Source organism: Dermacentor andersoni, chromosome 6 (genome assembly GCF_023375885.2).
Source record: "Dermacentor andersoni chromosome 6, qqDerAnde1_hic_scaffold, whole genome shotgun sequence".
Classification (NCBI taxonomy): domain Eukaryota; kingdom Metazoa; phylum Arthropoda; class Arachnida; order Ixodida; family Ixodidae; genus Dermacentor; species Dermacentor andersoni.
In genome coordinates, this window is record NC_092819.1 from 31664773 (window position 1) to 31736861 (window position 72089).

At 47.4% G+C, this 72089-nt stretch overlaps 1 protein-coding gene and 1 long non-coding RNA gene across 4 annotated transcripts; one reads left to right on the forward strand and one right to left on the reverse strand.

Moving 5' to 3' along the window:
* Positions 1 to 10142: 10142 nt before the first annotated feature.
* On the reverse strand, positions 10143 to 20823 carry Sesn (Sestrin). Of its 3 annotated transcripts, none has more exons than XM_050170207.3 (7): positions 20454 to 20823; positions 16974 to 17135; positions 16318 to 16506; positions 15747 to 15932; positions 14838 to 15193; positions 13347 to 13572; positions 10143 to 12643 (listed from the first exon to the last, which is right to left on the reverse strand). In XM_050170207.3, exons 1-7 carry the CDS (start codon positions 20529 to 20531, stop codon positions 12557 to 12559), a joined length of 1284 nt encoding a protein of 427 aa, XP_050026164.1. In that variant the 5' UTR covers positions 20532 to 20823; the 3' UTR covers positions 10143 to 12556. The 3 variants fall into 3 exon arrangements, with proteins under 3 accessions (XP_050026164.1, XP_054922021.1, XP_054922022.1); XM_055066046.2 differs by lacking the exon at positions 20454 to 20823 and adding an exon at positions 17613 to 18435; XM_055066047.2 differs by lacking the exon at positions 16318 to 16506.
* A 6169-nt stretch (positions 20824 to 26992) lies between these two features.
* On the forward strand, positions 26993 to 59807 carry LOC129382286 (uncharacterized). Its single transcript, XR_008610384.2, has 3 exons — positions 26993 to 28511; positions 35401 to 35483; positions 57991 to 59807. It is a non-coding gene; the product is annotated as an uncharacterized lncRNA (long non-coding RNA).
* Positions 59808 to 72089: the final 12282 nt, after the last annotated feature.

Genomic DNA, 72089 nt, shown 5'->3' on the forward strand with positions numbered 1-72089 from the left:
TTAATAAAGTTTGCTGTGCAGACCTTTGAACTGACTCGATGGTTTTGTGCTCTCATATATAATCTAGCAGTAATTGCAGCAAGAATAAATTAGTAAAACTGGTTCCTCTAGATTTGGCCTGCAATGTGGATGTGTTTTCAGGTAGACTTTCAAATAAACTGCTGCCTGTTAGTTCCTACTATAATGCTTCCTGTGTGGTGCAGTACTGAGGCTGCACAGTGTATATTGCTTGCATCGACAATGTGCAAGCAATTTATCACGTGTCCATTCCAGTTATGCTACATACAGTACAGAAAATAACTTTCTTTTTCTTTTTTTTTGCAACCTCAATTCATGGGCATTTTTTAGCAAGAAGAAATTTTGTAATAATTTGCAGGCACTAAATTTTATCTCATAGACATGTCACACCATTATAAGGGCAGATTACAAGAAAATGTGAAACATTGTTTGCACAACCAATTTCTCATAGCTCATAGGTCATATTGGATAGCCGTGAAAATTAGGTCCCTTTAACATATGTGGATGCAATGCGAGCAGCTGTAAATTATGGCTGGGGTGGTGAGGGGTCATATGGTTTTTCACTGTAGTGGATGCCGTTCTGGTATGGCTACTTAATAACTATTCCATTAATTTTAAGTGGTAGTATTAATCTCAACTGGGAGATCATTGATGACAACTAAATGCTATGGAGTATTCACACCAATGGATCACTTTTAGTTTACTTTGAGGAAAGGGTGTATATCATATTTCCAGGCTGTGCGCATGTTGTCTGGTATCTTTGTCCACTTTTTTGTGTGCTGCTTTTTTGAAATGAAGGTTCAGACTCTCTTTAAGTATTATTTCCCTCATGACCGTGCATGGGCAGGCTATGTGCATTGTATGTTTGTTTCATCTCAAGTAACTTTCTGGGTTTTGATATCCTCGTTTTTTATGTGTGTGTGTGTGTGTGTGTGTGTGTGTGTGTGTGTGAGAGAGAGAGAGAGAGAGCTTATTATAGGAAAGGCAATGAGGTCAGCCTGATCAAGCATGCTCTGGCCTGCTACTCTTCATAGGGTAAAAAGGAAAGGGGACAAGAAAGAGTGATGAGGACAGGAGGAAAGGATGCATATATACAATAACTATGTAACACAGTGGTTTCCTAAATGTCCAGTCCAATGCTGTTCAAATAGTCCATAACAGCCCTTGCAGCTGTTGTAGCTGCTGCGTATGTGTGTGCTTCTGTGTTCCTGCTAATAATGCATAAACTTGCTTTAGCATCCACAACAAAATGTCACCTTAGGCCAGGGCTGTGTGTTGAGTCTTGCCTGCATACAAAGGAGCAGTACTAAAAAGACATAAATTCGTGTTTTCATAGGTAATGTGGGAAATAGTACTTTGTTGGTGACGTGCTGCAAGGCCTTCTTGCATACTATACTTCATGCATTTTGAGTCCTCAAGTAAAATTATTATGCCATAAAACTGAATCTTTCAGACAATTGAGGCAATCGGTATTGTGCTTTACATATCTCAAGAAGCAAGTTTATCCCGTGTCAATGCCCATATGTACCAGGAAAGCAAAGAGCCACCTCTCATAAGAATCACTTCAGGAGAAATTTGTCTGAAAAACAGCAGCTCATGAACTCATGAAGTAACATTATATTGTAGGCAAAAAAAAAAAAGAAAGACCTTTTTAGTCACTCAAATAGTGTAAATTTTCGAAACCATGGTGACATGATGTGAGCTGGCCACTTGTCATTCACTACAAGCTAAACCTCATTGAAAGTGAGAAAATTCAATGGCAGGTTGATAAATCAAATTTCAGAAGGCACTAAAACAGCCAGTATAAGCATTGAAGCAAAAAAAAAGCACACAGAAACTGAAACACAAATCTATATGTGTCGTAAACTTTCAGTGCACAGTCAGACGCCTTTATAACGAATCGCTCGGGACCTCCAAAATTCTTTGTTATAGAGGTCACTTCGGTTAAAGGTCAGGCACTATACCACTCACAATAAAGGAAGCTAAGCACTTTCAGCAATAGAAGATCCTTGTTTAACATGAACTAAACTGCTTTTTTTTTTCTATACTTTGCTTGACAGAATGTACGACTGTATCCAACCTTGTATCAAGGTTCATAGCATCAGTGGCGCATCCAGAAATTTATTTCCGGGGCGGAGAGTTCTCTGCCAACAACTACACATCCTCCCCCTGTTTCACCTCTCTCTCTCTCTCTCTGTAATATATATATATATATATATATATATATATATATATATGTGTGTGTGTGTGGAGGTTGTACACCATGCAAAGAGAGAGAGAGAGAGAGATGCAAATAAGAGAAAGGCAGGGAGGTTAACCAGGGTTAAAACCTCCAGTTTGCTACCCTGCACTAGAGGAAGGGAAACGGGAAGTAAAGACGGAAAGAAGAGCGTGACAAAAATAAAAGCGTGAGAAAAAAAAATATGAAAAGGGTTGAAATGGGGTCATTAGTCTTTCTAATAGGCCACTGTCACGTAGAAAAGTCAACAAAGCCTTGACCGACTTTTGCTGCGACGACAGTTCGCGTTGGCATTCCAAAACTGACTGTTCTGAAAGTGGCCTGTCGTCAAGGCGTGCCAACACGGTCGCTAGTGACAGCCGGTGCGCGCTGTATTGAGGACAGTGGCAAAGCACGTGTTCAATAGTCTCCTCACCGCCGCACTGTCTGCAAGCCGTGCTGTCGTCCATACCGACTCAGAAGGCGAAGGATCTTGTGTAGGCGACACCATGCAAAGATGAAACAAACTCCTTGCACTGTCCTGACAAGAATACTTTAACAACGAGGATACGCATTTTTGTGTTGCTGAAACAACACTTTGCTTAACTTTTGACAAAAGTTTCATTGCTAAGGCATGCAGCCATTTTGGATCAAGTTATGCTATCAGCCTTATGCTATATTAAAAATAATGATATAAAAAAAGACAACTAAAATTTGTTCTACAACTTTGTGCATTTATATAATGTATTTGATGATCTAGCTGCTACATGACTTGGAAAAACGAACAGCACTAACAACGGGGCCAAACAAAAACAAGACAGCGCACTATCGTGGGTCTTCTTGTTTGCAGGGTAGACTTGTTACAGCCCAGGTAACAGTGCAAATAACTGTTGTTTTCCAGCCAGATCTTCTAGCCAGGGCTGCAGCAACGGCTACTTATAGAAGAGGGTGGGCACCATGTTGTAAATTGCCTGTCATTCAATCGCAGTGGCGTTATGGGTATGCCATATTATTCCAGATTTAAAAGTACAGGAACGAAGCTTTGCACTAGAACTTAGATAGTACCATATGATACAAGTTTCACTTACTTTCAGTGACCTGCTGTGCGGCTTGTTTGAAGAGATGTTTCCAAGTAACTTGCGATCATGGTATTGTAGTCATCACGCGACGCATGTTACTTGGCAGCACTCAGGAATTGATGAGGCAGACAATCCGAAGCATGGCTACTTCCTGTTTAGAAGCCTTTGTAAAAATTACGACATCTGTAGTTCGCAGTAAAATAAGGGCCAATAGCTCCAAGAGATTTGAAAGTGTTGTGTCTCCTGACGCCCGTCTATTCTGAAGATTGGCGAGATGTTTAGTTAGGATGGGCTCTGCAGCAAGCAGCATGTGTTATGGCGGGGTAGATTATCCTCATCTAGACTAGCTATGGCTGTCTAGTGTTGAGTGATTAGGCAGTGACGAGACATGCTCGATGTGTCCATAATTATCCGCCAACTTCGTTCTTGACGCCTTTTATGTGCAACCCTCACCCCCTCCTCATATCTATTCCCTGACTCCTCTTCTTAAAATTCTTTTGCGTGAGTCACTGTCGCACTCTTCAACATTCACTAGGTTGTTGAAGGGCGCAGGGGCCGGTAACATTCCTATATTTCTGTTTCTGCATGGACTTTGAGGCCATTCACCTACCTGCACTCCCACTTGTTTGTTGTGGTAGTTTCTTAGCTTCCTTGGCCCAGTAGCCCTGTCCTTGATATAGTATTTTGCTTTGCACAAATCAGCGTTCTGTAGGTCTTTCTTTCTTGTAATGTTTTTGCCTTCTTTTAGTTCTTCACAGTGTGTACAAACTAGCCTAACAGCAAGCTCATCTCGTGTTTATTAACGTAATGAAAATTAGAGACAAGGGAAAGAAAAAGAAGGGAAGAGGTGAGGGGGGTGCTTATTATGTGTATCCTAGACAAGCAAGTCGCATTAATTTCGGAATGGTTTTCTTCTGCGCAGCATGGTCAATAGTTCCGTCATGTACCAGATATGAAACTCTTTGGCAACACGAAGGCCTAGCGGGGAGCAACAATGCCGCCAAGTTTCATGTACATGCTCGACCCACATCTTTATCTGTGTGTGGAATTTTTAGTGCTGATACCCCCTCGGCAGCTTGGTTAACAAAATCTGGTATGAGGCAGAGGTGCGCTATGAGTAGGGCCATAATGTTCTGCGCATGGGAGAGAGGATTGCATCCATAACAACTCCCCCCCCCCCCCCCCCTTGGGACCGCCACTAGCCCTAGCCTTGCTTTTATATTCAAGCTTTCCCTTTCATCCATGTCACTCGTTTTGAGCCTACCTCCTGAAACTTTGTTCCGCGGAAGAGAAGGAGAGGGTTCGAATCCCCCTTCCCCTGGCTACGCCAATGCACAGCATACACAGCGAAACACAGGAGCTACGATAAGTAAAGCTGCAGATCATAGAGTGCTGCTATCACCTTCCCTTGCCGCCAAATTCTTGGTTCATTTGCGGGGTCTTCATCAATGTAGCTTTTCTTTACATTTGTGTCCTTTTCACCCTAAACATTTTGAAGATGTCCTCTGTTGTCAGTTACGATTACATCATCACATCAGGTTGTCAACTGCAACGTATTCATCAGCCTTTGCACCCACTGATGCATTACGACAAGCAGCATGTGATTCCAGGAAACGGGCTGCAGGACTACACCTGATATCAACACTTAGTGGTCTTCATGGACAAGTTCCGTGATTTCGCACGTGAGCTGACCGTGAGTTCCATGTCGGAGAAATGACTGCACACATTGCAAGGCCTTGAATCTTAAGAGAAAAAGGCCATGATATCTCTTTTCAGTGGATACCAGGTCATTGCGGTATCATTGGAAATGATGACGCCGATAAGGCAGCTCGGACGTCAACCAAGAAGACCGCTGCGTCTCCATTCCTCTCTCAAAGACCGATGCCGCGAGACAACTTGGCATTCTAGCACGCACGATCTCCTTAGCAGAGTGGAATAGCGTACATACAAGACGTACAGGACTGCACAGACTAAACCCGTCACTTCAACTGAGACCTCCAGCCGGGCTGCACCGACGTGAAGCGTCTCTTCTGTGTCAGTTATGGCTTGGAGTTGCCTTTACGAATACCTACTCAGCACTAATTGGAATGACTGATAGTCCTGCATGTGATGTTTGTGGATGCGAAGAGAACATTGACCACTTATTGTGCCATTGTCCTTAATTTCAAGCACAAAGACAATCTTTGTCCAACACATTGAGAAAATTAGATGATCGTCCTCTGACTGAACAGACAATTCTGGAGCACTGTCCCGACCGATCATCAGCTCAGAAGGCAGTGAAGGTACTTTTGTGTTTTCTCAGAACTTCTGGTTTGTGCGAGTTGCTTTAACTCAAGTGCTGTCCGTACACGTATCTACACCTTCTCTCTCTTCCCATTTCCCATTCCCCAGCGTAGGGTAGCCAAGCAGACTATTGACTGGTTAGCATCCCTGCCTTCCTGTATTCCTCTCTTTCTCTCTCTCTCTCTCTCTAGTGGTCTTCATTGTAGATGAATCCACAATGCATATAGAAGATAGGAAAACGGTAGGGACATAATCAGTCCTTTGTTATACAAGTCTTTTCGCTGTGGATGGCATTCGACTGTAGACCTTTTTTGCACCGAAGCTGTATATGGCTAGCCTATGTGTCCGTCCGTCTATTGGTCGCCTGCATGCCAAAAACTCCTCCGGCGCAACCCCATGCACATGCGCAGGAAAAAAAAAAAAGCAGAGAGAAAGAGAGGTGCGCGATTAGCCAACACCCACCTAGGCAGCACAAGGTCTGTTTGCTCTGATCCATGACGTCACGCTACTTGGCCCGAAATTTCCATTTGCAAGGCTGGCGTGATGAAAGCAGCGACGTCAAAGTCACTGTTGCCTACTCGGGAACATCCCCATTAGATTCTATGGCAGTTGGGCCAGGTAGCATGATGCCATGGATCGAAGTGAAAAGGCCTTGTGCTATGTAGGCAGTGTTGGATTAGCAGAGCCAGTAGTGATGTCATCACTCTCGGTTGCAGCTGAGCGCACACGCAGCAGTTTCTCTCCGGCCCTGAAGTGGGTAGGCCACATGTCATACATACTCCTTAGAAGCAGGCAGCTTTCGATCAGAAACGCCGCAAGCAGAACCGAGAATGAGCTCCTCTATGCCGTGCCGATGCAGAAGCCCAGGCACAAGTACAGGCTCGTGCAGCCGAGCGCAAGCAGCAACTATGTACCAAGGATCCAGCAGCCTACCAAGTCGTCATTTAATGAACCGCTAGGGGTTTAACCCAGGGATAAACACGGGCCGCACGTTTTAGGTTCACCGGATAACAATCTGTACGGAGTGCTTGCGCAATGATTTGATTTATTACTAGAAGATTATGAAACTCATTCTCAACATGATAAAGTGTTTGCAACAGAAGTATCACAGCAAGGGCGTACTTGCAGTCTTGTGGAACTGTGACCACAGTGAACCTTAATCTGACGTATACTATTGCACCAAGGAAACCATAACTATACGAAAAAAAAACGCTAATTAAAGTGGCTAGTTGCTTTCAAGCTCCTTAAAAATTATAATAGCCTTATAATAAGTCCTTTAGAAGGACTTTTATAGAAATAGTCAAAAATTTTCTCACCTGGTCATCATTCTCGTTACACAATTATGCTCAGGTCTTTTGCACAAATATTGCATTTTCAAGACTTTGCAAGTCAGTCTATGAATGACTGTGTGCAAATAAACTTTTTGTACTATGGAGCTGTAGATAGTACCATGCACTGTATGCCTTGCGACTTGCTGCTTGCCAGGGTGGATGGGTGTATCATCTTGCTGTGAGCATGAAGTCACGGTTTCAATTTCTGGCAGCAGCAGCCACATTTCTGGGAGAGTTACTTAGATAAAGGTGTACTTAGACTTATGTTAAAGTCTACCTGCAATAAATAACCTCAGGTGGTCAACATTAATATGGAGCTTTCCACTACAGTATCCCTTACCACGCACTGCGCAGTTACAAGACTTGAAACCACACAATTTAATTTTAACGATCTGTGCACCTTGCCTTAACCAGTGATCTGGTCACCAGGCACAGTAGCTCTATGCAAGCACATGGCATTTGAAACAATAATGCTTATTTTTGTTACACTTTACCTCACTGAAAGCTGTAGGATTCAGACAAGTGTAGTGTCTTATGGCAGAATAACAGTCCTCAATACATTCACAACATTATTAAGGTAACTTGTATGGAGGTTAAAAAGACTGCATGCAGTCATGAAGTCGCACTTTGTGAGGTACTCATTCTGTGAAACGTATGAAGTACGTGCTGCTAACCTAACAGTCTGGTTTCTTAGAAGATATTCTGCAAAAATGTTTCACACAAGTTTGCTTGCGTATAGTGTCATGTATAACGCACACATGCACAACGGGGATATTAACATAGTTGAGGCTTTTCAAAGCATGGTAGTTAACCTGTACAACCATCATATCATAACGTTTTCCTTTTGCACCAGGATGTTTATCATTTCCTGCTGTCAAGCCAAACTGTTTTTAACCTTGTTGCTCCTAATTCTGTAGCTCTGCCCAGGTGCTGAGAACATTTTAATGCCAGCTCAAAACTGAGTGTGCTGTATTCTGCTTGTCCTTTCCATTAAGTGGTCACCGTGTCGTTTTTATTAGGCCACCTCCTCATGTTTAGCTTTACCCTTACCATGCAATGAAGAGCTTCAGTTTTGCCCATAATGCAAGGTAGTGACAAGACAGCTGGCGCAGTTATGCTCAGTAAGTCTTGCACTGTTTCATGTAGGATCGGTTGAGGTGAACACATGCAGCGCTTGTTCAAGAAGAAAACTTTAGTCAGTGATGCCTCTTGGCCTCATATTGAACTTGTGTCATTGCGACAACGTGCAGTAGCGAGCTGAACCCACTAACAACTGTGCTATTGCAGAGCTCTTGTACTTGCCGATTTGTGCGTTGTTCATGTCACCAGAAGACTCATTAATCTTTAAGAGTGGGGGCTGTTAAAAGTATTTTGGAGGCCACAGGAGGCAAAACTGTAGCAAATGAGAATGACATGCGTGTTGCAAAAAAGTTGTTCTTGAGAAGATGGCAATGTTGCAATGTGAGAACCCGCTCGCTGCTGTCATAGTGGATGAGTTCAGAGCTGTAGGAAACACTGAAGGGCCTGCTGACCTTTTTTGCTAGCTCTAGCAGCAGCAGTGGAGCCTCCCGTGTAGTTGAATGAGGTCAGTATAGTGTGAGAAATGCTGCAAAAAAATGATTGCCGGGAGGGGAGTATGAGCATACATAATTTCTAGCTTTGTTCTCTGTGGGCAGAAGCATAAAAAACTCTTTTGCAGTTTTACAGAAAGTTCAGGGAACCACTCTGGCACAGCTAGGTCCGTTTACCCCTACAGCTTTCGTTAGATCCTCATGTGTAGTCTTTCTGTACAGCAGTTTTCTCTTAGTCTGCGATGCCATTTTCTTTAGTGATATTCAGTTTCCACATAAAAAGTTCTGTGCAAGAAATAGATGTTAAGCAGCACTTGGCTGAGTCAGTTGGGTGTCGCCTAGAAACACTTGATGTTGGGAGCCTCCATACTGCTGCGGAATGACTCATACTCTGCCTTTAGCAAGGCAGTTATGGCGTTTGTGCTAGAAGATTACCGCCACACTTAGCAACTTGCGGGCTCCCAAATGAAGTCATTTATAATTGGGCTCTGGCTTATCACTGTTCTCCATCAATCCACGGCCCAGATAGCAGTGAGTGCAGCTTGCATAAAAAAAAAGTGAGTAGAGCACGCAGTGCACACATAAATTTAATTACAGATAACTGGACTAACATAGGTAACTTGGCGATTTACGAGATCCCTTGTATGCCTTCCCCAGAAATTGAAATTGAGGCCTTTGCTAAGCGTTTGTCTTACTGCACTTTAAGGGGCCATAACACAAATTTTGGAGCTCGAATTATGCGGTGCATGTTAAACCATGAGCACTTCACAGCAAGCTGCCAAAGTTCGAGTGCATTACATGCAGTAGAATACCTGTACATGAAATTTTTCATATTGCAGTTAAACCATATAGAAGTCGCGCAATGCTAACTAGTGATGAAATGAAATCGCACTCCCAGTACCGGCTGCCTTAGCATAATACGAGACAGTCTCTGGCACGCTTTTGTGCAATGCAGGCGCCGGCAGCAATTGCAAGAGCTGGAAATATGTGGTTGCCATGCATCATTTCGTTTTCATGTCTTGGCAGTCAGCCCCCCCCCCCCCCCAGAAAAGTTTATGCAAGCGTCCCTCATTTGTGCTGCTTTTATTACCCGTGTGGAAGAATTGCAGGCGTTATTTCAATGGCAATGCCCTTGCTGCGCCATTAGGTGCCAGAGCACGTGGAGCAATACATTCGATGAGGTTTAGGACTGTTTCGAAGCAGACTACACAGTGGTGGCCCTGTACTTCCAGACGTCGCACAATCCATGCCAAAATGGTAGTTGCTGTTGGTGGGAGGGGTTTGGAGGCTGGGGTTTCCAGTTGAAAGTTTGTTAAAATGTTCTCCGAGTGCCCAGTTTTATTGTGTGCACAAATATATTGGTCCCTCTACTCAGTTTCAGTGATAAACTGAGAATAGTTGTACGACTGTGTCATGGCCCCTTTAAGCCTTTTAACGAACCATGTGCCTCGAACTTGACGCTTTCACTACGTGCACAGAATATGTGTGACATTGCTGTGCCTTCTTAGTACCAGATGGTTTCAGGGGTCTGCAGTGTCAAAGCACCTGAAAAAGATTGTGCTTTTTTTTGCATGTTGCACATAGGGTGGTAGAAACGCGCAGTGCAAAAAAAAAGGACAATGAGAGCAAGGGCACCTCTGCAGTAGGCTTGTAAACGCAATTTATTGTCACCTATAAAAACCGTGTTCATCGATCTGCACACAATAAAAAAGGAGCTCCAGATCTCTGAGATGGCGCAGAGGGCGACCATTTAATTGCTAACAAAATATACAAACTTTTCAGACAGCTTCATCATCTCTTGATAAGATGCCCGCACGCGCAGCAGCGGTCGTCAAAAGTGGAGATCACAGTCGGGACTAGACAAAAAAAAGCTGGTTAAATTAAGGACTGTACTGGGCATCCGCATCCATGTACCTTTCATGTGAGGTGGGAGGAAGTATTTTGCAATCATATCACAGCATGAGCACAGCAGTCTGAAGAAAAAAATAAAGGAGGGGCATTTGCACAGTTGCAGATTGCAAGCTTGCTTTTAGACAACAGAAGGAATGCAACAGGCATAGAAGGTCCCACAGCTGAAAGTGTCAGTACTCTAACATCAGGGTGCTCAGCTGAGCTTCTGAAACCAATCAGGCAAGCCCTGCTTAGAGCAGGGCCATTCAGGCTTACAACCAATTTCACTAATTGCATGTCACCTGGTTCGACGTACAACAGAAGTGGAACAAGGCTAAGGCTCACTTAGGCTTCTGGTAGAGAAGCGCCCATAACAAGGAGACATTGTTGAAGCAAGCATGAAGGCAGTCACTGCCGGCAGGCAGCTTATGTAAACATTGTTGGAGTGCGAGGCTACGGTAAACAACATCCTGACAAAGTTCCTACTACACACTGCACCAGCTTCTAAGACAACGGGTAGCGTCACGGACAGAATTGCATATTACCTAGATTGCGGTGGGACTCCTCAATTAGCACACCAATTTTTTTACACACATTGAGAAAAACCATAGTTAAAGCTAAGTAGTCGTGAAAGCATGTAGCTTATTGGGAGTTTGCTAGCTTTGCACATGCAAGCCACACAAATCTCCATGCTGACAAAAACAGAAAGGCAACACGAGAGTCAAAGGCAAAGATTTTTTTTTTTTAAGTCCTCCTCCCAACTGCCCTGAAAAGTATCCAGTGCCATGCATGGGCATCGTACTGCCAACGCAGCGAAACCAGTGACTGCGGAAGATCTGACAGGAAGAGTTCTGTCACCAGAAAAAAAAAAGAGATGGGAAATTTTGGGCTGCAAGAAGCAAGAGCTACGAATGCTTCAGAAATGTTGAAGAAAAGCTACCACCAGATGCGTGAACAGAACACTGTCTGTGCCCATTCATAGCTGCAACTTGTTTTCACACTTTAAAGCAGGCATTCATTACCAAACACTGTTTTAAGTTCAGCATGAACAAAGCCTTGTTTGAGGTTAGCCAAATGCCATTTAAGAATGAAAATAAACCTGGCTCAGAACTCCACCATGATCCGATTTCCGCTGCATTTGCATGCCGCCAAAACTTGCACACACTAAAAAAAAAAATTTATGTTAAAGGAATGGAGGCAGCAAACGTGGTTCCATGCTTCCAAGTAAGGTACACAAATTTGGCCTATCGCCACTTCGCTGAAATGACGAACTACAGCACGTTTCTTAGACATGGGGAAGTAAAAAAAATTACTGTGGAACAACCCACACCATTCCTAGTCTTCCAGAATATTTCCTTTAGCAAGGAACCTGCTAAACAAAAGTAATAAACGCATAAAAGAAACGTGGATGCATTTTCTGGAAACATTAAAACTAACTCAAGAAACGCTTGAAATAAAAAAGAAAACAGCCTTCTTCACAGAGAGGTGTGTTCTTAGCAAGTATGTAATGGTAAATCAGAAGAACCTACATACCTAACACAAGGAAACTAAAAACAGCACTTTCAGTAATGCACAAGAAAAAAAATCTTACGGTAAGAAGAAAAGCAACACAACAGGAGGAGTATTTAACCACCCTTTTAGCTTTGAACTTCCACAAACCCCGCCCCTACCCACATTTGAAAGAACAAATAAATTAGGAAATGACCTGCACACACTGCATGTAACAAGACAAGCAGTGCTCACATTTTGCAGAGAAATGATAAAAACAAACCACAAGAAAATGTGTATGTGTTGGGAAAAAGAGTCCTCAGGAGGGTTCGAGAGTATGCACAGAAAACAAACAAAAAGTAGAATGTACAGTACATGAACATATGAAGGGAGGGGGGGAGTGGGGGTGCACATTGGTTCATTCTGACGACAACACACCACCAGTCGTATAACAGCAGCAGAGGAGGATTGAAGAAACGGTGGGTCTCAATTCTAAAAGTTCCCTAGGAGACGACAGCAGCAGATGTCGCAGAACGGCGAGTCTTCTTCCCCATGTTGGAGGGGTCCGGCCGCCTCGCATCAAGGTGGGGAGGTGTTGGAGTGCACGTTGCCTTAAGAGAGGGCACACGCACGAAGAGATAGTAACGGGAGTCCCATTTTGGCCGCTCGCTGGACGAGTCACGTCATGTACCTCATGAGTGCCCGCAGTGCATAGAGAAGTTCGGCTTGCATGCGTGCCTCCAGAATCATGATTGTTACGTGCACCTGGGAGTGAAGAAAAAAAATAAAGCTATTCTAAGTACGGGTACACCAGAGGATTACAGAAATTTGTACACATCCACAAGTCAATTGCACACTGCTACTTAATAAAGCCATATGGAAGCCTCTATTGGCCAATCAAGCAATAAAACTGAACTAGGAACCAAATGCTCTTAACTGCTGCAAGAACTAAACTGCATAGCAGTGGCAAATATTTGTTTCTCAGATCTCACAATCCAAAAACTTTTTTGGTCGACTGTATGTGCCCAGTAGTACGCAAGTCTTAAGTGTTGTTTGCTAAAGCTAATGGTGCATTGTAGTTAATTGAATAGGTGCACTTGAAACAGCCAGCAAAGTGCTCCCAGAAGAAGTTGTGCCAGCTTTATCAGCATCACCATCGGCTGGTGCTAGACACTGCAATGGCAGTTTTTGAGCAGTTTCGCATGCCGCTATATGCTTATTGGAGAGTTCTGCAAGTTGAACCACAAGGCGGACCAATATGAAAGGAAATGCCTTCAAAAGAATATTTGCATTGCAAACAATGCGCCATAAGCCATATTTCGCAGTGCAAGAACTACGTAGGCGGTCTCACACTTATTTCCGAATTAAGATTACGTGTTCCTTTCGCAATTAAGCCTTGCTGTAGCAAGTACCCGTGTCCTGCGTGAACAGTACTTGTCAAACGATAAAAGCCGAAATGCACGCTTACCTTCTCAGAGTACTTGAACTCTCTCATGACATTGTCATAGTCCTCTTTGGTCATGCGATCTGGGTAGCAGCACACAGCCTTGATGTACTCTTTCAGGTCCCGGTCCAAGAGTTCATTAACCTCCCGGTAATCGTAGTCATCATGCCTGATGCCGTAGATGCACTGAATGTAGTTCCAGACTGCCCTTCGGAACATGGATGTGTCCACATTTGTTCTGCTCCCCATTCTGCATACACGAAAAAAAAGCAAGGAGCACGATCATTAACATGAATTGCAGCCATTTTTGGGCAATCCGCCATGTTCCATTAACAGAGACAACAGCTGTGCAATGGACTCGTTCCTTGAAAATTACACTTGAGCATGCAGATAGGCACAAGTATAGTTATGTAGGCTAATGTATGCAACAAGCTGGTGGTGCACTTCCAGTTAAAATTAGCCTTCGCACCTGTCCCAACAGTCTCAAATTTAATGAAAATGCAATTTGCAGGTTTTCATCCCCTGTCCCATCCCAAGACCTTAAGAGACGAAAACTGCTGGAACCAGCTCGGCATGCTAGGTACTATTCCACCTATTTGGTGGTCCCGTTAATGTAGTGCAAGCATTCGTACCTCCGTAAATCCAGACACTGGATTGTTTTTCTTGACCGATTGTTTTTCTATCTAGCTTGTATCAAAATCGACCTGAGAATTTAATTGTTTTTGCAATCGTTCGAATAGTCCTGACATAATACACAAGGCAAGTTGCAGGATTACTGGTTGCAAAAATTTCACGAGTGAGCATGCCTAGCTGATAAAATGAAAACATAGTTCAGACATTGCCGAGCAACAGCTCTAGTGCTTTCGAATTCCACCATTTAAGGCATAGGTTTGTTGCACTAGAAGTGGCCTTTCTTTTTCTAGCACCCATGTCGAGCAGTGCTTTTGTCGGGAATAGAATGGGTGCGTGCAGAACTGATGAGCCAAAACACCTGCATAAGAAAATTAGGCAACCCCATTGTATGCATAACATCACTACAGTGTCGATTCCCCAAAAAAGAGGAGCGGCTCATGATTGTAGTGTTTATAGCATCATGTATTCCGAAAATTGATTTATGTTGATCTCAGTCGACTTAATGTGGCAGACAATGACTGGGCAGGCTTGACTTGCTGCAAGTGCCTCAATACTGAAAAATTGATCATTTCAATTCCTTATCAAGGAAAGGTCAAGTGCGCTGCCATCAGAGCACAAACATCTGTAAATCTTCGTGCTTATGCAAGGAAAACTAAATTCTGGGGTTTTACGTATGTGCCAAAACCACGATCCGATTATGAGGCATACCATTGCGAGGGACCCTGGATTAATTTTGACCATCTGCAGTTCTCTTAACGTGTCCCCAATGCACGGTACACTGGCTTTTTTACATTTAATTCCCTGAAACCAAGGACACTTGCTTTTATTGGCTCTGTGCAACTTCAGTATGGTGTGGTACAGTCATAAGCGTTAGCTACTTACGTGTAGTATGTGAGGTTGTAGGCCACTTTGAACTTCTCGTTGAGGAGCTCTCCCACGTCGTTGTATAGCCGGTTGACCAAGGAGTAGCCGTGATCCTCCCAGGAGTAGTCCTGTATCCGGAATGTTGGGATTTCAGAGACCTCCCGTCGGGCGAAGTCCTGGTAGCCAAAGTCTGCGTCCGTCACGAAGTGAGACAAGTCGTTCCTGGGGACACTGCGTCGGGCTGCTGGGAGTTCACCTCCATTGCATTCCGTATGGAAGCAGCGCGCCCGCTCCTCTAATGTTGGCTCGTTGGAGCGTTGTTCAGAGATGTTCTTCATCTTCTGCATGATGGTTTCTACAGTGGTCTGCCCATTCTGCACGAGGAAAGAAAATGTCGCACTCAGGTCACATTCATTTTGTTAAGCAGTGCAGGCTATTCAAGATTTGTCCCATCTGCCAGAGTTCTCTATGCCAGTTGGAACTGTTTCTTCGAACCATTTTATCATGCTTGAATTTGCTTATAGCAGCTTACGAAGGAACAAGGTTTTCAGCGCAGCAGCACATCTGAGCACAGAAGCATTGATTAATGCTCCTAGAACCATGACAATAGTGAGCAGTGCTTAAGGAGTTACTGGTCAGTTACTGGGGCTTCACATTGAAAAGCAACATCTGGGCTGGTCGAGGTTAATCATACATTGGGTTATTTATTGTGCAACTAACTTTAGGTAGAAAAGAGTCTATATTCTGGCCCTACCAGAATGTGGCTACTGTGGCCAGGAATCGAACAGGCAACCTTATGCTCAGAAGCAGGAAAAGCCATTACCACTGCAGCACGTAGTGCTCAATAACTACGTCACATTCATTTCTTTCACAGAAGACACCATTACTTCTTATGCACAACACCAATTTTACAGCACGAGTACGCACCTTCATAATTGGCACCCCCGAGTCGCCATTGGCACTGTAGACAACTGTTCCATTTGTTTCCTCCTCCATGTCAGCGTTGATGCCACAACCAAACACGAAACTGGACAGCGCATGGAAGTGGGCAAGGATCACAATGGCTTGCACTACCTCCGATAAGGACCAGTTGTTCTTTCCTTTGGTTAATTTCTGCAAAGGGACAAAGAAAGCAAACACCATGAAGCACAAATACAAATCTTGAAATCTTTAGTGCCATGAACACCACCGTGTATGCGGCATGATCGAATCTGAGTGCAGGGGCAACCCCAAGAGCAAAGAGTGCTTTAAAAAGGCAGGAAGCTATGGAGTGAAAATTACGTTAAAATCATGAACTCATTCCATATCCGACTTATTAGTTCCAAGTTTTATTTTACCACCTGTCTTATGCGATTTCGGGCATGTCCCTCAGATATTTTTGCTAGAAATATTTCTCTGGTCTCTAACTAGGACAGCACACGTGGAGATGTGAGGTACGATGAATTAGAGAAATAAACACACCACAGCCAGTGTGCATATGACATCAGTCAGTGCCTACCTCTATGTGCTCCTTTGTTATCAACCAAGGGCGGTGAGCAAGAATCTTGTTGATCTCGTCTAGGTCCCTCAACTTCTTCGGAATGCAATGCAAGCCCTGGAGCCACGATTTGTCCCCTGCAACGTCCGGGGACAGGAATGCTTCCCGCTGCATGTTCACCAGGTAGCTGCAGTTGTGCCTTGCTGCTGCCTGCAACACGGATGAAAAGTATTTTGTCATCAGTGAAGCAACAGTGGCTAGCCATAATAGCCGAGCATCAAGAAGCGAAAACATGTCCACTACTGAGCCTACAGGCAAGTGCACTTTCCCGACAGTGTGCATGCAATGCCCTAATTATGACCACTGCTCGAAAAAGATGGCCAAGGGACAGAAAAAGCCAAACAGTGCTTGCAATACTCGAGTCTATTATAGAGTCTGGACATATAAGGTTTCGTTCATCGTTGAACATTGTGGTCATTAGCTGTGCCTGCCAATTAGCCTGTCTTTCTATCCTAGTTCATGCCTATTTTTTCATTTCCATTGCCTTCCCCTTGCTGTTGCTGTGCAGTAAGCCAGATAGATATGCTTCTGGCTGAAACCCTTGCCCACCTTTCTAGATCTGCCGTCTGATGCACTACAGCAGAGCACGCAACACTAGGGACAGGGTCAGTGCCTACCATGATTGCGATGTAATGTCTTTGGTCGTATGGGAGTGGCCCATCGCTCTTCAGGATGAAGTTTTGTGTCTTGAGAAATGGACCCTGGTAGGCCGAGTGGTAGCCCATGAGTAGGTCCAGGTGGCTGCTTTGGCAAAGCGCATCGATAAACAGCACTTGAGTCTGCAAGAAAAAAAAAAAAAAAATACACGCAGTTAGGCACTGATGTTACAGAATCTTGTCCAATTCATAGCTGGTATCCGTTTAAATATGGGTCGCTACCCGAAATTCGGATTGGTCGCAAAGTATTCTTATAAGTGAAATAAAAAAATGGAATAAATAAGATATCTGTAGATCCCACGAGCTGTGGGGGAATCTAAGCTAAGCCGTTCTTATTTATCGACCATTTGCAAATGACCAATGTGGACACATTTTAACATGAAAAGTGACTAGCTCAACATAAAGTTGTGGCGCTCAAACATGTGGACCTCACAGATGAGGGTGATGGAATGACGAAGGCGTTTTGGCGACGACATAGCGACGACCGCAAGGCGGCTGTGCGATAAAGACGCCCTGTCGAACGTAGCCGGTGATCATCAATCGACTAAATGGTCTCGGGTAGAGTGACAAGATCTAGTACAACAAGTAATCTGCACTTACAACAGTTTAATAACGACTGTACGGTGCATCTCGGCGAACCTTGAAACTCTCCTGCTTTCTGGTTCTAGTTTATTGTGCCCACGTTAAAGAGGACCAGTGAACAACTGAACGAAGGTTCAAGAGCTGACGCCAATAAAGCCGGACACATCGATGATAGCATTATCCTGCTCTGTTCAGCACAAAATTGAGGTAAAGCTGACATCACGGCCGGAATCGCTTCCACCAGCGCCCGCGTGAGATAACGCTGATACAAAGCTTTGTATCATGATTCACTGGTCGCTTTTTTTTCCCCCTAGCGTTGAAGCGGACGGTAATACACGGAGACATTTCGCTGCACTTACGCTGGAACATCTTAGGGAAAGTCTAGCTGTTACATCAATTAATCTTTCGGGTCATGAGCCGGGCGATTTTTCGATTTGCTGACGAAATCCGCAAGCGCAATTGGCACAGCTGTATTGCGAGAGCTACGGCAAAACCGCACAATTAAAATAATAAGGGACCAATAAGCGATGTTTATTGAACGCGTTGACACTTCCGGTACGTAAAAAAAAATGGAATGGAAAAAAAAGAAAAGAAAAGGAACGAACATTGAACCTTTGGAAGAAAGACGCATTGAACTAGCATATTCAGATGCCCTCGTAGAAGTATTCGGCACACCAGTTACTTGGGTACATGAAAACCGACGCGCGAGTCGGTATAGTTTAATCTCGATTACTATTACACCATCTAAAATATATGTCTAACTACTGGCAGTCGGAAATTGCTTTGTATACCGGAATTATTCGTTTAAAAGAGGCACTAATGCGATTTTCTGGCAATTCGGCTCCAGCTGAAGCTTTCTATAAGAGCATGCGTAACTGTGCTTACACGTAGAATTTTCAGGCAACGGCATCGTTGTCTCTGTGAAACGGATAATTCTGATATAAAAGACAATGCCATTGTCGGTAGTTTAGATAAACCGAGCAAAAAGGGTAGGTTTACATATTCGAGAGACCTTTAGAGCTGCTTCACAGCAGGCAACGGCACAACAGCGCGAGGTGCGTAAACTAAGCTATGGGGAAAATGCGCGACTGGCGATCGAACGAAAAGTTTAAGCTGTTGCACCGATCGCAAGCAAGTACGGCCAAAGCGCAAACCTTGCATAGCAGAACAATAATGAGCGCCTAGAAATAAGAAAGTGGCGTTCCGAATGTAGGAAGGTTTATTCAGAGCAGCCGACAATCCTGATAGTGCATGTCAAGACACGCCGCTTCAAACGCAAGGCAACGACCGTCCGCAGCTAGAGCATCCGTAGACACAGAGAAATGCCGGTCGACTTCGTCATGCGAAACGCCTTTCCGCGCGGCATGACACATGACGGAAAACGAACAAAAAGGTGCGTTCCTGCCAAAAGATTAACGGATGCAGCAGCTATCGAGCGTGTATTTCCGATGCACTGCGTTAAAAACGCCGACCGTCTGCAAACACGGAACCTACATTAACTCTTGAAAATAAACGAAAGGAGAGAGAGGGAGGAGGGGGGACGAAATGAAAGCTTATTAGAATGTGTGAGCGAGCACTCGAGATGGAGCAGCAAGCATCCACCCAAAAAAATATGCGAACCGTCCCATCCGCGGCCCGGCGTAATGCGGCGCAACGGCACCCGCGACAGGCGCGCCGCCACAGCGACCAATGGCGAGTCGGCAGCCGCTGTTGCTATGGCTGGCGCCACGCAAAGGCTAGCGAGAGAAACCTGAATTCAAAAGGCCGGCGCCGGTACAATAGTGGCGGCACACAGGAGAGCCGGCGAAAGAAAAAAAAAAGGGGGGGGGGGGGGATCTCGGGGGCGATATAACGATAAAAGCGAGAATCCGGCACTACCGCCGGCCCGGGCCACCTCTGTCGTTCGGACCGAAAAGATTTTGTCCGGCGATGGAGAGAAAAAAAAAATCCTCCGAGTCTCGGTCGTGGACCGAGCACAAGAGCCGGAACAAAAGCAGCAACTTATCCGTGTTGCATGTCAGCGAGTCCTTTTCCCTTGTAATTTTTTTTTTTAGTTCAAGCACCGCTAAAAAGTCTGCTCGTTGGGTCGCGCGAGAAAACCATCCGGAGAATTGAGCTACAAAACATCGCGGCGGCGTAGCTTGGCTGGCTGGCAACCTCTCCGCAGAGTTTCGTCAGCCGCACGGACAAGTGCATCCTCCGAACCGGTCGAAGAAAATGCCCGAAGCATGTAGGGGCTTGCTCGGTTCGATCCCTCGGGCCGAGTATCGCGAGCGCCGAACGGCAGCAACCTCAGCGGCGCGCTCCAATCGTAACAATACCCTTCTCGACGGCCCGGCGAGCGGGCAATGTGCCCAATAGCATTCGCCCCTCGTAGCAGCCGGCCGGGAGCGACGAGCGATGCCGGCTAACGCTTTGCGATGACGGAAACTAGACGCCATACCGGGGCAGGGGGGGATAAAAAAGCCGAGAATGCCGATTTCGAGCTCGTAGAAGCATAGATTAGCAGTAAAGCTGCTGCGAAACCACACAGGAGAGGATCGCCTTGATGCGGAAGCCGCCCGGCAACAAAGCACGGAACGGCACACCCCCCAACGCGAGACAATGGAGTCAGAAGCAGACGATTTTCCAAAAAGCACGCGAGAAAGTACTCGACAGCTCATCAGATCTGCCGGTGCAAACTACATATTAGTGAAGTCCGATGTGCGTTTCGTTACGTACACAAAACCGGCTCTGGCGGATGCTTGGTGCAGCCGACAGAGACAAAGAAGCCGGCCGGCTTGGCCTCCTTCCCGGCCTCGCCAGCCGGCGAGTCGCGTCCCCACCACAAAAAAGCGGCCGAGCGAAAACGGTACTCACGTTTCTTATTCCCATTTGGCCCATGGTATGATTTGAATTATCGTGCAGTGGACTGTTGTTGCGGCAGGGCAGAATCATGAGCCCCCAAAAGATCCACGCAAAGCGCTTGTGATCCTACGGAGGGTGTTCCCTTGACGCAACCGCACGACTAGAACGATGGAGAACGACGCCGCAGTATACCCTGTGTCACCACGCACGCACTCACACATGCACCGTCAAAGTCTGTCGCTGCGAGATCATGCGTCCGTCATCCTAAGAGCGTCCCCCTTGGAAATCCTACGGAGATGCTGAAGCCGAGACGCACGACAGCACGCACTCACACACGCATACGAGCTACCACCTAGGCTGTCATTCTCAATAATGAACGAACGGCCCTATCAGCTGGACTAGTAAACAGCTGAAAATCAGGAGATGCCCAGCCGACCAATGGGCGGCCACTAGGTGAGAGAAAAAGCCGCGATTCTGGCGCCCCCTGGCCTTCGTCGCTATGGCGACGCGTTGGAAGAGCGCATTGTGCTACGTCCTCATTTTTAACGGAGCGGCAGAAAGCGGAAAGTGAGTGCTATGACTTGCCGGATAGTGCACCGTCTGTGCGAATGCAATAAAGCACTCGATTTGCTTTCATTGGTGACCGCAAGAAGCATCACAATGCTTTGTCTTTTGAGTGGGAATGATGCTGCAATTATTGGACTCCATCCGAGTGTTTTCTCGGCTTTCGAAGCGACAAATGCAGGTTATGACGCAAGTTGTTTAATGCGGCATTACTCGAAGGTTCATGCTCTAGGATTGAAATTATTTAGGAGAGTTCTTTCTTGCAGGTCTTGTTGACACTTTCTGCACGAAGCGCCTCGCCCTTTGTTCTAAACGTGTTATCGCCACTCCCTTTACCACAGCTCGCCGCTCTCGCATCAGGCAACGGAAAATTCCAGCTGGTAGCGGCGGCGCTGCGGTCGCACTGGCTGCGAAAAACAGCCTTGCGGTGTCTTGGTTGTCTTGGCCTCAGTCGCTTCCGCACAGGTGTGCAAAGCGGGTCGTTCTCCACGCAAGTAGTGCGTGGAGATCGTAGCCCGACCTGCTCGCGGCCAGGCCTCCCAACCTCGGGATTACCGGACTCCGCCGCGCTCTTTGCTGAGGCAGCTGACAGCGTAATCTGGCTTGTGTCCTTGCTTGCCGTCTCTGAGGCGCCCCTTCTCGCCCTTATCCTTTGCGGGGTTTCTTTATTCGTTGGCTAGAAGTGAAGGCCCGCGAGCACCGTCTCTCTAGATTACAGTGAAGATTTGTAGCGCTCCAAATGCTGCGTTTTTTTCCTCTCTTCCCTCTGCACATCGGAAAACAGTCCCATGTTGCTTCCTGCTACGTGGAAAGTTTAATCCGAAAGGAGTCCCCTCCTCAGTGATGACGCGTGGTTTTGACAGCTAGGTCTCTGGTACACTTTTGTTACTTGGAATATTTCTAGGAGCTTTGTTCCAGTAAACCGTTACGCCGTCGGAAACGGGGCTTTTCAACGGTCCCAACCACGGGTACTGCATTGTTGAAACTTCGCAGAATATACGGCTTTGAATATAATTGAAATTCACGTTTTTCTTGCAAGCGTTTGCAACCGACATAAACCGCTGCCGAAATGCAGGCATCCTTAGAGAGGCAAACCAGACTCCTACAAGCTGGCCTGGCGCTCAAGTTTCTCGACTCACCGGCTCGTTAATAGCAACCGACGCGAGCTGTGCCAGTAGTCCCACTCTTCGCGACTGCAACCTCGCATCATCTCGAGCAACAAAGCTTCATCGACTTCATTGCTGCAGACAAGAAGCTATCGTTTCGGGCATCCGGTGACCTGCGGACTGTCGTGAAGCAAATAAACCCATTCTGCACTCGCGTAGTGCGACGTATGTCACACGTACAAGAGAACACTGTGTTAGCGCTTAAACGATATTTACCTTAATATATTTCAACCTTGATATTTTCGACGCCGTCTGCCGACATGTCGCACTGGGCTCGCGCCTATTAAATGTTTTTATTCTCAGTACAAGCCGAAATCGGGGGATGGACGACTACGTTTTCTCTAACGTGATACGGACTTGGGAAGTGGATGCTCCGGTCGAATTCGAACTAAACCATCCGTGGTGGCGCAGCCAGAGGTGGCCGGGTGGCCGCTCCACACGGAACAAAGGGCTCCCCTGACGTAGCGGCCGATGTGCGCGTGCTTTCGCCCGGCCCGGTGCCGCCGCTCTTTCTTTTTACATTGGGGAGAGGGGATGGCGGTGCGGGGCTGGCTGCGGCTCACTCGAAGCGCGCGGCTCCCGGATCGGAGCCGAAGGAAGACGTCGGGGGAGAGGGGGTGCGGGCGCACTACGTGACCAGCGATCGGCGCCCGGTCACCTTCGCTGTTTTCGCCCCGCTACAGGCGGGCAAGAAGAGACGGCTCGCCGGGCTTTAACTAATGCCGCGCGCCGCTCTCCTTGCCTCCGGCCTTTTTTTTTTTTTTCGCCACGTACCCTCCCCGATGGTGAGCCGTGGTTACATTTTTAATGCGAACGAAAAGCGTTTCATGTTTGGCGCCTGCGCACACGGTCCAGTGGCGACAGCCCCGTACGAACTCGCGCCCAGGCTCGCTGGCGCTGAGCTTGTTTGGCCTGGTGCTTGCTTGATCCGACTCCCGCGGTTGTACGAGAAACCACCGGCACACCCGGTCGACCATTGCGTCAACTTCTCGGCGGCTGCCCGAACAGACGTATTTAGGCGGCCTTCGTCCGAAAGACGTTGTCATCTCTGGCGATACTAACTAGACTGGAACACGGGCTTCGAAATCTTGTGCACTGCTAAAGCAATGCATTGCGGATTATATATATATATATATATATATATATATATATATATATATATATATATATATATATATATATATATATCTGAGAAGAGCAACTTCGCGGTCGTATTTGGTTTATTTACCCAACAGTTTAGGTCACACCCAAACTATTGGGTAAATAAACCAAAGATATCCCCGCGAAGTTGTGCTTCTCATCTTTCTAAATACGTCTGTCCTATTGAAAAATACAGTCACTATATATATTAGACAAGGATGCTGAATTGTGCTAAGCGAAGACTGCATGTTCCTGGTAGCGAAACACCAGTGAGATGGAAAAACTTGGTACGCAATCGTTATCACGCGGAAGCGAGTCGTCAGCAGCGTAACTATAATCCCTTCATGTTGAAGTATTTTTTGTTTATCTCCTGCGCTGCCATTGTTCTTTGCGGCCAGGGTACGGTATTTCCTGCTTGCCCGGGATAGTCACATGGTTCTCACGGCACAACGACCTCTTTTGAAAATGAAGTGGCTCGCGATGGTGATCAACGACAGCTTGGCTACTCTGAGAGCAAGGTCTCTGCGTCTAAAAAAAGATGGAAAACAAGAAAAGCAGTTCGTCGCATTGTTGACGCATATGAAGAGCATGCTGTCAACAAAGCTGTGACTGCACTGTGTGATATTGCGGCAACGTTGGACGAGTATTGTGGACGTTTATGACTGGGTCTGTATGGTTATTATGCTATCTGTATACCTTCTGCCTGCATGAGTCGGCGTAATTACCTAACTGCGTTTCTAAGATAAAAATAACCGCCCGCTGAATTTATCTATTGACGACAGCTGTGCTAACCCATTTTGACATACATTGTTTTTAAGCTGGGGTGCGGCGGAGAAGAACAACCGCGACCTTTCGGAGCAATTGTTGCGGTCAGTCGCCACACTGTGCGCTTTGCCACACCCAATCTCTTTCGAGATGAGCTTCGATATAGATAATGCGCAGCGCGCACACACAAAAAAAGAAAGGTGGGCGGGGGGGGGGGGGGGCGGGAAACGCCACTTTCGAGAAGAATTGACGAAAATAGAAAAGTAGAGAAAGAGAGGCATAATGCCAGGCTTTGTAAGAATATTCAACGACGTTCTTCCGTACCCTACTACTCATACGCACTAACGTCTATTCGAGCTCTGTGTACGGCTCTAGGTTTAGCCTTCTCTTTGAGGCGTCAATTTATACATGACGCGCGTTTCCCACACACTTTCGGAGTGGTGTCGCCTGACCTGTGGTGTCGGCGTTAATCAAAATCCACCAGAAAACTTTTTTTTTTATGTGGGTTGCAACGAGAACGCTTTTCTTGTGCATTTAGCGAGATCATTACGGAGGGCGCTTGGCGACGCCGGCCGAAAATACGCCACTATAATACTTTCCGCGGAGTTGACCAAAATTAGAACAAAATATAAGCGGGAGCCAGCGTTTGGACAAGTCCACTTGTCGAAACGTTGTCTCCCGCTTATATCTTGTTCTAGTTTTGCTCATCGTCTTGGATTTCCATCTCCCGCCTTCCCCGTGTTTTCCCTGGGTTCCGCGGAGTTGGCACTTAACACTGCCATGGCGCCGCAACTTTTATTGCGATAGCAATTATGTGGACACGCCAAGCGAATTGCTGCCGGCGGCGTCGCCGTGAGGTTCCGCATACATTTAGGCATATGCATGCTTTACGCCATACCATGCTGTGCGACATGCGGCATATGCGGGTTACATTGCCGCACCATTCTGTCAGTAAAGTTGCTCATACCAGGTCTTATACGTTCTTTACAAAATTATTCCTCAGAATTTTGGGAATCGCAGCCCACAAACACATGTCGTGAAAGAAAACACACACACAGCGCATGCCTTTTATCTTAAATCTTTTCAGACTTAAATATTAAATGTGTGAAACATTAAAAGAGCTAAAACCTGAAAAATGATGCAATTTTATTGGCTCAGCTGTGCGTTACCTTCATGATTCGCCAAGGAAACAGGTTTCAAGCGCACCCGATACGGAAAAGTGGTGCTAAAGTCGCTAAGATAAATGTTGGCTTTAATGAGTAAACATGAATGAGCATCTTATGGCAAGATTTAAACAGAGGACCCCTAGCACAACAGCTAGTTTTTACTTACGTTTACTTAGTCAGCTTACGTTTACTTCAATTCATACTGCCCCTACAGCTACGAGTCTTACGCTTCGTGTAATATTCTTACAAATTGCTGTCGCATTCATTGCTTCGCGCTTATGGAGAAACTATGCTTTTGTTTGTTCGTTTACCATGACAACGGTTCACGCATTCCAGCACACAATTGATCGTGTAGGCCGCACTGCTTGCCTCGGTGTTCTTGTACTCGTACAGCTGCTAGGCAATGAAGAGAGCAATTTGCATTCGCAGACGATGGGGCGATTGATCCTGGTTCGCTTCGCTATTATAGTGAGAAACAAATCGCGAGCAGGCGCTGAAACGATTTGGTGGTCCCTGCAAGCGACAGCAGTGAACGGGGCTTAACCACGAACCAACGCAAATGCACTACTCGTCCTTTTTACATCATTCTGCGTTGCTCGTGTAGAGAAGCGGCTACGGTGCAACGTATCGATAGCGGCTGTCGAAGTAGTACTTCGCATCGGACAGCTGGTGCATGCTGCAGCTGTGCGCCAACTCCTTTTGCTTCGCGCCTTGGAATTGCAATGCGCTCAGCGTTACAGAAAACCACGGACGTAGACCGCACGTTATTTTTTGCCCCTCTTGCATTGTAATTCTTGCGATCTTTTTTTCTTTCCCCACTTTGTTGCTATGCGTTAAACCGAACCATATGGATGAAACCGCGTCCCCCTGATCTTCTACTACATGTGATCGATTTCGAATAATCAGTGTTACTGTCAGTCATTTCTTCTTTCTCCCGAAGAAATGAGAATACGGTTGGCCCGGTAGAACAGTCGGTTGTTCTGGCTTGTGAACCAGCACTGCACAGCGTTAACCATTCTGTTTTAAACCACTACGACCTCATTGTGTGCTAGCACTTACGTAGGGCCACAACAGCAGTCGGTACTTTTCCTCTCCGCGTTACAACCGCTTTGCGAGCTGGAATTAACTCCCCGGCAAAAAAACTCGCTGTCAGTTCGGATTAGTGGAATTCCGAAACACTCCCTTCTTCCTCCGCATCTCCCTTCGTCACCCATGCACAGATGGCGCTGCGTGCGGGTAAGCCCCCGAGCGCAGACGACACATAAGTCGAGCATGATGCAAGTGTGATGCATCGTTTCAAGCCGCGGCGGCGACAACCTCCCGCCGGAGCTCTAACCCGCTCCTGGTTCTGTTCTAGCCGCGCTGCCCTCACACGTCTCTCTCTCTCTCTCTCTTGTAATTTTCTTCTTTTCGTTCCGAGATTTAATTGCGCCCTCTGTGCCAACATATCTGCACATATCTCGCCAGCCCGTCGCTGCGGGTTCTACCCCTCTCCTATCGCCACTTCCTCCTTTCCTGATCTCTTCCGCATCGCGCCCTCTCCGCCAGAACGCTCTAGAGCCACCCCATCCAGCGCTACCTCTGCGCACGGCAAGGAGCTCACTCTCCTCCTCAAACCCTCCCGTTCTCTCGCCCTATCTCGTCTCGCCTCTTCAACGCTCCCCAAAACCACCTCGCTCCCCCTGGAAGCACGCAGAGAGAGTGAGAAAGAGCGGTCGTGACGTCAGCGGGCGCACTGCTTGCGTCAGGAACACGCCTCTGCACCCGCCCCTGTTCGACCGCTCCGTCCCGAGTGCGCCGTCCGCAGATACCGGAGACGGCAACCCGACGATCCGAGCTGAAGCCGGGCTGGCAAGGCGAGCCCCCGCGTCGCGTTGTAATCGAAGCGTCGCAGACTGCTGCTCCCGCTGTCGCCGTCTGCGGGGAGTGCTGTAGCTGGCGTCCGCCGCAGCGGGGGAATTTCGAGACGCGCAGATCAAACGGCGAACGGGGAAAATCATTCGAGTTTTAACAGTGGCGCGTTAGTGTCTACGGGAGCTTGCAGGGCAAGTATGGAGCGGTTCAGACCAGCTTGGGAGTGATGCATACATACACGGATTTGCTTTGGGTTCAACTTCCTGACCTGCCCACCGTTTTCCGGACAGAGTGAACACGAGGACGCGAGCCTACCATGCTTTGGGTTGCACGTAGTCCGAAGCCTTGAACTATGACCCAGCTCAAAACATCTATGTCATCGGAACGTTAACCCTGTAACAATCAATACGGTGAAATCTGTGACGCCATCGAGTCCGCGGTTTGGGTGCGGAACGCGAAACTCGGGCTTGAATTTTCACGGCAAAAATGACACAGGCTAAAATGACACATATTTTAAGTTAACAGCTCATACTTGTGTAATGTTTGTTTAGTGCTCATTTCAAAAAAAAAAAGAAAAAAAAAGGATGCGCGCATTGCGGGCGCATAGCGGAAGTTGGCAAGCGGTCAACCGAACGATCCCTAGCTATCTCTTTCTAGTGGGTTGTCTTCAAGACCTGGGTGTGTGCTGCATACTCGCGGCTTCCGAAGTGTCACGCAGAGTTGTGCCGATATATGCGCGCTCGTGTCTTGGGAAAAAAAAAAAATGCATTCCCGCATCACGGTGCAGCAGGACGCGAAACAGTGTAAAGTAAGACCAGAACAGGAAATAGCGTCTTTCCTGCCTACCGTCTTCTCATTGTGTCGCGTCCTATTACGCCGTAAAAGAAGCATAAACCAACCAGCACAGCAACGAAGAATACGTTTCAGTCCCATATGCTGTTGGTCACACAGGTAATGTCACAGCTTCGGCACGCCGAATGGTCTCGCATTACGGCCAGCGATGTCAACATTTAACACAACATGGAGGTTGTAGCACACGAGTCATGGCACGCCGTGGCTGTTGAGTGTTTGCAAAGTGAATAGAAATGTGTGAATTGTGGCGCTGTATCCCAGATGAATGTTGCTGCGAAGCATAACAGTTCGATCCATCTCCCGTGTCACAAAAGCAGACATACCTAGCAGGTCGTTCGCCCAGGTTACGCTGCTGTAAAACGGTCGGTAAAAGAAAAAGTCCGTCTGTTTGTATGAACTTGTGGATTTTATTTTAAAGGTCGTCGCGCTTGCGTTTCCAGAAAGGGGAAAAAGAAAAGAACGTTGACTGTTAGCCGAGGAAATGAAAGCCATACCCGTCAATTTTCGGACTTCATGCTCGAAGTGCTGGCATCGATGACGTTAGTCTTACGTCGTGGATTTCAGTAAGTATTCTCGCACATCGACGACACATGTACGGGCAGAGTCCACAAAATTTGGCAGACTCAACCTCGTTTGCTTACTTGCGATGACAATTTTGTTTTAGCGATCAACGATTTTATAGCACATTATCAATAATCGGTGACGTCACGGGTCGGTACATGATCACAGTCATGATAATATAAGCGTCATAATGATATATTTAAGTTTCCCGGATTTTTTTTTTTTTTATCGCCTGTTGCGAATAACATAATTCTATTCCTTGAGTTGCATTACTCAGAGAGGCAGACATTACTTGCACGAGAAATCGAAATACATACTCAGTTAATTAAAACAAATCTCTAAGTAGCTTCTCAATTACTTTACTGCACATATTTCGATCTCTTTCTTCGTTCAAACAGCGAGAGAGAGAGAGAATAAAAGGAAAGCAGGGGTGTTAACCAGTCAAGAGTCTCGTTGGCTACCCTACGCTGGAGGAATAGGGAAGGGAGCGAGAGGGTATAGAGACGTGCAAAGATAGTGCTTTTGCAGGTAGACGATTCCAGTATTTAAAACAGCGAAAGACTGGAATCGCCTACCTACTGAAGCGGTGCACCACTCCAGTCATTCATCGTTCAAGGCATTCATCGAAAATATGACGTATAGATATGCCCACCCCAGGGTATTTGAGATGTGAATTAAAAAAAAAAATATTGTAATTTGCGAATCGTAGAGGGTGATGTTGAAAGACGTATCCAATGCAATGAAGTTCCAGAATGACCAATTTGGAGATATGCGTCATCAAACTCGCCTTATAGATGCACTGCTGTTCAACTTACTTTTTTAACAATATGGTCTTTTATGCATTAAAGCAGTAAAGTAACTGGAACGCCCACGTATTTCGACCCACACTTTGGAAAATAATATCTCGAAGCTGGCGTCATCCTTGAGATCCTTGCAAGCTTACCGGCTACAATTCGTGGATTGCAATATGCGCCGTTAAGTAATTAGGCAGTTAATGAGTGCTTTTTTTTTTTTGTTAAATGTGTGGACGCGCGTTTTGATTTCTCATTCTAGTAATGTCCGCCTTTTCGAATACTCCAGCGTTAAGGACAAAAATTATGCCATCTGCCTCAGGGGATCTTTAAACATTCCTGAAACCCCGTTTAGCTCAACATCTTCGGATGCGTACAGCGCAGCTTTGAGGGGCGAAATAAAATACTGGCTCCAAGTGTATCGCAGACGTCATTGCGGAGCTATGCACAGCTGCTGCTGTCGGCGCGGATTTCACGTGAACTAAGTGAAAAAAATATAATAACCATTGACGTGAGCGCTGCTGTTGATCGACTTGTCCCTTTCAACCCTCTTTGTACATGCCGCGCTTCTGAGAGCCTGGTTTCTATACCATCCTCCAGGCGTTAAGTGCTTGTAAGGAGAGTTCACATTTGGGCACTTCAGGTGCCGTCGTTCAAAAGTAATTTCAAGAAAAGTGAAGTGTTTTTCTGTAGCGCCGGTAAGCGTACGGTTTACGCACGTAAATGCATTGACGCACTAATGTGTCGGGTGCAATCGCTCGCACTTCGAACGTGTATACCGGCGACGACGACGTCAATTTGGCTTGGAAGTCTAGACCTAACGGCACTCTGTCCTTTACGTGTTTTTTTTTTTTAATTCGTGCCTTTTATAATTTCCATAACCATAGCTTTCGAAGCCAGAGCTAACTGGCTGTAGAGCCCCACGCCTCGTTTAATTATGCGGGGCGACTTAAATACGAATCGCGTGCGTAGTACGGGCGGAAAACATGTATCAGTTTGAGTGAAGCGTTTGAATAAAGAAAGAACACACAAAAAAAGAACCTTTGTCGCGCCGTAGCAACAACAGATCTCGCAGAGCAATGAACGCTACCTCTGAACAGGCTGGAATGTCGTTAGAAGCGACCTCTTATAGTTCGTATACAACTGCGCTAAATCAGCAATGCAAAGTAGTGTGTACGGTTGTGATTATCGTCGTTACTCTCCCCTGCTCATTACTGATCCCTTACGGTCATCACTTCATCACGTGCAGTTGCCAGCTGGAAACCTCTGCTGATTTAAGGGACGATATTCTAATTGACATCAAGAGAAAAAAATGGAGCTGCTGGGCAGGTCACGTAATGCGCCGGTTAGATAACCGTTGGACCATTAGGGTTACAGAATGGGTACCAAGAGAAGGGAAACGCAGTCGAGGACGGCAGAAGACTATAGGTGGAGCGATGAAATTAGGAAATTCGCGTGCGCTAGTTGGAATCGGTTGACGCAGGACAGGGTAATTAGAGATCGCAGGGAAAAGCCTTCGTCCTGCAGTGGACATAAAACAGGCTGATGATGATGATGGAACTGTATTTCTTCAACCTCCCCTCTCCCTCCCCCCCCCCCCTAAATAAACGAAAAACAAAAAGAAGTCGTCGTCACAGCGAAGCACTGGCGCTGGGGGTATAGATCAAAATTTTAAAAAGAAAGAAAAATCACCGCCTCTTCCAGTTCGGGAAAATCGTCGAACAGCGAAGCTGTGTTAGTTACACCGTGTTACACTATGCAAGTCAAACTTCTCAAGCAGTCTATATTGTAAATACTTTGTTTCACCATTCTTTCACCTCACTTTCGCTTTTGCGCTAGGCAGCTTCTTCCTCTGGTGTTCGCACTATTCGGCCTTCCCATAGTTGCAGCTGGGATGGAATGTGCGGAACTACTAATCCAAAGCTCCGTATATTGGGCCCACCACTGGACTTGCGCGCGCTGCAATCGTTTTGACGCTTAGTTGGATTGGTTTGACAATTGACGTCTTTGTGTTTCTTAATGAGGTTACACACGCTCGGCTGCGACGGAGAGAACGACGTCAGTTACTTTAAGCCTGCAGTCCGCCGTTATCGCTTGAGTCCGATGTCTCGAGTTTGCTCGGTGGCGTGGTTAGCAGCATCCGCCCGGCCTTGCCGCTTGCGATCCTTCCAAAATTAAATTGCTTTAACAAAAGTAAATCTGTCCGTCACGTAAGACAATGAGTGGCTCATACCCCCTTAAGCAATTAATAAAGGGAAAATCAAACAACCACCCGTTCGTAGCAATTGCTACAAAGGAAACCCACACGGGTTCCTCGAAAGAAAAGCCTCAGAGTTGAAGAAAAATTCGTCCTGGTCCAGGACTCGAACCCGGGACCACCGCCTTTCCGGGGCATCCTCTCTAGCACCTGAGCTAACCAGACGGCTAGCTGATGGCAGGGCTACAAAGCAAACCCGTATGGGTTTCCTTTGCAATTACTACGAACGGGTGGATGTCTGATTTTCTCTTTATTGATTACTTCTCTACACCTTGCGGGTCTCCACAGAACTGCTACGTCAAACACTTGCCTTTGCTTCGTGTTGTCGACAAATTCGACTTCGCCCTGCCATATGCTAGCCGCCTGGTTAGCTCAGATGGTAGAGCGGCTGCCCCGGAAAGGCGGTGGTCCCGGGTTCGAGTCCCGGACCAGGACGAAATTTTCTTCAACTCTGAGAACCCGTATGGCTTTCCTTTACAGCAATTGCTACGAACGGGTGGATGTCTGATTTTCCCTGTATTAATTACGTCTCTCCACCTTGCGGGTTTCCGCAGAACTACTACGTCACCCCCTTAAGCAATAGCTCATACCCCGTAAACACGGCCTCCCCAATACGACGACAGAAGTGAAATTCTGCGCTGGAATGACGAGCGACAACGGAGCCAGCTGTGCAAGAATACGATGACGCTCGAGCAATTGCTAATGATGCTAGCTTTAGCGGACTCCGACAACGACGGCACATGGTCCGCATATAAAGAGCTTCTCCGTAAAGAAAGGAAGTCGGACTTTCTCTTTTAGTAAGCAGCCTTTTATTGCTAAATTAATGCAAATCTAGTCATGAAAAAAAAAAGAATACTTGATCAGTATAAGCTGATTTCTTGTTTCTCTACAGTATACCTTGAACATCCGTGCCCTTTCCGTCGCTTCTACCTCTCACTTTCTCACCGTGTCTGGTTAAATGGGATCCGCATAGTCGAGTTCTTAGCGCTTGCCTCCGAAAAAAAAAAAAAAGAAAAAAAAAAACATCTGATCAGCGGGTCAAGCGCGTCAGCTTTTATACCGTAGCCATCGAACGTTCCAGAGTAATCGCTGGTGACCGCATGTCTTCCAGAAAGTTCCACACGACTCGCGTCGCGTATGAAATCAGATTACACACGGTTCGGTGACAACAGACAGCCGATAGAGCGATCGATAACATTCGAGAAACTTCCGATACGTGCAGGCGCGTCCTGCGCCGTGCGATAGCATTTGCTGGGCGTTGAAACCTGGTTACCCGATAAAGATAAAGTACACGTGTCAATACGAACACAATGTCGTAAACAAGGGTCTCCGTTCCGCTTGCGCTTTAAACTTTGAAAGGAAGTTGCACTTCACCTTAAAAGCAACTTAGGCGGCAGTTCCGACTACGCAGGCACGGGGACGAATTTGTCTTTGCGTTAAACCTTCGAATGACACACACAGCGGGAGCGCATCATGCTTAATTTGACAAGTATCTTTAAGGCGCAAGCAGGAGACACGGCACAAAAGGAAGGTCATACACAGGACAGGCGCCGTGCCTTGTCACTTGTTTGCGCCTTAAAAAATACTTATCAAATACGCACCAACTAGGCCCATAGAATGTTCTAAACTCATCATGCTTAAGGAGGAGGAGGAGTAAATAACCTTATTGTGTCCTGAGGAACCCCTCCCCACCCACTCTTGGTTTAGTGGCCGATTGCTCAAAATTTCCTAGTTCTTCGTGGTTCTTGCTCCATGGTCCGTTCTATATGTGAATCGTATTTTACGTATACATCGGCTCTCATTCAAAGGAATACTGCACGCTAGCATCGAATTAATGTAATAGCATACAACAGTTCTAGCTGATAGGTGATGTCTGAAACATGGCGGCCATGACGTGTATACGGCTCCGCGATTACCTCCGGCATATGCAGTTCGCAAAGGCACAACCATCGATAAATGTTTCTGAACATACTCAGAGGGAACCGTCGCTGGGGCGAGGATTTGAACGCCGCCTATTGTTTGCAAACCGAACCGCTGGTGTACGTCATAGTGCAGTAAGATGGAAAGCTGGGCCAGTTGGAATCTATGCATTATTTGGATCAGCGCCGAAAACGACGGCAACACAGATCCTAAAAAAAAAAAAAAAAAAAAAATACTGATTTTGCGTTATCGTTTCTCTGAACAGCAAGGTCACATTTTATGGTTCGAATATAACGCTTGGTGCTGTTACAATTGCCTGGTTTGTCACGAAAAAAAAAAAAAGAATTAACCTTCGTCTGCGGCTCTCAGATGCACCCCCTATCTATTAATCGAAACCGATCTTGAAGGCCATGCCCTGCCGTAACTGCAAACGCCGGAAGTGACATAGCCGCCATGTTTTAAACATTACTGGCTGCGATGGGTGGAGACGGAAGAAAATCTGCTGTTTTCTCTTGACAAACCAGGCAACGATCCGGACCATATTAAACCTGATCTCGCTTTGATATTTGCGCAAGAACAAAGGATCTGTAAGGGCAAAAATGCAAGGGCGCTCCTTTGGTGCTGCGCAGAACATGATGGCTGTGACGTCGCGTGGTCTTCTGCTCCACGGCGATGCATGACCTCCGAAATAAGAGTTCCATTACTCGCAGGGGTATGGCGATGCGGACATTACGAGGTGCGCAGACGAAAGCAACTTCGCATTTCGTTTTCCCTTACAATCGAGGCAAGCAACAGTGCCAAGTATTGTATTGAACGATCCATGCCATAAGATAGGTTTTCGCCGGGAAATTTGAGTGAGCGGTAAACCCAAGCTTTTAAAGGGAAAATGCGGGTCACTGTAGCGCTGCAACTTCTGGCGCGCGCCATCAGGAAAAGCATAGCATTCGAAATTAGCGTTTGCTACTTAGATAGCCGTCGTATACCGCCGTGTCGTAAACCCGACGTCTATGACGTGCTTCCCGCTTCCAAAATCACTTCCGCCGCATTCAACCAGAAGAAAAATGAAAAAAAAAAAAGCATAGCCTTTAAGATCAACATTTGAAATCCAGAGGGCGCCACCTTATGGGGCGTAGATTTGGACACCGCCTGTTGTGACAATTATGCGAATGGTGGAGGCCCCTTTGCACCGTTGCCGTTGTTAGCGCCGCCGTCGTGCTGTCGCGGTATCGACGCGCATACGCGGCCTGGGCGTGGAGAAGGCCTCCAGGCAAGCGAATGCATCGTTACGCTTCCACTCAATCGCCCCTGCCAGAGCCAGGGCAGTGTTCTGGCACCTTTCTTTTTTACCCAGCGGCCATGGTTCTGGCATCCACCACCGGCACGAGCGTTGTGCGCACATTGATTGATGATGTATGGGGTTTCATGGCGCAAAGGCCAGGAATGGCCAAAGAGCGCCATGCCTGTGGTAGTGGGTGTGCAGTGTAACTATGATTACTATGAAATTGGTGTGTCGTGGCTGTAAAGGGGCCTTAAAATTACGCTCTAAAGCGCGTAAAATCTGTAATAAAATTATGGCGATGACGTATGACTTGTACTATGAACATTTCGATGCATATAAAAAGAATGATACGATAGGTAAAATATATCAGATTATGAGAAATGCCAGAGCACTACTGCCTCCTTAGAGCCCTTGAAACACAAGGGCCTGGAGGCATGTGCTATTCAAAACAATTATCGCAGTGGCATCCTCTCGAGAGAGGAGGCGCTACGAATTCATGGGACAAATAACATGTAAGACCACATCTCTAAGATAACGTAGCACTGTGTCTGTATTAAAAAGCGGTTCTGGACCAAGGAGCATTGCAGGATGAAGAAGAGGAATGTGCTGTCGGTATGCTAATGAAAAATGTCTCTTTCTCTCAGATTCGGCTTCCCGACACTCCAGGAGGACGTGGAGTACGGTCAGCCTCTCCCCGCATCTACCACAGGTTGGAGGCTCACTTCCGGTGAGTAGAAAATTATGGGTGCCAAACGTGTGTCCTATTCTGAGACGACTGAATAGGACATCTGTTCGGCGTGATTTTGCAGTAGAGGGCCAGAATCCTAACTGTGGTTTTATCAGGTGGAGCTTATTATCCGTTTCCGCGTCCCACATGCGTTGCCAGTGGTCTCGCAATCTCCTTCGCAAGAAAGGTCTCAGATCTGTGACAGGCACCGCAGCGGTAGGGTTAACAGCTTGCGATGCGATTGACGTGGCCATCTCGTCCGCCAGAACGTTACCCTCGATGCTCCTATGGCCAGGCACCCAGCATATAATGATATGCTGGTTAGATCTGTACGCTTTACACAAGACGGAATATAGTTCATTAAGTACTGGATTTTTGTGTGTATAAAGTGACATCAGGCCCTTCACGACACTTAGGGAGTCTGTGTATATCGCTGACTTTTGGAGTTTTGATTTTTTTATATGCTTCACGGCAGACAGTAATGCGTAGGCCTCGGCCGTAAATATACTTGTTTCCGGGTGTAGTACATCGGATTCTGAGAAGGATGGGCCGACGGCAGCATACGACACCCCGGCATTAGATTGATTGGCGTTTCTTCTGCTGAGCAGTTGCTTGCGTACAGCGCCCCGGTTCATACGCTGGTCCGAGTAAAACGGACATTAAAACGTCAAACTAAATCTATCTAATATTTCTTTTGGCTCTGGCAAACACCGACGATTTTCCATCGGTCTCGTCATGTGCAGCATTGATGGCGCAACGCCTCCCCAGCACTCTTCATCATGTCAGCGTTCTCAGACGCAGCAAGCGTAATGCTATGCCTCACTATCGCTTTCAAAGCTTTTTTGCATCGGGTGAAAGATTTTTTATATATATATATTTCATTTTCCGCCTTTTCTAGCCTGCCAAGTATCCGCGCACAGTAGCGCCGACATTTTCGCGGGTCCCGGGAATGCATAATTTATGAATTCAGCTCAACTTACGGCTCCTCTTTAGCATGCCCTTAAGTCTACATACGACTAATTTTTTTTTTTCGTCTGCTATACATATCGTCTTTGAAAGACGCAGAAACTCTCGGTACGTTCAGTAGGAGCCCGCTTCAGCGTAGCAGAGGTGGGCGAGATTTGAAAGCGAAGGGCATTCATGAGTTGCAAACTAACTTCGCGTGCACTTTCCATATAGGAACTAATTTGCCTCGAAATCGACTTTTGAAGGAGGCGTTCGTCGTCCCACGCGCAGACCTCGCCGGAGCGAACACGGCGCGCATTGATTTCGGAAGCTGCGTTAAAGAAGACAGTCCTCGGCAGGCCGCACTCGAAAGCAAGCGGTCTAGCCCCCCCCCCCCCCTCTCATTCTTTTTATTCTGTTTTTAAGCCTTACAAATCGAAGCTCACCCGAATGCGCGCGCACATGTTGCGACGGAAAAGTCGCTCATTCGCCTAATGGAATGGCCGCTGCCAGAGATACGCCGGCGCCTGCAACGGGGACTTTACGCAGACCTTCAGCGAAATTGAGAGAAGCAGTCCGTTTCTCTTATGTCCGTAGGTTAACTTTCGTAATAAAAAAAGATGTATTGCAGTTGTACCGCCCAGATCGAACATAAGAAAGAAGAGGGGGAAAAAAAGAAAGAAAGTAAGAAGCATGAACCAATGAAGTCACCAAGGGAAGGCGTGCTAAAAGAGGACCGTTCTGCTTCGGATCGAAGTCTCTCGAATTCTGACGTGCACAGCGGCGCACGGCGTAGATCTGCGCCTCGCATTTACTCAACAGCGCCGCTGCGTCACGATAATGTGACGAGGGTGCATAGGCAAACAGTTTCGCGGAAGCGTACACCCATTACGGCATCGCAGGAGGGGCCGGCGATGTCGCACTGCTGTTCTTCCATTGAAAACAGGCGCACATGCACGCCCTTGCAAAGGCGATGCCGCCCGTTGAATAGCTGTGCCCCGGGGGGTGGATCCTGGGTACCGTTCGCGAGTGTAGAAGGCAAATGCATAGAAGGCAGTAGGAGCGTTAGAAGAGACAAATTTCCTAATTTGACGAAATCGAATACGAATACTCGAGAAAGGTGTCCTTCGAATAACGACCCGACTATCAGATATTTTCTCATTTCTAACACGACAACATCCGCTAATAGCGCTAGCGGCGGCCGGACCAACTTCGGTCGCGAGTTCGCGCTGTCTGCGCAAGCAGGCCTGCGTAGCCAGGCAGCTACCAATACGCGCGAACCGTTCAACGTCATTTTCAAAGTGTCTTTCTCACTTGGCTATCGAATGGTACGTGGTACGTGAACGATGCGCTTAAGCGCGTACGTGCGTGGCTTGAGTGAGCCATAAAAGTCACGCCATGAAAACAAAGTGCGCTTGGGCGGCTGTGTCGACCCGCTCAAACTCAAGGACGATGACCTTCGGCATGATGTCGGACTACTGCCTGGCGTGGATCACGCAGACATCAAGGATTATCTTGTGAATGCAATGAGCTTCATGACCAGCTAGCAATTGAAAGCCTGCAAGTCGATGGAAGGTCCCAATTATCTGTCGAGCGACTGGTTGCAGCAGCCGTGAGTCAAAGTGCTCGAATGACATGATCGCCTTCATTACGGGATTTACTGTGTGTTCTCCACTTGCGTCGTTAAGGTAGCGTTAACATTGCTTCACTGAAATGAACCCCGAGAACTAAACACCAATTCCACAGCCTTCGTAATTTCTGTGCTGCGTCAATTCTGCTAGTCTTGCCAAAACAGCTTTTTTTTTTTGCCCTCCCAGGTTCGTAATTCACAATCATTCAATGAAAAAGCCACTCACACCATGACTTCTCGTGGAAGGAGACGGCGAGGTGCTGGCTGCACACACGTTCACCGCAGGCCTTGCAGAGGCATGCTCCCACATAGCTGCTCTGCTCATTTACATTGAGGCTGCAGTGAAGGAGAGATATAACCGGGTATCGAGAAGAACCCAATCTGGGCAACATTCCTGTCGCCTGGCTTGTTTCTTGCGTAATTGATGCAGCCAAATAGCACAATTCACCATGACGCCGAAGCTCAGTTGACGCACGGCAACGGCGCGTAGTCTGTCCGGATGCGCGAACAGTGTACGTAGACCTGTTCAGTAAACAATTACCAACAGCACTGCGCACGAAACACTGAAACGTCCGTGCTTGTCTGTCAGCGACTGGTCAAGTCCACAAGGCGAACGGCGGGCCCAAAGATAGGGATCAGATATGTTCGCGCGAGAAAGATCGCTGTTATTCTTCCGACGCTCCGCGACAGACGCGACAGTAAACATGGCGCGGCTGCTCCGGCGACGCTGTCGCCGCCTCGCGGATCGAGCTCAGTGCATGCCCCCCAAACAAAACGAAAGGTGAAGTTCGTGTGGATGTTCGCTTGGTAAACAAATTACTGACACTATCGGACACATGCATGTAATGACGTTCACAACAGGAAGCCCAGTGAATTGAAGAGCTTCTACATGAGTGATATTTGTTTTCCGTTATCAACTCTGCTGGCAGCACCATCATTCGGAGCTGTCTTCACCTGCACTGATCCGCCTTCCTCGAGACTCCGTAAGTGTTTCATCAATCCCTTGTATTCGAACAGAAACGAATATTCAACAATTTCGACATAGTGAATTCTGGAGTCGAGTACCAATTAGATAGCAGGGGTAATTCGATTCATATTCTAAATTTCGTATATTCGCACTGCCCTGACGAGCCGGCATCACGCATTGCGCAGCAGAGGCAACGGTCCCCTTAAAAAAAAAAAAAAGAAATTATGAGGTTTTACATGCCAAAACCACTTCCTGATTATAAGGAACGCCGTAGTGGAGGACTCTGGAAATTTCGACCACCTGGGGTTCCTTAACGTGCACCTAAATCCAAGTACACGGGAGTTTTCGCATTTCGCCCCCTTCGGAATGCGGCCGCCGTGGCCAGGATTCGATCCCGCGACCTCGTGCTCAGCAGCCCGACACCATAGCCACTGAGCAACCACGGCCAGTGCAACGGTCCCCTCTCTGGCCTTTGTGTCAAACTCTGCGAAGAGGAGCAGACCGCGAATCTTGACGGCTCGGAGCGATCTTTATCGAGGCGCCCTTGTCCGGCGACTTGGCACTTGCTAGTAACACGACATGTCGTAAGACGTTAAATTCTTTCGCGCCTCTCAAGGTGTCGTTGAGAGGAACTCAAGCCGCTGGACTACATTGTGTACTATACATATGGCGTTGCATCGCGGTTGTGTTCCGAACTTGACACGCGAAGTTGCGTAACTCGCGGAAAATTTTCGCGCGAGCTTTTGATAAAGAAGAAGAAGAAGAACACTGGTCCCCAAGGAACTGCTTCGTACGTGCGTCAGGCAGCGTACCCCAGTGCACTTACATGTGTACTGTATGCGAATCTCACAACAAAACAGCGCGAGTATGACGAGAGAAGAAGGCACGATGTGCGAGCTTATTCTGTGCTGAGGTGGTTTTCCTAGTGATTCTTAGTCATGTCCGTGTGATATAACACATGGATCATGCTATGCACACTACAGAGTGCGCCCCCTGCTGGAAATGGCTGGGTGGACGGCGCACAGTTGCCGCACAGTGATGCTGCCACATCCCATGTAAGGCTTTGTCATTTGAGCCGTACAGTGGTTTGACAATCGAAACGTACACTCGCCGGGAATTCGGAGTCTGGTTTATACTTCTATAGTTCGTGCACCCAACCCGGGAATTTCATTAATATTTCTTTCTAACCGAATTAACCCCAACTTGTTTTTAACGTAACCCAACCTAACCTAATCTTGCACCAACCTTAATTTGCATGTTAACACATGCTAAAGAAGTGGCAAGTTTCGCCAATACGAGAATTATCATTCTCTAGGTGACGCTGCATCGTCGAGCACGCAGCCATTTCCGGCAGGGGCGCACTACGTATGGGTAAAAGATCACTTATATGGGTGCACCTGTTGTCAGTCAAAATGCGCTTCAATAGCAAGCTTCGCTGCAGTACCAACTCAGGGTATCCTGTTCAGATACACCTAAAAAAAAAAAGAAAAAGGAAACCTTTGGCTTCTTACTGCTGAATCCGCTTCCTCTAAAATTTATATTTGTGCTCCTTCATTATTTGACCACTGGTACCCGTCACGTTAGACACAGCTCTTCTGGGCCAATCTTCATTATACCCAGCTAACTGAATCTGTTGACGCTGACGAAATTTATATCATACGCAGGTGTGTCAAATATATCATTAATGTCAGACTAGAATTTTCGACGTAACTAAAGTTACAATCTGTCGTAAATCTCGAACAATTATGATGAGCTCGTATACGTTTGACGCTTTTGTAAGCACCGAGCGCTTAAAAAACACCCCAATGCGTAAAAGACCACGTTCAGCGAAGAAGAATGATCGCCAAAATAGTCGCATCGACCAGTAGCGACGTTGTTTAGACATGTAGCAGTGCATTTGATTATGAGTGAGCGCGGGGAGTGAACTACGGGCCCGATGGATAGAACAGGTGTTCGTTGCCGTATCCGCGCGCAGCTGTATCTATAGCAGAGGTCGGCATCTTGCTAGCGGCGCGTCTAGACAGACGAAATCGTCTGGTTTTACTGGGATCTTAGAAAAAAAGAAATCCCCTCGCGCCGGTGCTCTTTCGGCGGCGACCACCCGAATCCTATTTACGATTATAACTACTTCTAAGGACAGTCACGTGATCGTGCCACTTCTGCAACAGATGAATAACGCCTCATTATGGGGCGCGCCTTAACGGCCTTCTGCAGCAAAACTGCAAAGCACGCCGACAACCACCTGGAACTCGGAGTTTCCAAGCTAGCGAGCTTTGGTACCTTCGCAAAGCCGACGTGCAACCGTACCGATACATTGCACCAGCCAGCGCTCCAACTTTTCCTTTCACAAGGGCGGGGGTGAAGAGAGAGGGAGAGGACGTCTGACTCATCCAACCAACTTTTTGAAAAAGGAAATATAGCAAGAGCACGCAAGTCAGAAGACTCGAAGCGGCTCCTTACCTTCCCTCGACGCTGCCACGGCCATAGAAAGGAGTCTGGACCGCTCATGATGTGGAGGGCGTCGTCGGGTCCCCCGTGGAAATCGGGGAGGACCGCAATGTGGGGGGTGGTTGTACACGCAGTCTCGGATGGCACCTGTGTAGTCGGGACCTGTTCCTTCCGGGCCGCACAAACTTTGTCGGAGCAAGCAAAAACGAGTTCTCGTATGCTCGTGCGCCAGCGCAAAAAACACACACACAAGCACTGCAGGCGGGTTGAAACATGCCCTCCCCGAGGCCTTCACAACACGAAGCGACGGCGGTGAGTCATTGCAGACGGCGATCTTCTGCGAACGTAGATGGTTTGCCTCCCGTCTGCCAGAGGACGGCGTCGTTCCTGCACAGGCCGCAGGGGAAGAAAAGAAGGTCAGGCTGGGCAGACTGGGGAAAGGGCCGGTTTCCCAGGGCTGCTTTATCCCTAATGCAGGCTACGGCGTGATTGCGGACGCGGCGGCGTTCGTCAGGTGTTGCTGGCGGCGATCCTCAGACGCGATCGAAAGGCGACCCCACTTTCGAGCTGCGCAGGTCGCGAACCACAAGTGATATTGCTGTTCGTACCCGTTCGTTTCAATGTGCGGGCGGCGGGTTGCGGGCCTTCGGTTTCTGGTTCTCTGCTTGTCGCTCATTGGCCGTCAGTGTTTGTCACTGTCATTGGCCGTCAGGTATGAAAAAGAAAAAAAATCTGTTTATGAATGCAAACAAGTGTAATAGCGAATAAAACTAGAGAATCGTGCAGTGAGTCAACAATTGCGTCTCGCTTGCACGTATATAGGGGAGGCAGACGATGACGATGGGAATCGCTGAGTAAACTTCTACAGAAAAAAAAAAAAGGTAATGAAGAAAAGAAAGAAGGAGTGGTATGGCTCCCGGAGTATCGGCTCCGCAACGCGCTTATCTTACCTCATGCAAGTCGCCTTCTGATACACGACCTTGTGTTCCTTCTCAGCAGTGTCACGGTTCTGCGGAGCTTTTGCTTGTCCGCCATGTTGCGCAGGCGCGCGTCGTGCGCGTTGCGCAGCTTTTCAACCAAGACTGCGACATAATAGCCTTGGGTGCCATTATCAGGGTCGCATCTTCGATTTCCGGCAGCGGAGTTTGTGTTATATTGAGGAAACAGGACCGATCGGGGCTGCTGCGGCGTCCTGCAGATGTGCGCGAAGTGACACATTCCGATTCCCGGCCGCATTGCAATGTGATCGTAATGAAAAAGAAGTCGCGTAGTTTGTTTGTTTATTATTTATTTATAGATACTGCAATCCCACATTTTGGGATTTTAGCAGGGTGGGAAAAACAATCAAATGCAGAATACAACATAGCAGAGTGCAAGTAAAAAAAAAAGAAACAGTCGCAGGTTGAAGATTTAAGTGCACGCTAAAGAGCTAGAGGTGCTTCAGAATAAACCAAAACCAATCCATCGCTCTTAAATAAAATCTATCCGGATACTTACACCAACGCTACCTGCCACAATTGTGGAGATATAGCCACGTTAGATCACATGCTCTGGCGGTGTGCCCGGTCACGCTCTATCATCGCTAACAGCTCGGCCAGATGGGAGGCGGTTCTCCGCAGCCCTCTTCTGGCTGACCAACTCTGGGCTGTCCAGCAGGCCCACGATGCGGCCGAGAGGCTCGGCCTTCCGGTTCCCACGTGGGAGCGGCCCGCTTCGTGAAGACTCACGATCTGCAGGACTTTAATTATTATTAAAGTTTTACCATACCATACCATACCGTCCTCTTCTACCACTTAGCCGTGTCTCACAGCGCTGCGGCAGCTTCTGCATGCGAGATGGCATCCATTATTGAGGGCAGCTATTGTAGAAGGTACTGAGCATTCCAAAAGTTTAGCCTTGCGTCCAGGACCTTGTGCATACATTATAATGCACGGTCCGCGAATCACCGTAACGCTTTATGCTTCGCGGCTTTGTTGCCGAGTGTGAGGTGATTGATACTCGATCGGTCGATCTCGACGAAGCGTACCACAATCGTCGATGCAGCGAACTGCATGTCGCCATTTCCGCAGGGTACGTCAGCAGTTCTTGGACTCGCAACCGCGATGCATTTATACGCTGCTGCTGCTGGCCGAGCAGAAATCGTCGCTCCCACATCACCGACGAAGGGAACTGCGCAACTTTGCGCGCGGATGTCGGGGCGATAAAGAAACCGCAGCATTGCAGAATATGAGTCGAACCGTGGGGTGGACATTGCGTGGGAGACCTCGCTTTCGAGATGCCGCACAGAAAAGAACGCCGCTACGGAACTCGGAGGCGAACTCTGGAGAGACAGTGAAGAGATAGCGTTCTCTTTCTTCCTTTCTTTCCCCCCCCCCCCCCCCCCCGCCTTTCGCTCCTGGCGAGCCTGCAGAGAAGTGTGGCCGAGCTTCACTTCCATACGCCGTTCGCATTTCAAAGCGGGGCAATAAAAAGGTGGCTCCTATACAGGAAGCGCTCTTTCCGTTTGCATCAGCCAGATAGGCACGACGCCAGGAAAAGTATAATAAAAGAAAGAAAGGGGAAGACTGAAACACCGAGTTGTAGTAGGAAGTCGCGAAAGGAATCGCCCTTCTAACATATCTCGGGGATGCCCGTAGCAGTTCTAGCCACGTTTCTTGTCCCTTTTCTTTCTTTTTCTTTTTTTTTTCTTGGCGTGTATGCAAAACGAGCATGGCCGCTGTGGTCTTTCTATCGCCCGCTCTGGTGTCTGGTAACCCGGCCAATTCGGTTTATCGGAGTACGCGCTCTGCGTCACTTGCCAGTTTCTCTGGAGGTTGCGTCTTCCTTGACGGGTAATGCTTGCGCAAGAACTACTCGTGAAGATACGGCAGACGGGCTTTCCTGCGAGAAGCATAGTCAGACACGTCGAACCACTCGGGAGTCCGACGTAAATCATACCCAGCGCGGAAGACGGCGGTGCTGATTACAACGAGTTGGAATTGTCTTCCGGTTTCGGATACCTTAATGAGGTGATGAAATTCAGACCTCGTTTCAGCGGCTGAGCTGCTGGTTTATTACTTTGCCCCGTGTTCTGCCTCTGTGATAACTGCTTTGGCGAACGTTGTGCCGAAGGACTTCCCCCTTGCCGTTCGTTGCTTGGTTATACATTTACGAGTATCAGCGTCGACAAGTTCGATAGCCTTGAAAATTTTAAAGGAATCGATAGTCCACTTGGCTGCGTGTTCCCGGCCGTGAAGTTGCATGGCGGTGTGCTATGCTATCAAACAGTTCGCAAACAGCTCCCCCCTCCCGACACGGGCAGAATAAAAGCGCGCTTAAACAGTCGTAAATTCAAGTTCTTGAGATAAGCGTAGTTTAAGTTAGCTCATTTATAGGCCACGCTCGATATATCGTTCAGTGCGCGTGAAGTAGTCTGTGTTCTCGAAGATATTAACAACCCTATGTGCGAACGTGTGGAGCCGTTGTCGTGACAGCGGCTCAGGTGAAGGTTGGCTCATGATATTATCGGAGAAAAGTGCTAGAGCTATGCGCAGACATCGAGCAATCGTGGTGGCTTAGTGAGTGGGGCGCTTTGTTGCTGGGCCGGAGGCCACATTCAGTGATAGGCACGGACGGACGAACAGGTGGATGGATGTATGATTATGAGCAACCTATTCAAGATGGAGTGGTGGCGGAAGCCTCCTACCTCTTTATTTTTGCCTCTCTTCCGTGCGTACTATTGGTCCTTTAAGACACTTGTGGATCATGTTAGCAAACCTGATTAAAATCGATTGTCCTGAAATCTAATCTTCCGTGCCGGCCCCTCACATTACCATTATCATAGCCGTCTTTAATATTATTCTCCACGGCCAATTTTTCTTTTCTTTTTTAAGCCTTTGCTCTTTTATACCTGGGTCAATCAGAAAGTATTTGCCCCTATTTTTTATTAGCCAAAAGAAGGTACATACAGGTAAATACAGATGTACGTAATATTCTACGTACCTTACACTATTTTTCCACAAAGGCGCCACACTGGTTCAGACATTTGTTCCATCGCAGTATTAAATTTGAAATGCCCGTGTGGTAGAATTCGTCCTGGCTGACTGGTGGAACCACCGTCCTTTTGCCCTTTTGCGGCCCTTTTGCGAACTCACACCACCACTTCACATTTCTTAAAGGGAGGAACTTTCCCCATACGTGGGCTGCACTTCCCTGTGGATATCGATGGGCGATTGTCTCTTGCTCCATAGAAAACGAATCACACTTCGTTGCTCGTACGACGTGGACGTGGGAAGCAGAACCGCCATCTTCAACAACTGACAGCAGCGCCGTGCCGCGGAGCTACCGGCAAATAAGGCCGGGCCGGTCCAAGAGAGGTCCACTGCTGGGAATGGATATGTGGACTTCGCCTTTACAGCCGTAATTCGGCTAAAACAAATACGGGCGATGGCTTCCTGATTCGCCCTCGTATAATACTTAATACCCAATTCCCCGGGCAACGTTATGACGTCCTCGGTGACCTCTGGATGGATATTGTGACATATGCTAACAAAGTATGCCCCATGGTTTCTTTGCTATTTCTACACGTTACGCTTACGAGTAGTCGTCGTGAGCAAACTTTAGCCTATCATGCGCTGCGTTCGCGTTTGTAAAAGTTTGTAAAAGTAACGTCACACAGTACAAATAATCAACGCTTCCAGCCGCACCGTCACATATGAGGGCCCAAGTTCCAATTGGCAAGACTGGTCTGACGAAAGCGTGAACACAGATAACGCCGCTGCTATGTATGTACTTTCCACGCCGCCTTTAATAGAATACAGGGCGTTCAGTCCAGTGTGCGACATCATGGTACAGAGTGCTAAAGCCCTGAATTATTCGGTTGCGTTGTGATTGTCCACCTTTCCTGTCTCTGTGGTTCTCATCGGGCTAAGTTACTACTTCAATCATTCGGTTGGGTTTGGTAAAATCGCGGAGTCGAGTTGCATCTAAATCGGGACGCCCGAGCACTTTGTGAATGGCGAATACATATGCGGCTAAAATGACCGATAATAGAAGCTATAGGACGTTATCTGTTATATGTTGATTAGGTGCGCGGGGAGTCGTATATTGTAACGAATTCTTTCTTTTTCTATATGCATTTTTCACCCTCCGTCTCTGCCTGCTACTTGGCATGCGAGTGTTATCTTTGCATGGGATTGACCATATATCGCGAGACGGACGATAAGGTGCTGACATAGCTATTGCAGAATGTGGCCTCGGTTTGCGCCGTGGGATTCCATCACGTTCAATGTCACCGCTTACAGCCTTTTTCCGAAATCTCCCAGCGGAGGAAAGCGCGTTAGCGTTTGACAGAATGTTTGGTGGCGCAGATATAGAAGGGACGAAAGCGCGCCTTGAGTTATCTGCTTGTATGCTGCTTGTACGGGTATCAGCTCAGATTAACGCGCTTTTCGCAAGGCCTTTGGACCTCGAGTGGGGGCAAGTCTTGTTGCAAACGGCGAACGAAATTCCATTGGCATGTTTCCCGAACCCGCAATTATCTGCTTTCCTTACTTATTTTTTTGTCATTGGCGTAAACGTAATGGGATATGATTACGGGTTAGATCTGAAATAGTGTGGTAATTGCTACTGGCATTAGTGAAAAGAGCAGCAATGAATGCATGCAGGGCGTATCGTAGCGACAGGAACGCTATCGCTCGAACAATTGTGAAAGAGAATTTGGCCGTATGAGTGAGCAGAGACTAGGGAGGTCTTTCAGCAGACCTGTGTTATCTTCTTTTTTTTTTCTGAACCAGATTATCGCACTGGTGGACAACACATGTTGTTGTGAGTAACCCTAACTTAAAGATCTGCGAGTTAATTGGTATTCGATAAATTAAATCAATCTTTAATTCCTTAATTGCATGCGTATAGCAGTTGCGGAGCTGCTGCCGCGCAGCGTTCAGATATCCGTTCTCAAAAGGTGCAGAGAGAGAGAGAGAGAAAGAGAGAGATTGAAGACAGGAAAGGCAGGGAAGTTAACCATACGCACGTCCGGTTTGCTTCCGTTCGCTGGGGAAAGGGTATGCACAGAAATGAATTAGCATTTGGTGTATAACCTAATATAAAGCCTTTCCCTATATAGCCTGCTCGACAGAAGCACGTGTTGCGTGTTTCCAGGCAGGGTCTGGGGAAGAACGCCTTCACAGGTGCTCGCCTCCGAATTCACTTGAGTAAACGAATAAATCATTCATCACACAATTTCTTGCGTCCACCGACGCAAATATTGAATGAATAGCCAAAAAAGAAAGCCAACATCCGAATATCAGAGCCGAAACGTCGCGCGTAATCTGTACGGAGAGCATCGTGAACCGTCCGAAAGGAAATCTCGCGCTTCTGTTCCCGCTTCGCTCTAGACTTCTACGATGCGTGCCGACACCGACTTTTGTGTATTGTGGATTAGACGGTCAAAGGAAGTGGTTATCTGGCGATATTAAGCAGGCTACACCCGCCTGCCTTAGCAAAACAGCGACAACTTTATCCGACGCGCAGAGATAGTCACTTCATTAACGAAATTTCGCTTGGTGGATTGGCGCTTCCCTCGTCGAACGCAGGTGGCTTGTTAAGCCGAAGCGTCGTACTCTAACAGAAGTGCGTGGGCGGCACTGCTTGCGCATGCAAGGAACGCAAACTAGGCTTCGGTTATTTTGTGCAGGGGTCCAACAGTGGCAGCTGATTTTGGCTGCGCCACTTTGTCAGTGAAGCTTGCTAGATCTGGCGGTTTCTCGCCAAATTGGCTACTTTTAGAAGTTCCTGGCGACTGAAAATCGTGCTTGACGACTTGGCTACTTTCTGGCTACTTTTGGCAGCGGTAACTGATATAGGTAGTGGCTAGTGTTCCTGAATATGCTTACAGGAACACTAGTAGTGGCCGAATCACACTCCCCCTGACGGCCCCCTCGAAGCAACAGCCCCAAATGTCAGATCTTGAAAGCCACGCTTTTGTGTCTTGCAAGCTTCGGAAGCAAATTCAGGAGCTGAAAATATATCATCGCCGCCACATGGTCAGTGGGCCTCTTCGACATGTCACCCTGGGCTGTCCAGGACTGCCCGAGATGCTTCATACGCAACGAGCGTTGGCTGAAATTAATGCCTCAGGCGGTTTGGGACTGCCATTGACGGATAATTGAACAGTCCCAAGCAGCTCCCTCTGAGTAACAGGAATTAACCAATCTTAAGTGCAATGCCTTTGCGTCCTTTGAAGGACGGTAGCAATAGGTGGTGTCCTAATATATCATCCCCAGCGACGGTTACCCTATAGAAAATCACGAAGACCATGGTTCTGCAACGACTGCAACAAGCAAAAACACGTCATGGCAACCATGACATTAAGGCGCCAGTGTCTATGTGACTATGCGACAGGGTACCAGGGAGTGTAGAACGTGTGTGACGTCATAGAGTTCGGACGGGAACGTTTGAAAGGAAGTCATAGTGGCATATAATTAGTATACTCATCTGTGCTAGGACGGCGTTCGGCGAGTTTTTCTACTCAAACTGGCGATACCACTTCGGCTATGAGGAAGTACGCAAGCACGCGATAGAATTTATCAAAGAACATGAGCTGGTCATGCATTATGGTAAACTATGATACAATATTATGTGATAACGACGGTTTTGTTCTGTTATTTTTATTTGTCATCAGCTCAGCGGGAAAATACAGGTCTTTGTCGCCTTCTTTATTTTCGTATTAAAAATGGGCAAAGGTTCGTTTGTCGCAACCACCTCATGGTCCGAATAAATGTTCTCTCTCTATCTCTCTCTTGGCTACCAATCAAAGCTTTTGCAGCAGTTGGCGACTTCCTTGTCTACTTTTCGGAAATTTTCGGCAACTTTTTTTTTTCGATGACCTGGCAACCCTGTTGTAAGCCCACTACTATAGTTCACGACAAAGACGGCGTACCTGCTTAACAGGGAAACGTTTCGTCGTAGGCAGATGCTTCGCCTCGACTGCTTCACTGCTTGCTTTGTCTTTTTTTTTTTTTAATGAAGTCCACTTGTCCTACCCGTTATAAATCGAACCGAGTGTAAATGACGTTTGCAACACGATGACAGCGCGCGCGATCCGTTACATAGGAAAGGCGACAAGAAAGCGAGCCGCTTGTTTTCTGCCGAGCTGCTAGTGGGAAGGAAGCAGGCAGAAGAAAGAAAAAGCGGGCCGAGGTTATTAACCTCGCCGCTCGGCGGTGCCGAGAATCGAGCGGCGCGGCCTTCCGGCAAACGCACACACACGCACACTGTCGTGTGCGTGTGTGTGTGTGTGTGTGTGTGTTTTTTCTATCTCTTTCATTTAGTTTTCGTTTCTCCGTCTTTCTGTGCCTCGAAGCGCTGTTGATAGCGGTGTACGCGCGCCGTACGGATCTTGCACGAGTCAGGTCCGCCTATAGCTAGCCAGCTCGACTTCGGGTAATTAGGCTACCGTAATCAGATACAGTTTCGGTGGTGGTTGATTGCACGTGTGCGTCGCCACGGATACAATTACTGGTGGTAAAGAGAGAGGAGCCGCTCGACGCGTCCAGTGCCGTTTTTTTTTTCTCAGTGCGTGTATATCCGCGGGCTAACACTGACGCTGCATTCAGGCGTGCGCGCGTATATAGTCAGGGTTAAACTGGGCAGCTTCGGGTTCATTAACACGTACGCGTGTTATTGGGTTCTCTTCGTGCGCAAGGAAGAAGCCGAAGCTTTTTTGTCTTTGTTTTTTTCTTAGCGTGCCTCGAGTGCTCGACCTCTCTTGGCGTCGCGTGTGAAAGAAAAATTTAATATTGAGTCCCTAGGACGAGTACAAGTTGGCGCTGTGACAGCTACAGTAGCAGGCAACCCAGACGTATAATGCAAAGCCCGTTGCGACGCTTTGTGGAGGCGTTTGCTTCACTGACAGAGCTGTTAGTGGCGCGTTCCTACATTGCGCGTTCTGGAAGCATCTACAAGGGAGGCACACACATGTCTGTTCTATACCACAACGGGAATGAGACCTTCTGCCGTGCTTGTATATAGCTTCTCCACCTTACAATCTGCCTTTGCTGGTCGGACATGGTAAGAGAATTCGAACTGCATTTAACGATCGCCCACTATCTCGTACTTCATAGAAAGGGACAAACACTTTGAGATAACACTCGTTTCGTTTCGTGCGAGCGAAATTTCCTCTCACGCGAGCGCAGTTCTTAGGCGCCCGTTCTGCGTCGGCGTCCTTCGGCGTAACCCGAGCGAACGAGGACAGCGAAGGATGAAAGAGCGAACGCGGAGCGCAATGGGAGATGAAGGACGGCGATAGCGCACAAAGCGCGAGGAGGAAAGCGGTTGAGGGGGGGGGGGCAGCGAAACTTCCACGAGGCGGAAAGCAGAGGAGGAGGGCAAGACGAAAGGGTCACAAGCGTGGTGCCGCGCACGACCTGTTCTGCGGCGACGATCGCTACGAAATGGCATCAGAGTAGCACGCGTCATCCGTTCACGGATGACGCCATCGATAATGTATGCGTCAAGCGTCCACCGATACCATATATGGGAATAAAGCGCTGCATGAGCGAAGGTCTGTCTGCGGCGGCAGCTGTGAATTGCACCCACGCGTCACTCGCGCGCTGCCTCTCGTGATCTCCCGATTAGCGAGGCAGTCACGCCACACTTCGCTCCGTTTGCAACGTTACGCCCGGGACAGATTGTCCGCGCCAGCCAATATATCGCGAAATGAAAACACGTATCGAGCTGCGCTAAATTTCGCAATAGGGAGTGTCGTAATCGTCGGTGAATTTTATTTTTCTGTTATCTTGCGCAAGTTTCTATGGCAGCTCAATCAGATGGCTCAGTGGGTGACACCATCGCACTGTCGGACGCACTTCGCGATTTCTTCATGGCACAGACCTGGCTCGCCTGCTGAAATCTCCCCGTGACCTTCGTTCTCGTTCAGGATCACCTTTCATTAAGCCGGACCCACACCGGGGCCCACCCCGGGTCGACTCGTCCTTCCTCGCAAAGCAAGAAACAAATTAATACGAGTCTATCTATCGTCTGCAGTACAGCACACCTTTCTGACGCGGGCGGCATCGCTATATCACTGGCCATTATCGTTGGCGAGATTGATAAAGAGCCAGGGTTACTATTATTCGCGGAGTCATCCTGTTGTCCACTCCGCGTTCATGTCAACGTCGTGCCTGTCCTGCAATGAAGTGTGCATTTGTGCATGGAGGCCGGAAACACACACACGCACACACTGGAGAGGGGAGACCGGTTTCCTTTCGGAATTTATTTTCGCCCGATGCTCCCCCCCCGTCGTCGTCCCGGTTCTTCTTCTTCACATTTCAGAAGCGGCGACAGGGAAGAAGCATGCGGGCCGCCGGAATCGGCGTCGGCGCCAACCATACCCCCCCCCCCCCCCCCTCCTCGCCGGGCAAACGCTGCAGTAGCCTGCCGAGACGCGACGCGACGCGCCGATATGTAGGCCGACGCCGACGCAGCGCGCTGCAACGTTTCGTTTTCTTTTTTCTTTGTCTCCCTTTTTTTGCGCTGCGCACTCTCTTTTCCTCAGTGAACAGTTGTGTGCAGGAGGAGGCGGCGCGCCGGCCTAATGGATGTCTTCGACTGGACCGAACACGTGTCTAAGGAGCGGGCAATGGGAACTCTTGTCGTAGGGCTCACGAACGATATAATACGATAGCGCGAAGCGCTCTTTGCGCGTCCCGCCTCGATTCTGATGACACGGACACGAGGTGAATTCGACGCCGTGAAAAAAAAAAAAATCGACGTGTTTCGGGCAGGACGAGGGTGCACAGCCACTGCGGTCGCCGCATTCTCGCAGTGCAATAGGAAGGAACCACGACGGAGGTTTTGCAGTGGTTGATTTGCGCCCCCCCCCCCCCCCCGTTTTTTTAAACGAATGCGAGTCTAAAGCCGCAGCACTGCATGGCGATGCTAGTATATACGTCATGATTCCCGCAGATTTATATGCGCGATAGTAGTTATCGTGCATGATGATATTTACGTGTCATTCCCCGTCGTGGTTTCTCAGTGGCTATGGTGTTCTGCTGCTGATTGGGAGGTCGCGGGTTCGACGGCCTGCCTCAGCAGCCGCATTTAGATGGGGCGAAATGGAAAAAGCCCTCTCGTGCGTATACAGACGGCATTTAGCTGCCTGGGTTAAGGAACCGCAGGCAGCTAAATTTAATCCGTAATCCTCCGCTACGGCGTCTCTCATAGCCCTGGTGTTGCTTTGGGAAGTTAAAATCAAGTATACAAGCAGTCAATTTATCGAGGCCATTAGTTAATCCGTGGGAATCGTACCTGTATGTGCTGTACGTTTCCCATTGTCGGCAGTACGTATTCGTGTACACAATGTCCTGCGCAGTGGTCCAGATGACTCCGCATCGAACATTTATGGCTATCTGCGGAAAAGTGGTGGCGGTGACTTGGCATTCTCATTGATGAAGACTAAAAGAAATAACTCTGATGACAGAAGATGTTGCGTGCAATGAATGAGCAGCACATGGTACAGCAACAGGATTAAAGCCTGCAAAGTGCCCCCCCCCCCCCCCCCTGTACGACACATCTCAAGAGCACATCGACTAGAAAGGTGCATATGAAAGTATCTATAACATTCGAAGCGTGTATACATTCACAGCCCCGTTCTGCGCCTGATGGCTCACGTGCCGTTAGTCTGCCGTTAGAATTATTTGCTGTGTTCTAGAGCAGCAGACTTTGCCATGACAATTAGCACTTATTTTTGGTGAGAAGCTGTTCATGCCACACGCCTGATTTTTTGGAGAATGCGAACCGTATCGGTTGCACTCTGAAAAAAAGAGAGAGAGAGTGAGAGTGAGCGATACAATGAAGACAGGGATGTTAACCAGTCAAGATTCTAGCATTCTGCCGCGAATCTTATATGCAAGCTCATAAAGCACCGCACAAACTGACATCAGTAGCTTCGATATCGCCTCCGAAATCTCCGACGTGGCGCGTTGCTCTGCGCCGGGCATATCGGAGGCAAGTGCCTGTGGGTGTACGAGTCGCATGACGTTTGCTTGTTGTCACCGCTATGCTACACGACAAACGACCAGGGACAAAGGCGCTCACTTTTTCGTTCGCAAACGTTTTCTCAACAATTGAGGTTAAAGACGGTTCAGAACAAAATTACGGCAGAACTCATCTCACGATGACTGTCGACGATAATGCGAATAGCATTCGAGCAATGTAACGACAGGCCCTATTTCTCAAGTCACATTTATTTGACACGTGCAGTGGTAATTCTGAGACTCGTTGCTTCAGCTATATGCCACATACTGCAATACCGTACCACTTTGCTACGGCACCCGCTTGCCAAGGTTTCTAGTGAGCATGGCGACATGAAGAGGACTGTGTAACGCGGACGCAGTGACGATGGAATGACGAAAGATGAATGATATCGATGGAACTCAAAGGCGGTATAACGATGAGGGCATGACTACAAGATGACGATGCTTAAATTGTAACAATGGTGGAACAACACCATGACGACGACAGTATGGCGATGATAGGTGACGACGGTATGAAGACAACCGGATGAAGCTGGAATGAAGACGATGACACGACCACGGAGGCAAGACAACGACAGGATGAGAACGAATGAACGACGGTCTCTGTCTAAGGATGACGCAAAGTTGACGATGGCATACAACGGCGGCAAAATAACGATTGAATGACGACAGCATGATTACGATAGATTGACGAACAAGGAATGACGTCGATGCATCAGCGAATGTGGTTTAACTACGACCGGATGGGATAACAGTGGGATAACATCGCTCAAGGATGAAGATGGCGAAACGACACCATAGGCCGTATTATAAAACGATCCACTTCGGCGATACTATCGCCTCGGCCACGCGTTCGCCGTCTGCGCGCACTGATTGGCTGTTTTGGCAAAATCGGATGAGCAACGTCATCCGGTTTTGCGCATCCAGCCAATCAGCACATGCCTGACTGCGATACTATCGCCGACGAGATAGTATCGCTGAAGTGTATCGTTTCAGAATACAGCCCCATGACGACGAGGCATGATGACCACGGTATGACGACGATGGCTCACGACGACGGCATGACGAGAGTAGGGTGTTGAAGTTACAATGATTGCAGTGTAACGACCTCGACTGAACCGTTACGACGGCGGTATGACGAGTGCATGACGACGACACATCGATGACGATGGCGTGACAACGGCATAAGGACAATGGCATGACGAACGAGACGTGTTTGATGACAGTGGCGCAACGATGGCTGTGCCATGAAACCCATATGACGATGACGGCATGACGAAACTCGGATGACGAAGCTGGGGTGCCAACGATGGCACGACTACGGGTCTATGATGACGACGCTCTGATAACGCGTGCATGATGGCGACTGTCGAACGATGACAGCATGATACGGGTGGCATAATTACGTTAGTGGACTTGCAGTACGTGACTGAAGTGATAAAAATGATAAAACAACAGCACGATGACGACGGCATGCCGACAACTTATGTTGAATTCCAATGGCGGAGTCGGAGCAGCCGACGGACTCCGCGAGCGAGAACTCGACTCTGGCGTAGAGCAACGCCCCCAAATCCGCGAGTGGAACACAATCTGCGCCGCCGGAGCAAGGCGGAAGCGGAACTTCTATCGCCGAGTTACCCAGGATACCTTGCGTGTTGTCATTTCCCGCCGCTGTTTGCTCCCAGCACCGCCGCACCGGTCATTTCTCTTCAGCGTCGTTCACCTGTTGTATTTTTAAAAGTGCGGAATGGATATCTCGCCAAGCGTGTACCAGCTTTTGCTTCCTCGCGAGTCTTTACCGGTGGCGCCTCCCAGCAGACAAACGTGGTAAAGGAAATACGTCACGCAGAGTTCCGGTCCACTCCGCCGATATTGGCGGAGCACCTTTTTCTGCTCCACGGAGTGACTCCCGTTCTGAATCCCCTCCGACTCTCTCATTGGAACACCTTACTCCCGCCCTCACTCTGTCATTGGAACAAACTTGCTCCGAAACGAACAGAAAAACTTGCTCCGACTCCGCCATTGGAATTCAACATTAGTGACGAGGATGGCGTAATGACGACGGCATGAAGAGAGCTGGATGACGACCATGCAATGACCGCGACGGCTTCACGGCCATGAAGACATACCTAGTGGCCCAAGCTACAAAACATCTATCTATCTATCTATCTATCTATCTATCTATCTATCTATCTATCTATCTATCTATCTATCTATCTATCTATCTATCTATCTATCTATCTATCTATCTATCTATCTATCTATCTATCTATCTATCTATCTATCTATCTATCTATCTATCTATCTAATCTCCGTGACTGTAGGGAGCGCTAAATGCACTGGACCACTCGCTTTCCATCCTTTTCTTTTACGTATTTCGCACGCAAATGTCATGGCACATTTCTGTTCTGTGCAAAGTTCGACATTTAGGGCATAGCTTTCGTTTCTCCTTTTTTTTTTTAGCTTCTGTGATTGACGAACAGAGGCTATAACTTCAATCTTAGAAATGCTGAGAATCTCACTTTACATCTGCGCTGATGCAAATTTACATTCTTAGCACGATGGCTAATTACTTTGCTTCCGTATTCTTCATCGCTACTGACTGTTACTTGTTCTCTTTTAAACACCGGCTGTTCCAGGCATTTCACTGCGGCACGAACAACATGTTAAGCGCTTCGGAAAGAACTATGAGTCACGCGCTAGTGCCGCTACGGTGGAAAATTTTCGCGAATGTTTTTTTATTGCAGTCGTAGCCTTCTTTCTTTCTTTCTTTCTTTATGTTTCCTTCTCTATAAGCTCTTATGAAGACGGGGAGGTCACTCTATCACTCTCTTTAAGCTCTGCCATATTTCTGAGCCACGTAGATACATAATTACAACTATGAATAATTGTCATGATGCTAAAGAATGAACTCGCCGATCTTTAAATTGGCGACATTTAAAATAACGAAAACAAGTTGAATCACTTCACTGGAGGCTGAATACGTAGCAGAGCAGTATAAGCCAGGTGGCTATTTAGGAGAGAGTGACATTGTAGCGTGGCGCGTACAGTCTGTCGCAGATAAGTGCACGTAGAGGAGGTCATGAGAAAGCAAGCATGCACAAGCTTACTTCCAGGGTAGATTAAAAACGGCCGAAGTAGGCAAAGCATGCTATTCGCATGAAAATATTGTGCTGCAGAAAAAGCTGCCACATGCGCAATTCGCTAAATCTTAGCTCATAGCAGGGGGTATTGGAAAGAACTTTCCTGTTGTTTATAAGATTAGGCAGGGTGCCAGATTTCTGTAGTCGTGCGCTAGCCGGCTGAATTTGGCTTCAAGCGAAATACAGTGAAGTCTGTCATGCTGTAAATTGCAGTGGCCGTGCCAAAATCTGTTGCATATTTGGCCATGTTTTATTGGGTGGGGGCAGCGCTCTTTATTTAAGCGTATGCGTGTAAGCTTAGGCATAACTTTGCAGGGCTTATAACGGCGTCTGTCTGTCGCGGTTGCATCGTTTATACGTAGCATCAATACAATACGCAACAATTCAATCTGTTTCCTTATTCTGCTGCACAAATGTTGCGAATTTTTAATTTGCACAATGTCACAGCGCTTCAGACTGTCACCATATTCCATATGTTGCTCGTGCATTGCAAATAAGCGTGTGTATAGAGCTGCCGAAAACGAATACATTTTGCAACAGAGATTACTGTCGCGGGGGTAGTAAAAACGAAAATAACGATGTTGATTATGTAAGTTTACAGATGAACACACATTGAGAACACGACTGCACACGGCGCTCCACAAGAGTCGCGTATCCGGAGCAAACCGTGCACCAGATGCGCGACACGGCAACTAGCGAAGCCATATCTGGCGCCCTTCCAACGGACGTCGGCTCACAAACGCACATTACGAAACAGAAAAGGATGTGCGTGCGCGTCGAATGTGGTCCCACACAGCAGGTTCTAAACGTCACGGACTCTGCGCATCGATGAAGCTTGGCCGGGGCATGAACGTCCCGTAAACATTTAATTGCCGCCGGTGGCTTCGCGTTCGAACATACGCGTATACCGCACGAGGTTATGATGGCTCGCGCTGCTGTTTTCGCGTGCAACAACGATTCTGGCAATAAAACGCTGACGGGGTCGCTGAAGCGTTTGTTTTCGAGCTCGTTTGTGCAGCTGCGCATAAGCACGTACAACGCGTCTCTGCCCTTTTTCTTTTTCTTTTTCGTCTAGTTGATGAGGGCCTACCGTGGGCTATATGCATGCTTGCATGCACTGTTTGGAAGCGCCACGATACACGCAGCTGCTTTTCAATTAAACGTGCGGTTTGTCGATAGACAAGCTTTGTGATTGTGGGGCAGCGGGTCGGCGTTTTCTTTTTTTTTTTTTTTTTTTTTTGATGCGGTGTTTCGCTCATTCGATGCGGTCACAGCTGGAGCACGTTCTTCCTTTGTTGCCCTCATTTTATTTTCAAGCGGTAAACTTATGTGCTTGTTTATCGTCCGTTCTTTTTTTCAGTGGCATGAAGAGCGTCTATCGCCTGAATACAACGACCAAGTTGCCTATATTTATTGATGCGAAAGTCTCAAATGGCCCATTGAGCAAAAGAGCCGGCGTCTGTAGCAGCGAAACGGCACCTAAATTTCCATTGGCTGCGACGCCACGTCACGAGCACGTCACATCATGAGCGCGCCTTACGGGGCAGAGTGGGCGAAAGGAAACACCTGCTGTTGCGCGAGGGGAGACGGCATCGCCGCGAAGCCGCGTCACCCTCGCTCTCGCTCTCGGAAGCTGGCGCGCGGTCCGTATCTCTCTCTCTCTCTCTCACCCCCACTGGGCTTAGCTGCGGCGCACGCCTGCCGGCTTTGGTGGCCGCTGCTGCTTCCTCGGTCTCTCGTCGCGCAGGACGTCGGTGGCATGCGGCGTTGGCACCGCAGGCTGCTGCTGCTTGCTGGCTTCGGCTGCACGTACCGCTATTGAGTCTGAAGCATCTGCATCGTTGGCGGCCGCCATCTCGGCAGTAGCGAAGCGTGGCCGTCGACTCCAGCACACCGTAGACGAAGGGAGCGGAAGAACGCAGCTAAACGAGCGACGAGGCAGGCAGCGGGCGAGCCGAATGGGAATGAAGACATCGTGGCCAACGAAGAAGGCATCGTCAGCTTGACTCTCCCTATAGACATTGACTTGACTCTCCCTATAGACAAATAAATGCACTTAATTTTTCAGCAATATCGCCCGAATTATTCCGGTCTACAGACAACATGCCAACATACAAAGCGTAAAAAAATAATGAATAACCTGCACCAATTTAATAGCAAAACTCGACAACATACCCCGGAGTAAAACTCGAAAAATATTACTCGCAGCGCAAAATTCGAAGGACCGCACAGCGGCATTCAATAGGACATTAACGCTTTCGCGTTCACAACTCGTAAGAAGTGCTTAGCTGTCCTCGGTATGTTTTTTTTTTTTCATTTCAATATATAGAAGGAGGACAACTTGATGCGACGTTCCGTGGTTCTTAGCTTTTCCTTTTTGTTTCTTGGTCCTTTCAAGTAGGTTTCTGTCGGAATGTAGATCGCAAGCCAATGTGTTCTCATATTCTTAGCATGCTGTTTGCGTTTTCAGTAAGAGTTTCAATGAATAGCTCCTTGTTTGACAATCTCTATATTAAAACTTTGAAGCTAGTGCAGAATAATCGCAAAGGGCTCAGTTATGGATAAGGCAAGATTTAATAGCAAGTTGTTCCTAACCCGGTTTCACCTGTGCTATATTGTCCACTATCTTCGGCTTTCGTCAAGAAGAATCCTTCGTCAGTCAAGTTTATTGGCTTATTTACTTTGTATTCTAGTTATTGTGCATTGGCTACTGTGAGCTAGATGCTTTTATCAGTGTTGTGCCGATCCGGATGCTGAGCTTGCTTCTGACAAATGATTTCGGCTCAGGCAAAGAACGCGTAAAACCTTCAGGCTTTTGAAAGGAAGTCCTGTGTTAATTGAGTGAGTAGAAGAGAGTTTTCTGTTGTGTTGGTTGTGTTCATGATCATTTAAAACAAAAACAGTGCAAGCTTGCTACGTGATAAGAAAGGGAGGCTACTGTTTTCGTCCAAAGTGGGTAGAAAGGAGGTGCGAGTGTAATGATAAATGTAGCAGGTGTTTGGGGAGCTTATATATATCTACCGGAAATTATATAAAATAGTTTGACGCATGATCGATTCTGTTTGTTTGTTTGTTTGTTTGTTTGTTTGTTTGTTTGTTTGTTTGTTTGTTAATTTACCTCTACGAGTGGCTCGTACCCACTATGGAGGATTGGACCGATTATTAGCCAAGTGCAGTGTGTTGTTGTTGTTGTCCTGAGTGGCCGTCAGTGTGACTGTCTGTGTTTGTTTTTCTTCTTTTATCGCGGTGGAATACATTATGAATAGTTCAATTATTATGGCTCTAATTGCTTTATGTGTCAAATATATGAGGCGGCAGAATAAAAACGGCACTGTGCGGATGTTACAGTCGCAGCACCGTCGAACAGAGCGTTCTTTAACTGGTTTTATGCGTTCACACACTCAGACATAATATATATATATATATATATATATATATATATATATATATATATATATATATATATATATATATATATATATATATATATATATATATATATATATATATATATTGTTATGACAGTAAAGCTAGAACGTCGGCTTGAACAAAAGTTCTGTCCTGCTACTCGGCATTGAGGAAGAGAAATGGGAGACGAAAGAAAAAGAGAGAGTAGTGTCGTTGAGGGCGATAATCGTAGTTTCAATTAATATTAACAGCGAAGGCTCTTCACAGTCTTGAATCCATGCCATGCTCGTGCGAGAATTCGACGATATATCCTCTGTAGAATATCACGCAGACAACAAGGGTTCGGCTAAGGTCGTAAAAGAACCTTTTCAGATTTTCACAGATCGTCCATCCAGTATAGTCCGTACATGCCGCAGGCGTTGCCACTCATACTCGACTGCTAAATTAAGCATGGTATTGTATGATCATGTTTTGTCACGTTGTGTTGCCCTATAGCCAGGAGGTATACAGCTTCGACGTTTCAGTGCACGCAACTTGCGCGCGGCGCGTGGGCCGAGCGCGCCGCAGGTGCAGACTCAGGTGAGGCTTCCCCCGAGACGGCGTGTTATCGCCGCGATCCCGTCTCGCGATAAGAACGGCGTAGTAAGCGTCGCCAGCGTGTCTACTAGGAAGAGAATAAGGGGGTCACGATGACATCAAGCTCGCTGACCGCCTGTTTTGTTGTTTGCGCGCGAAAGTAAAGGTGCGCACGTAACACGCATGTGACTGTACAGCAACGAAGGTGACCCTTTTTCATTGAGCCCCGTGAAACGTGCGCGCAAATAAAGTGTACCGTGTTCGCCAGCATTTTTATTTCTTGCCCCGTGACTAACCCAACCTGGCTCAGCGTGAGCCCGACTGAGTGTGAATTAGCCCGAGTGCGAAAAGCCTTGGGGGCCCTGTTCTCGATAGATCGTGTGTACTCTCGCTGGGGGGCGTATAAGTACGTGCCCGCCGAAGTTGCTCAGTGGCTGTGGTGCTGTGGCACTGAGCACGAGCGTGGCTTCCGAGGCCGCTGCACCGCGCCTTTATGATGCGCCGGTGCCATCTCGGAGGCCACGGCTCGAGGTTGCGGGTTCGACTCCTGGCCGCGAACTCAAGCCCTTGCGTTCATAGATGAAGAAGCACATTAAAGAACCCGATGTAGCCCAAATTTAAGGTGAGCTATACAAAATACGGTGCCCAGGTGTCTCCCTGGGACATTGCAATTCAATCAATCAATCAATCTCCTTTGCATAACTTTCATATATCAAGTCCAGTGAGACTTGATATATGAACGCTGGCTGTCTGGCTTAGTCTGCTGCTTCTACTGGCTTAGTCTGTAAACTATAGGGTACCGCGGTCATTATAGCGATTGTCATTAGGGGAAATCCGTGCCGCGTCAGATTTGCTTGCAATCCGAGTATAAGCGACTCCTTCGGACGTTATTCAAGGCCAGTTTGACACCAATACTAAGCCATGACAAGCGAAGGAAGGAAGGAACGAACGAGCGGCCAAACACGTTGCAAAAAAAAAACACTCTGCTGTTCTACTTGAGATCACTGTTGCTGCAAGACGCACAGCTGCAGCTAAGCGAAGGCAGTAAAGGTTATTGCGAAGGGAATCCCGTAGTTCTCCAGTGTTTCTTGCACTGCTGAGTCAACCGAACTTTGAAAGGGCGTCGTCCTTTCTCGCTTGACGGGGCGTACACGTGGCGCCGGACACGTCTGTCGAGTTAGCCGTATTAATCCCACGAGTGTGGTGTTCTTTTCTTTTTTTATTTGATTGAATGATAAGATGAAATGCACTGCAACTGAAGGGGAAAAAATCGAAGCCTCTTTCTTAAAGAAAGACGGTTGAACGCGAAGATTTCCCCAAATGCAAACTGAATCAAAGTCCAAAGCCAACGACCACGCAACGAACCCAAGAAATCCTGAGCGACCTGATGATATGCATATCGTAAGAAGTCAACAAACACTGACACCAAGGACAACATAGGGGAAATTACTTGCGCTTAATAAATGAAATGAAGAGACGATTAATTAATGGAAATTAAAGTGGAAGAAAGAACAACTTGCCGCAGGTGGGAACCGAAACCACAACCTTCCCATTTCGCGTGCGATGCTCTACTAATTGAACTACGGCTGCGCCGTTTCCCCATCCACGTTCTTGGGTATTTATGTGTCCTAGTAGAAGCCTGGGAGTGTTAGCCAGCGCCACCACTCACAGACCTTGGCGGCGGACGTGGAATGCGAAGGTTGTGGGTTCGGTTCCCACCTGCGGCATGTTGTTTTTTCATCCGCTTTAATTTCCATTAATTCATCGTTTCTTCATTTCATTTATTAAGCACAAGAAATTTCCCCTATGTTGTCCTTGGTGTCAGTGTTTGTTGACTTCTTATGATATGACTAATAAATATCGGGCCCCTCGGTTAACCCCCTTTCTTCCCGATGATATGCATGTGTGATTTGATTGCTTGTTTAGGATTGTATTTTTTGAACGTTGTAGTTCAACGGAGACACATTTCCTTAGGTTGCATAGCCTTTATTGTAGATGATGTAGCCGTTGATCAGACGCACACACTCACACTTTCATGGACGACCCTACACTTACTTGCACATTATATATATATATATATATCGGGCTGGCTCGTAATACTGCTGCTCGCAGTAAAGAAAAAAGAACACTGTTGTCCCACCTGAAAGCATTGTTGCCGCTGCAAATGCGTACAGCTGCAGCCAAGTAAAGGTTATTGTCAAGGGAATCCCCTGGCTCTCCAGTTTTTCTTGCACTGCTGAGTCAACCGAACTTTGAGAGGGCGTCGCCCTCTCTCGCTTGACTAGGCGTACGCTTGATGCCGGTCACATCTGAGGCGGTTTATACCTCAGGAGAGTCGGCGTCATCGAATAACAGAGCGAACTTTCGCGTAAGCTCGTTGAGTTCCAGTGAAACCAGTTTCGACGAAGGGTTATATTTAATGGCAACCTAATCAGCGGGGCGGAGGGGGAGGGGTAGGCTGGGCTGTACCAGCACAGGAATTAGTATTCAGGGTCGATTCTATCAGCGCGCAGCCGTCGCCAGTGCGATGCGTGCTTTCCGGCACGCCGGGCATTCTCGCGGGCTGAGCTGCGTTTGTATTCCGTTAAGAGGCGAATTGCGCGGCGCGGAAGATGGGAGGTGGACGGCTTCATGGCGCGCGCACCGATTGTAATACTCTTCGCTAGCTCTGCACAAGAAAACTGTACCGTGTTTCACACGGAGCTGGCAACGTTGCGCAAGGTATGAGCGACTTTTCGCACTTGTTGAATCCGGTGACGAAAGGAAGTGTTATTCGCGGTTGGAAGCAACTTTGCACGGTAGCGGGAGATATTTTAGTGCATCTTTACCAAAAATTAATTTAACTAAGCCAGATGGGACGCCGTCAAAATCTCTGACGTCACGGCGGCCTTGTGCGGGAACTTCAACGATGCGTCGCCACCAGATCTTTAGACCTTGAGTATTTTCTGGCTTGCCGAGCCATTTTTTTCGGAGTGGCTTCGTTGGTATTTTAGAAGTGTAATTTACTAGTGTGGATGAAATCGCTTTTCTCTAATAAGTGTCCCTTTGATGTGGTGCTGGAAAAAGATACATATATATATATATATATATATATATATATATATATATATGTTGTCTCTGAAGGAGTAAATTGAGATATTTTCGAATCAAGGTACAAAAAGCTTGCGTCTTACTCGACGCGTCCAGCTGGCCATTGCGTTGCGCAGCTGAGCGCGACGTTGCGGGTTCGATTCCCGCCGCATTTCGGTGGCAAGCGAAATGCACAAACGGCCATGCACACCAGATTGAGGCGCCCATTAAAGAGCATTAGTACACTGACGAAAATTAATCCGGAGTCTCCCACTGCGGCCTGCCTTATGCATAAATGAGATCGTTGTTTTGGCACGTAAAACAACAATATTAATTTTCTTCATTTATTTATTTATGTGGCAGGCTACTACGGATGTAGGGTAAAAGATGAGATGACGCCGACGCTTATTATATATATATATATATATATATATATATATATATATATATATATATATATATATATATATATATATATATATATATATATATATATATATGTGCTCGCAATCAACACATCGGTATCAAGATGATGACGGCGATAACGCCTCCAGTAACAGTAACAGTACTGATTATCAGTCTTACTGATAGTCAGTAGTCACTGATAATGACTCATAATCAGTAAGATCCAGCAAAAAAAAAAAAAAATACACTCTGCTTAGAACACGAGGCACACCAGTCTTCCAAAGCCTCGAGACGATGACCGACGGATACAGCCAGACGCACGCGTGCAACCCGGTACGACATTGCACGCTTCCATGCAAGGTGAGTCCGGAATCGCGCGCGGAATATTCCTTCGGTTATGTTCCACTGACTCGCACGACACGTATCTGTCCGAGCACGTCGGATGCTTTTCTTGACATCGCCTCTGAAATGCGCCTGCGCCGAGATAAGAAGACGATGAGATATAACGTTGAGGAGAGAAACACGAACGAACGTCCGCGAAAAGAGGTCCCAAGTCCTGGCGTCTTCGCGCGTGAAATTTTCGCAAGGCTTTAAGTTCCACGCGTTAACAGAGAAGATGCAGTCATAGTGATTTGGGCGTCCTTGAAGATCAGACGGCTGATTCGGCTGTTCGTTAGTGTCGCCAGTGTCAATCGGTTGTGAGAGTGAAACAACTGCGAAGTTACTCCAATCAATTAATCAGTCAGTCAGTCAGTCAGTCAGTCAGTCAATCAATCAATCAATCAATCAATCAATCAATCAATCAATCAATCAATCAATCAATCAATCAATCAATCAATCCTTGTGTTGACTGGGGATATCACTTCAATCAGCTGGAAAGTGGGACCTCGCACAACACATACTGACTATACGAACATATCAAACGCTCGTGTTACAGTGTTTAGGGTGCACCGTAAGGAACCCCAGGTGGTCAAAATTAATCCGGAGCCATCCACGACGACGTCCCTCTTAGCCCACCGAGCAGTTTCGGACGCTAAACCCATAATTTCACGTAAGTGACGTAGGGCGTACGTGCCTGAAGTTCTACAAATGTGCTGTCGTTAAGCTCATAGTCTGGCAAGGCTGCATCAGCCTGCAGCCACTTAGCAAACCTGCTCGTGCTCCTGACATCACCAATGACGAAAGTGCAATTTCCACTCTGCGCGTCACAGTGAGTAATCACCATTTCCTAGCCCAAGCTTATTTTTACATCGACGCTAAGGAAAAGAAAAGCACGCGTACGATCAATTTGCAGCGTAGATTCCGGGAGCTATACCAACGGCTGCATCCTATGTCGGACGTGCAGAGGGCATGGCGCGTATCACGGTACACATGGCCGAGGCCACCGGGCTCAATCGCGGCTGCTTGGCACGTACGGTCAAGGATGACGTGACGCACACGCCCATACTAATAGAAGCACCTGACGTCTATTAGCGACCGGAGAGAAACCGAGCTCTTGTCGGCCAAGACGTGGCTATATCCGTGGCGACAGATTAGCCCAGGGAGGAACACGATGGTCATGCCATATCAAAATAGCTTACGAAACAGCGAGGCAACTTGCTTCTCCCGTTTTCATGCGTGTGAAACATTTTCAAGCTGAGCCTGTAATTTCATAAACTTCGTGCGCCAAGACACTCCCCGCCACTTCGAGCCAGCTCTTTCTTTTTCCTTTTTTTATGCAGATTTAATTATATGTTATTACTGTATAGTCTATCTATTACTGCTTTATCAGCGTTTGCACGATGAAACGAATTAAACGAAGAAGAGGACCGCTCATGCTGCGCAGTACTTTTACCAAACACACTTCTCTGTATCAATACGACTCATACGTTAAACGTTAACATTTCAATTTATTAAGCCCTTGTTGTCTTACGTGCACAAACCACGACGGGCTTATGAGGCCCGCCTTAATGGGGATACTCCGGATTGTACTCGACCACCTTGGGTTCTTTAACGTGTTTCTAAAAATAGGCACGCGAGCGTTTCTGCATATCGAGCTTACCGAAACGCGACCGCCGCGGTCGGGTTCGAACCCGCGACCACGCGCTGAGCAGCGCAACGTCAAAGCCATTAGTCTACCGCGGCGCGTGCCTAAGGGTGAACGGCTCGATTAACCAAAGGTAAGCATAGGATTAATACTCGTTACGCTACGTTACACGCTCGTGTACATAAACATGGGCGACCGCAAGACACTCATCATCCCGTGCTGTCCCCGATTCCGGTCACTGCCGCTCGGACGGAAAATGATCCTTGAATTCATTTAGACATACACTTTCCATTTTCGCCGATGCCAAATGCAGTCTTGAACCGCTTCTTCCATTCCTAAGTTACGCAAGCGAAGCGCTAAAGACAGAACGTGTGACGCGCTGCGTAATGCTAACGTCGTTATACAGCCGGTATGCGAGCCCCCGCGATTGCGAGAAATTGTGACGGCGCGTGTTCTTGTGGAAGCGTGCTTTCTTATTTCCCCTTTTTCTTTCCATTTCTCCCACTTTCGCGTTTCTTTTTTTCTTCCCTTTTTCAAGGGCAAGACGGAATCGTAGTTGGAAGCATCTTACGCCTAAATTTTAAAAATAAGTAAGAAAATACGCCTTTTGTGTAAAGTGCACAGCGAGGTTCACGACAACCAACAGCCAGCCGACAACACGAACCGAAAGAGCCTACAGCGCGTTTACTTCACAAATACAAGCCGAAAATATGGAAGCTTAGAAAGCTAAACAGAAAAAAATGCAACCCAATTAACATACAAAGCACAGACCTTCGATATCTACATATGTCAAACAAATGTTTGTATAACAGCATAAGTGCAGTCGCAGTTGAACTGTCGCTCACTAGCCAACGCAGTAGAAGACCAACAACTGCTGTCATTGTTGAGCGAATTCTGCGACTACTTATTCCTGTCACAGAAAGAAATATATGTATAATGGAGGGAGAGCGCAAAACACCGCGAAAATAGGCTTCACCCTTTCGGTTTCGCTTGCAGAGAAACGGAGAACACCGACGACAAGAAAAAAAAAAAAAAAAAGAAAGCTGGTTTTCCGTTCGATGTGGAAACCGAGTTTTCCCGCTTTCTTCGCTGCGTTTCTCGCTGCACTCTTCCTGCACTGCGCACTGCTTATTTCCTCGCAAAATTTAGACCATGACTAATAGCAAACCAGTTTCAAAACAACGGCGTGGAACAAGGGCGCGGCTTTTGTGGAAGAAAGAACGAAAAAAAAAATCGAAATTCAGTAACAGCGCGCGATCACTAAGCGTCGTTCCTCGTTTTTGCTGTTCTCTGCTCTATTCTCTCGAGGATATTTACCTATTCCCGCGTGCGTGTTCATATATATATATATATATATATATATATATATATATATATATATATATATATATGTGTGTGTGTGTGTGTGTGTGTGTGTGTGTGTGTGTGTGTGTCGTGTGTCGCAGCGAAAGTTAGCTGTTCAACGAAAAAAAAAGGATTAGATAAAACAAACAAACACGGTGCAGGATACAACTAGAAGACGTATGGTATTCATACCATAGGCCTCTTCTGTCCTCTTCAGACCGACCACTGAGCTCTTACTATCGTAATCGTATCTTACACCGTGTTTCATTTATTCCTTATTTTTTTCGTTGAACAGCTTAGGTAACGTTAGCTGGGACACCCTATATATCTCCTTGCGTTCGTATATAGGCGCGGTGATTACGTCCCGAACCTTTAGGTCAAACGAAACAAGAGCGCAAAAAATGAGTACAAAAGAACCTGAGCAGGTTTTGGGGGCATTCGGTAAGCGAAGGCGCGCTTGGGTGCGCCATTTAACAAAAAATCGTGAGCACGGTAATTGGGCGCTTCAGCCAACGTATTGAGTAAATTAACAACAGAAAACACTGCACTCTGTAAATGTAACGGGGTTATATTATTTAGCACGACATATGGTTCGCGGCAGTGGGCGTTGGGAATTGTGCGATAATCACCAGAAAGCTCTTGCATGGACTAAAGGTCGCACGGTAATTTTTTAGTATTTGTTTAGTCTATATGTCCACCTTATGACGTGCTCCGTTTATCTTCGCGGTGATCTGTGACATGCGAGGTAAATTTCGATGTTTTTCATTGGAAAGGAGTGGCAGGCACCAATTTCAACATACTCGTCCCACATGCGAATGAAGACGTTTATATACCGCCACAGTCCTATGGGACTCCGGATACGCCAAGGTCATTCTGGGGTCTCGTTAGCACAAGCAGCCGGATGGGACATACATTCGAAAGTAAGCGCAAAGTACGCGAACCATGGCACCTACCGCTATTTACCCTGCCCTAACATACGCGAAAAGCTATACAAAGTGTTTCACGTGACATTTGCATATGGGCTTCAGGCGTGACACGTGTACAAGTCCGCGCACGACTTCAGAAAGCCTCAACGGCTGTGTCAACATACCTAAGAAGACAAGGCCTGGAGCTTTCCGCTGAGAAATGTGCACTCGTTGCTTTTACTCGCAAAGCGATGGCCCCGTATGCTTTGCGGATTATTGACCAAATTATACGATATAGACAAACGCACCGATTTCTTGGCGCCATCATTAATAGAGACTTGTCTTGGAGCCCTCACATCTCGTACATGACAAAGCGTTTGGCCGCCATTGTGGACCTTCTTGCGTTTCTCGGCGGGAAGTCCTGGGGCGCAACAGTACCGTCAATGTTGCAACTATACAAAGCACTGTTTTTGGGCTTCCTGCGGTACAGCTTACCTGTACTAGGAAATACTTGCACTACGAATATTCGCAAACTCCAGAGCGTGCAAGCCCAAGCACTCAGGACTTGTCTTGGTCTTCCGAAAACTACGTCATCGATTGCGACAGTGGCCATAGCCAAAGACGCTCCTTTGACAGTCTACATTGATACAGATGTCCTGAGAGCACACATCCGACACCTGACTCGGATTCCCTCCCACCATCTTGCTTGCTTGCCAGCAAAAAGGCCACTTTCAACTTTTGCTAAAGCTATTGCAAGACATCAGTCCTACTTGCCATCAGAATTTACGCCCGCTACACGATTGCCAGATCCATTTTGGTGTCTGCACCGGCCGCAAGTGCAACTGACAATTCCAGGAATCAGAAAGAAAGCTGGAGCGCCATTGCAAGCTTTGAAACAAGCAACTTTGGAGCACATTGACAACGTGCACAGATTCCTGCAACATGTATACACAGATGGTTCAGTAAAACTCAACAGCTCTGCTGCTGCAGTCATCATCCCGGCACAATCTGAGGAAATCAAATTAAGAACTTCATGTGTGACCATATCGACGGGTGCAGAACTCGCGGCGCTCCGTGCTTGACTTGATTTCATTAAGCAGAAGCCACCGCAACAATGAACAGTCTTTAGTGACTCCAAGGCATACGAAGCCCAATGCGCCACCGACCCAATGAACAACTGGCCTCAGAAATTCGGCACACATATTATCAAAGCCATGACAAGGGACACAACATAATCTTTCAGTGGCTTCCAGGACATTGTAACATCAGCAGGAATTACCACGCCGACGAAGCCGCCCGATCTGCACATGAAAGTGGTCAACGAGTCTTCATTCCGCTTTCGCGAACAGACGCTGCGGCTGAGCTGCGATTGATGTCCCGTGAGTGTAGTTTGCCCCTATGGGACTCAAATGTTTTCATCATGTGTCGGTTGCGTTCGTTGTCTCCGGACATACGGATGCACCTCCCGCTTGGATTACCACGACGTGAACAGCCCATGCTCTACCGTCTGTGGCTAGGCGTTGCCTTTACAAACTCACATGCTTTCCTCATAGGAATGGCCAACAGCCCCACGTGCGACACATGTAACATCGACGAGACGCTCGCACACATTATGTGTGTCTGCCCGCGATACAGTGCTGAGAGACAAGTGATGTGTAGAGTACTGGACCAGTTGGACAATCGTCCACTTTCAGAACTAAAAGCTTTAGGCCAATGCTCCGAAAGAACATCCGCGTTGAAGGCCTTACTCGCGCTATTAAGGTTCTTGCGGTCTACGGGGCTTCACGACAGACTCTAAGAATGCCGCCCACTACCGCTCTGTAGTGTACGCGCTTTGTTCGTGCTTGTCTCCCTTTCTTTCTACCTCCCCTTCCACTCTGTTTCTCTTTTTATCCCCCTTAACGCTTCCCCCTGCGCAGGGTAGCCAACCGGAACTACCTCTGGTTAACCTCCCTGCCTTTCTCTGCATTATTTTTTCTCTCTCTCTCACGTGACCCTGTCTCGTGGTGCGTATGGATAGGGTTTCGCGGGAAACCGATGCACGTGCGACCAACGTACCTGCGATTCTGACCCGCCTTTTGGGGAACGGATATTTCGAAAGTATTACGAGCGCACGTTGTGGAGCTGTTGAGATCTGCTTCTTACGGGTATAAAGCATGGAGGTCATGTTTAGTTACGTACTAATTTCGTACTTCCTACAACCGCGCGCGTTACAGAAAGAGGAGCAGAACACGCAGCATGAGTAATATACAGGATTCCCGAAGGTGGCAATGACGGTGATCAGTGTGACGGAAGAGGGAACGTGGTAGCAATCATCGTTCGTAGTGAGATAAAGGAATTAATCCGTGCGTTATTATGCAACGCAGCACAGCGGCGCCAACTTCGAAGCCATTGATGGATGAAACACAACGAAACATAAGCGTAAGGGAAGCAAGATTCGATTGTCGAAAACAGGGCATGGGTGTAAAAGAAGCGGTGAGAAAGGCGAACGACAACATTGCCTAACGATAAGCGAGTTACCGAGACTATATCCTTCATTGGAGAAACGTCACAATGACACTGCTCGTGTACGATACTACCTCAAATCAATCAATCGAATAAACAAACGAGCTTTATTTAAGTATCACAGAATGTTTAGGAGCGCGGACAAAAGGCCATGAACAGGCTTGACTGGGTCCGTGCGCCCCAGAAATGGCACACAGCGAGAAGAGCGCGATCTAACTAAAGAGGCTACAGATTCGCACTTATATGTATTTTATAAGAGAGCAAAAGATTGAACTGACCAAGTTTTAACAACATTTACTGAGGCCACAGCGGTCTATATACGAAAACATATAAATTGAAATCAGTAACGTCACAATGACCTACTGGTGTTGGGGTCCCTGCTTGAAATTCAAGCAATGAAACTTTGGCCGTCCATTTTCTCATCTAAGAACGAACCTGTTACTGCAAGGTTAACGAAAATGTAGTTTTGAAAGAACCCGTTAACGCTCTATACTGATTCAGTGTTTTTCTTATAATAATAATAATAATAGTAATAATAATAATAATAATAATAATAATAATAATAATAATAATAATCCTATTTTATGTCCACAGCAGGACGAAGGCGTCTCCCTGCTATCTCCAATTACCCCTATCCTGTGCCAACCGATTCCAACTAGTGCCCACGAATTCACCCCACCTAGTTTTCTGCCGTCTTCGACTGCGCTTCCCTTCTCTTGGTATCCATTCTGTAACCCTAATTGTCCAACGGTTATCTAACCTGCGCATTACATGACCTGCCCAGCGCCATTTCTTTCTCTTAATGTCAAGTAGAACATCGTCTATACTCGTTTGCTCTCTGATCCAAACCGCTCTTTTTCTGTCTCTTAACGTTATGCCTAGCATTCTTCGTTCCATCGCTCTTTGCGCTGTCCTTAACTTGTTCTCAAGCTTCTTTGTCAGTGCCAAGTCTCTGCCCCATATATCAGCACCGGTAAAATGCACTGGTTGTACACCTTCCTTTTCAATTATAATGGTAAGCGTCCAGTCAGGAGCTGACAATGTCTGCCGTATGCGGGTAAGCGTCCAGTCAGGAGCTGACAATGTCTGCCGTATGCGCTCCAACCCATTTTTATTCTTCTCTGAATTTACGTCTCATGATCAGGATTCCATGTGATTAATTGACTTAGGTAAACGTACTCTTTCACAGCCTCTAGAGGCTGAACGGCGTTCCTGAACTCT

Coding starts and splice junctions, on each gene's coding strand:
- Sesn (XM_050170207.3), bottom strand. CDS start 20,531: ATGATTCTGCCCTGCCGCAACAACAGTCCACTGCACGATAATTCAAAT. Junction 17,136..20,453: donor GCCAAATGGGAATAAGAAAC/GTGAGTACCGTT, acceptor TTTTTCTTGCAG/ACTCAAGTGCTGTTTATCGA. Junction 15,194..15,746: donor CGGGGGTGCCAATTATGAAG/GTGCGTACTCGT, acceptor TTCCTCGTGCAG/AATGGGCAGACCACTGTAGA.